General features: G+C 50.7%; 1 pseudogene; it reads left to right on the plus strand.

Annotated features, from left to right (window-relative positions):
* Positions 1-8302: 8302 nt before the first annotated feature.
* Positions 8303-39054, plus strand: LOC117407874 (PRKCA-binding protein-like; annotated as a pseudogene).
* The last annotated feature ends 33035 nt before the right edge of the window (positions 39055-72089 follow it).

Raw genomic sequence — 72089 nt, forward strand, 5'->3', positions numbered from 1 at the left:
CTGTAAAGCACCTGTGTCCTTTATAAACCAGCCTGTAAAGCACCTGTGTCCTTTATAAACCAGCCTGTAAAGCACCTGTGTCCTTTATAAACCAGCCTGTAAAGCACATGTGTCCTTTATAAACCAGCCTGCCAGGCACCTGTGTCCTTTATAAACCAGCCTGCCAGGCACCTGTGTCCTTTATAAACCAGCCTGCCAGGCACCTGTGTCCTTTATACACTAGCCTGCCAGGCACCTGTGTCCTTTATACACCAGCCTGCCAGGCACCTGTGTCCTTTATAAACCAGCCTGTAAAGCACCTGTGCCCACTATTATAAACCAGCCTGCCAGGCCTCTGTTAGCCCATCTTATCATTGATAAATGAATAATTTGCATTAGAGTAACCAACCTTGTTATTCTATTAGTAATAATTGCTTAAGAAATATGATTCTCAGTATAGAGTCTGACATCCATGGTAAGTTTATGATAGATTTTTCTTCAAGTCAAAACAATTATAAATTACATTTAATGCAAACTCTCATGTCATTGTGAAGAAGCAAAAATGCTATGCTGCAGATACAGTGTAAGCAAACAAAGCACATCATGTGAAGAATTAACCTATACACGTTTGAACAACGAAACCAGACAGAGGAAGATAGATTAAGCATAAAGAACTGTTTCGAATAGAAAACTTTTAAAAAAAAAATAAAACTTAATAGAAGAAAATCTTAATATTCATACTTAAGGCGAAACCCAACATAATGTATTAAATTGCTTTTGTGTGCATGCGTCGTATTTTTTAAACAGGCTATATTTTAAGAAGATGAATTAAACATCCTACCTTCATCCAAACTCTGTTCTATTGCAATACCTTGTCGCGCAGTTTTCACTTTGAAATTGAGTGAGTGGAAACAGGCTGCTTGTGCACTTGTAAGGCGTGTTTCTTTGTGATGTAACTGTGGAGGCGTGTTTTAGCGGAGGGTGTGTTTACTATCATCCTAACAGGCAGACCGAGGTATGACACAGGCCAGGTTTTTGGGATGGAACCACATAACAGTCTCGCGTTTTGATTGGTCCATGTCTGTCACATGAATACGTCGTCACACAAGTGGAAAAGCGTGCAGGCATTTTTAACATTGTGATCAGATAGAGAGAGTGATCTGCTTTCCACAACCTTACCATTAATATATAATGTGGTATTACGCTGTACTGATATAACAAACTATGGGTAATTACTTTATATGAATTATCATGTTATGCACGAATGTAAGAATTGGCTTTCTGTGGTGGTGTACTTTTTTCTTTCAACTAGCATATATCTATAATCGTTTTTGCGATATATTTTAATATAAAACATATACGCTATTGCAGTTTTGTTAGAGGATACATTAGTTTATCTCTAATGTAATCGCAGTTTTACATATAGACTGCCCCTGTTTTCATTTACGTCGCAAATTCTGGGCCGATTTGGTTTGCAGATAACGTCCCAAATTCTGGGCCGCTTTGGTTTTCAGATAACGTCCCAAATTCTGGGACGATTTGATAACATCCCAATTTCTGGCCTGTTCTGGTTTTCAGATAACGTTCCGAATTCTGCATTTTTGAATTCAGGCCAGTTTTTGAGATATTCTGCTTAGCTGACAGACGAGTTTCTAAGTCATGCATGCACAGTTTAGCATAAACTGGACCGTTAATTCATTTAAGAGTACCCCTTAGTACATGAATCAAAGTTAATGTATTTTTTACTCTCCTCAGAAAACATTTAGGAAAAAAAAAAGGACATCTCATTTGCTTATGTAATGTCCATCAATATATAGTGAGGCATAGGGGTTTATCAGAACTTCTGGGTTTAAGAGACCAGTGCCCTTCAACAACTTCAAATAAATCCTATTGTATTGTATTAGTCAGCATTTCCCTTATCAATTCCTGATCATTTATACTGTAGGTCAGGGGTTTTCAACCTTTTTTTGAAAGTGTACCCCTTCTATCTGGAGGTTTCAGCTCGAGTACCCCTTTACAATTTTCGCTCAACTGAACGGTACCTCAGTTACAATAAAATGGAGAATAATCTGATTCCTCCCCCCCCCCCGCCGTTTATTTAATAAATCTGGGTGACAAACTGCTGGTTTAGGACAAAACAACAGTAGGCTTAATTCTTAAAACTTTTAACTACAAGTATTTGGATGCACAGAATTAAAAAGACAAGTATTGGGTTAGGAGCACACCTATTTTTTGTAACTTTGACGGCCTTTTTTAAATTTTGACAGCCTTTTGTAAAAGTGAAGGCCTTTTGATACCCAGCATACACTGCAATATCACTGATATTCTGATAGGACAGCAATTCAAATGAAGTTTGTAATTAGTTGTGTTCCTCAAATACACAATAAAAAGTGATATTTATAGGGTATACAGTTATACAGCGATACAGTGGTTTCGGACATCTAAGAACAGGTACTGCGAGCATCTGGATTCATACTCAGAGGTACTCTGTAGCCTCCTGGGACATTCACAGCTTGTTTGACACCCTCTTGTAGTTGCCTGTTGCTGCATATAAAGCAAAATGCTGTTTGTCAATCTCTCTTTTTTCTCATAAATCAGTCTTTGCAAGAATCATTCCAAAAACACTTGAATCAGTTAGGCACTACCAGTCTGACACTACAGGCCTTTAACTTGCAGTACCAATTTGCAAGTTGCTAAGTGGTTGCGTTCCTCAAATTGGCACTGCAAAGTGATATCTTAAAGAATAGGGTATATAGTGCTTTTTTTCGCCTCTCATCGCTTTTGGTGCAAAACTGTGCTCCGATACAGTCAAGCTGATACTGTGATCACAAAACACTTGGAATGGACTTAAATTGGTGCTTCTGTACTCTTTTCAGATGCACAACAATCTTAGTTAAAGAAAATGGGTTCCTTCGAGTTCGTAAGACCCACGACCGCCATTAGCTGAGCCTTACCCCAATGGTGTTTTTATAATGGCATTTACCATAGGGAAGGGGGTGGTCTCTTATCGTACCTGTATCTCCATGACCCCTGGGCCAACAAACTCAGAAGGACATTCGTTGCGTGCACAAGAGTCTTAGCTAAAGAAAGACATCGGCCACGGGTTCAAACGCCACCCCACCGCCAGATGGTGGGCATTGCCCCAAAGGGGTTTTATAATAGGATTTCCCATAGACATTTTTCAGGGTGCTATATCTCGGGTTCCGGGGGTCCCCGAGACTTGAAAATCGGTACGGAGGTCCACCTCGGGGCCCCTGTCGATCCCTCCAAGCGACATGTCCCCAGCTAGAAAGGACACCAGTTTAGACTTTTTTTTTGCCAACCTGGAGCTCAAAAGCTATTGGAAATGCAACCTTGACATGACATCATGCTGAAAATGTGAAAATTTGTTGAAAATGTAGCATGGCTACAATGTGAAAGAGGGACCCCAGACATGACCCTAGGAAGTTCAACCCAGTTTCTAGGCCCCGGGGTCATGGAGATATGACCCCAAAAAGGGTAGTTTTGGGACATTTTTGATGGGGCATATCTCGGATTCTGTGGGGGTTAGGAACTTGATTTTATTTTGCGTTGGGGCCCCATGGGGCCCCGCACCAGCAATCACTATTTTCATGGTTCAAATGCCAGGACGGCTTGGCAAAGTGAATTTTTTCGTCATGACATGAGTTTTTGGGTGAACCACCACACCGTTTTAGTGGGTGGTTTGGGGTGCTCCCCTGAGTCTATATCACTTTGAATGGTGGTTCTACGTGCTCGGGTTTGAGAGATATGCCTGAAAATGTGTTTTATAACACTGCCATAGACATGAATGGGGCTGAATACCCGAAAATATATTTTGCAAAGAATGGTGGTGTGTGCCTGTAGGGGTTGCATGGTGGTGTGTGCGTGCAGGGGTTGTATGGTGGTGTGTGCGTGTAGGGGTTGCATGGTGGTGTGTGCCTGCAGGGGTTGCATGGTGGTGTGTGCATGTAGGGGTTGCATGGTGGTGTGTGCATGCAGGGGTTGCATGGTGGTGTTGCGTGTAGGGGTTGCATGGTGGTGTGTGCATGTAGGGGTTGCATGGTGGTGTGTGCGTGCAGGGGTCACGTGGTGTGTGCGTGCAGGGGTCACATGGTGGTGTATAAATGTAGGAGTTCAGGTTTTGCGCACAAGAGGGGCGGGGAAAAGACTGGGAAGGGTAGGGTAAAATAAAAATTACTACAATCATTTATTTTCACTTTCGACTCCCAGTCTCCTTTCCCTCACTTTATGATTTTATTTTGTGATTATTTAATTATTGTAAAAATAAACTGCCTTAATCTACTCACAGTTGCAGTCTCATTTCTGTCCAAAAAGAACCTGAAACACTACAATATACTGATGGACGTTACATAAGAAAACGAGATGTCCTTTTTTCGGAATACCACGTTCCTTCACAAAAACGTGTTTTAATATTAGCCTTTAATAAAGGAAAACGACTGCTTTAATTAATTTTCATGTATCTATTTCAGTGCAATGTAGTTTCTTCATGTAATAAGAAATACGTTTTTTTAACAGTTACATTTTTGTTTTTTTCATAAAAAAAAAAAAAAAGATTTCTGGGGAGAGTAAAAAATACATGAACTTTGATTAATGTACTAAGGGTTACTCTCAAATGAATTCACGATCCATGTGCTGATTCCCCAAAACTGGGCTGAATTCGGAAATGCAAAGCTGCCCAGAATTTGGGACATTATCTGAAAACCAAAGCGACCCAGAATTTGGGACGTTATCTGAAAACCAAGGCGGCCCAGAATCTGGGACGTTATTTAAAAACCAAAGCGGCCCAGAATTTGGGACGTTATCTGCAAACCAAATCGGCCCAGAATTTGCGACGTAAATGAAAACAGGGGCAGTCTATATGTAAAACTGTGATTAGTAGAGATAAACTAATGGATCCTCGACATATTCATGTGACAGACATGGACCAATCAAAACGCGAGACTGTTATGCGATTCCATCCCAAAAACCGGGCCTGTGTCATACCTCGGCAGAGCTGCCTGTCAGTTACCGTTCGGGGCAAACTTCTCCCTTGTTCATCACTTCCCAGCTCCATATTCTGGGCATTGTATTGTGGGATTAAGGAGGGATGTGTTAGACTGCGTCTTCCGGTGTTTCCCAGGAAATGACGAGCCATTACAAACAGAGTCAACCTGACAGGTGAGTAGGAATGTGAGGGCGATGCAAAAAAACAAAAACAAACAAACTAGAAATTATTAAGACAAAAATATAGATTTTATGAAATAAAAGACATTTATTCTTTCGGTATCTCCCGCGAACGTGTCAACGTATTGCACGAAAGAAAACAACGGTAAGAAAGGTGAAAATAAATAACGATATCTTTCTTTAGTGACACATCAGCTGTGGCAGGTGAATAGGCATCTGTCATTTTTTGGTTAATATCCAAGGCCTGTGGTGCTACAGAAATCTCGTTCTGTTTTCCAAGAAAAGTGCTAAAATAGTAAATACTAGTGTGTTAAATGTGATGCTAATTACACACACACACACCTATCTATCTATCTATCTATCTATCTATCTATCTATCTATCTATCTAATTTTTTTAGATTTCAACAACAAACAAAAAAAATAGGTTATTATTAACAGTTTTTACCTAACTTAAACATATCTAAAATTAAAATATATAAAAAATGATTTAAAACGTGTAGAAATGCTTTTTTATGCACCAAATCCTGCTACCCTTTCCTTCTCGGCGGCCATCTTGGATTTAAGTGTTGCACTCTACTGACTTCAGCTTTCTGAATTAAATAAATAAATAAATAAATAAATAAAAATAAAAGAAAAAGTTTATGCTAAGCTTGATCGTGTTTTTAAATTGAAAGTTAGTTTTTCTTTTAATGCAACAGCCTGCCCCTAAAAACGCATCTCTCCCATTTGTCAGGACTGCCCAGAAGGCGTGGCACCTACAGACACGTGTCTGTGCAGTAAATCTGTACTTCAAAAAATGGATAGGGGTCATTTTTAAATGCAAGGGTTTTGTTTATAATGTATCGCAACATAACATATTATAGCTTGTTTAAAAGCGTTTTTATTTGTCTGTTAAGAAATTATAACTATTCCAGTTTTGCAATATGTTATAGTGTTTGTTTAGGGTTCAAAAGTCATCATAACAATGTTTTACATGTTAAGAATTTGTAAAGAGTGCATTTGCCACTGAAAAGGCAGGTAATGTGATTATTTGTATATAAATAAAGGGTTTAGCATTTTTAATTAATATATTAATCTAATTTAAACTTGTGTAAATTGTTACACAATTGCAACTTTGTCATTTCTATAAAGTTGATATATTTAAAGCATAATATATAATTTGGTATCATGGTATTTGTTGCCGTTGAGTAGTTTAAAACAACAATGGTTAAAATAAATAAAATAAGTATTTAATTAATATGCAAATGACCACTTTGAGACGTTTTGTTACATGTTAAAACTACCGAGCCTAAAAATATTCAACCTACACAGGAGATATGAGCTCAAACGGCAGTCTAATGACAAACACACACACAATCATATGTCAGATCTATGTGATATCCCCATTATCTATAGTTTCTAACTGTTTACCTATTATACCAACTACTGTACTAGCGTATTTTAAATGACCTAGTTCATGTTCATCATTGCTGGAGCCGCAGCACTGTTTCACCCCCTCCCCCCTCCCCCAGTACAACGAAAGGCAGTTCGTCTAAGCTTAATTTCACGCATTTTATTTCTATTTTCAATTAATTCCCTTACGTTCTAGACCATTTTTGTTTAAAATTTAAGTTATTGATTTTTAAAATTATGGATGAAGTAGTGATTAAAATATCACAAATCGCATATTTCAAGGGTCGATCATTTTGTCTAGCAACGGCAAATACATATATTTCGTGTATAACTCCATTGCTCAAAATCTGTACATATAAATTATCATTTACATTTTTATAATTTAATAACTTTAATAAATGTAATAACTCTATTCCTAATTCCGTACAATAGCTCTGTTGCTCCCGCATACTACTCGCTGTTAGAACGTTGGTGTCTAACGCTCCCCAGCATAACACTGAGCCTAGTAGTACTGTTCGAAAATTACAGCTCGTCACGAAAGTGCGTACAATGTTAACGCCTTAATATCTAAAATGTCGACCATGATTGGCTCTTGATTTAAATTACGTTTTATTATAGACACATTCAACAACCAATAGTTTAAGTGTCAGCTCGGCCCTGATTGGTTTAGGTTTTGAGATCATCGCGTAAAGGAAAAAAAACGAAAAAAACGCCCTTCTATATGACGTACATTTTAGGGCCTACACTGACAAAAAGTTTAGGCTGTCTACTTTTAATTTATTACACAAACATGAATCAAAATCGACAAGGACTCATCAACCGTGAGTTTAAAAAAGTGTAGAAAAATAAAACTCGGTGCCGCGGACCCGTTCGAAATGCATATTTTGCACTATCAGGAAAACAGGTTGTGCCGTGATGCGTTGTTTTGAGATCACTACGAGAAAGTACTACAAGCAAAAATAAATTACATTGCACATGTTATGTCGTCTTCAGTTACTATACTATACTGAAAATGTGTGTTTTAGATTTAATTTAATGCTTTTATTCATTTTCTACCAGTTTGAATGTGCTTGAGACCGTGTTTTTTTTCAGAAATGGCAGTTTTTAAAGGGAAATAAAACAAAAACCGTCAAAGTATGAGTATGATGAATGTTATTTATGTTTACCGGAGTATTTATACTTCTACAAAATACAGAAAGATGGTGCTTAACTGATTTGTATTTAATTATACAACGAGTTGAAAACTGCCAAGTTCATGAGTATCACAGAGCGCTCTGAGCAGTGTTGGCCATAGAGGCAGGATCGCCAGGTGCATCTTTGGGCCATTCTACTATCTATCTATCTAAACAAACAACGAATGAATACAACATTGTGCCTCCTTTCAGACTGCACAGCTTGCTTGTGTTTTAGCGGTATTGCGCCTCAGCGGTGATGACTGCTGTGTAGTTTGACTGCGTTGTGACAGGTTATCTCATGTTGGGTCCAGCCACAGTGCATACTTGTCTGTGTGTATGTACATTGCTTCAGTTACTGAGACAGGTATCCAGCTGCAGTACCCTGTGCCTGTACGTATTGTACAGTGTATGTGTTGCTGTAAATCTTGTTCGATTATGCACTAAAATGCATGTCCTTTGTTTACTACGTTATCTTGTTGTTTAACCTATTCGAAGTCCTAGGCAGACCAGCTACTGTAGCTTTAGGGACACACACCTTCTAATGCCTTGACAATGTTTTGCTCACATAGAAATGTTACTTAACCAGGATGTAACCCTCTTTCAAAATGGATCCTGGCACATGTTAAAATTATATTGTTTTCAATTAGTATAATTAATATCCAAAATAAATAAATGAATACATGTAACTATAATCACAGCTTAAATTTACAATTTACAAACAGTACATTCAATTGCAATGCAACAGTATTGGTCACTGATAAAGCTAGTTGTTCGAATGCTGTTTTAATAAAGCGAAGAGATTCAGAAGAAAGATCCCTGATGTGCTGAGGCTTGTTTGTCCATGTTTATTCTCGTGTTGGGGTTTAAAGGTACCAAACGTAACTCCATTGTGATTAGTGTGTGTGGTCCAGTGGTTAAAGAAAAGGGCCTGTAACCAGAAGGTCCCCGGTTCAAATCCCACCTCAGCCACTGACTCATTGTGTGACCCTGAGCAAACCACTTAACCTCCTTGTCTTTCGGGTGAGACGTAATTGTAAGTGACTCTGCGGCTGATGCATAGTTCACACACCCTAGTCTCTGTAAGTCGCCTTGGATAAAGGCATCTGCTAAATAAACAAATAATAATAATAATATTTAGAACATAAGAAGAGTTTGAGAACAAGGCCATTTGGCCCACCAAGGCTCATCCCTTGTTAAACTCTGCTCAGATGCCTCATTCTGCCATTAAGACGTGTCCCTTGTTAAACTCTGCTCAGATGCCTCATTCTGCCATTAAGACGTGTCCCTTGTTAAACTCTACTCAGATGCCTCATTCTGCCATTAAGACACGTCCCTTGTTAAACTCTGCTCAGATGCCTCTTATGCCCTCTTGTTCTCCCTGTGCTAAATCTGAAGTAGTGTCTTGGATTAACTTTGTCTGTACCAGAGTCTTTTGAGTTAACTATAACTAAAATATCCATTAATACAAATGAATCATAGTCATAATAGTAACTGTAACTTCAACTAAAAATACTGTCAAATGACAACCAAATAATACCGAAAACATTTTTTTCAAGAAATAATTTAGTTATTTTACAAGCTGGGGCATAAAACTGACATTTCATTTCCAATCCATCCCGTAGAGGGCGCTCACACTCTGAACAGCAGTACAATTCTGTGTTCATTCGTGTGGTAAAAGAAATAGTTGCACACAAGCAGTGGGGTACTTGTGAAAGCATTTGCCCCCCTTTTTTAATTGTTATGTTTTGGTAGAATGCCATGTGTAGCTGAAAATCTAGTTTCTGCACCAGCATCTCAAGCCTATGTGAAGAGAATATTTTACAAACATGCACACCTTTTTTTTTCTTTTTTTAAAGTAGCCTCTTTTAACTATTTCTGTAAGCACATGTTTTTTAGTTCCTAAGCACCGTTCTATTTATTAACTGTAATAAAAACTAAAAGCTAATAGTTAACTGTAAATTTAACTCAAGCAAATTGATAACTATAACTGTAATTGTAACTAAAAAAAAAGAGTATCCATTTATGATTTTAAAGACTTCAAGTTCCCACTTTCACTTTTTATTTTTTTTATAGGCTGAAGAGATTTATTTTAACCTATCCTCATGACATTAAGTCTTGGGATCAGCCTAGTCTTTTTTGTAGTGACGTGACCAAAACTACAACTTCTAGGTGGAGTCTAACTAGGGCATTGATCTTAATATAACCTCTCTAGACTTGTGATACAGTATTGAGAAAAAAAATCATAATTCAAAGGACATCAAATGATAAATGTAGGCTATTTCAGTTGTGTTTCAATAGTATAGTTCTCTATTGTAGTTTTATTATGTCTGTATCATTCACTGGTGGTATGCCATGTGACCCCTGCCCTGGAGAGATCATCCTTTCTCTTTGGGATGATTCACTCTCCATTGCAAATGTGTTCCACACTGTGAAGGTGTCTCAGTCATTTTCTATATTTTTTGCAGAAGGAAGGTTTTTGTATATCAGGGACGAGGAGAATCGCAAGATGTTTACCGATCTGGATTATGAACTAGAGGAAGATAAGCTGTAAGTAACAGGTGCTACAGTAGTGTTAAAAATATAGAACTAAAGAAACACATTGTAATAATGGCACAGAATTGGGTGTAGGGTTAGCAAATTTAATTTTTTAATACGTCATAGAAAGGTGTTCTAAAAATTCAGTTACCATCTTGCCTCAGAAAATAGCCCCATTTTACAAAAACATGATTCATAATATTTAATATGATGATCTTTACCCATGAGTTACAAAAGGAGTGCAACATTGTAACTAGTGCTGGGGAAAAAAAAAAAAAAAACTGTATATTGTACTTCAATTGGGAATATGCAGATATTTGAAAGACACTATAGATGAAAAGTTGCAGCTGCTTCCTGCTCTCTGCTCCCTCATCACTTCATGTGTTGAAGATCAAACTCAAATAGTCCAACTTCAGTCAGACCATGGTGTCTGATCTTAACAGTGGCGGGTATAAACTAGGGTTGAGTTTGAGAACTCGAAACAAAAATCATTGCTGGAGCACTTCATTTACAAGACACTCTGATATATTGTGAGAAGTGTTAAATTTAAATCAAGGGAAGTGATGTTAAAACTTTACAATGCATTAGTAAGACCTCACCTAGAATATTGTGTTCAGTACTGGTCACCTCGTTACAAAAAAGGATATTGCTGCTCTAGAAAGAGTGCAACGAAGAGCAACCAGAATTATCCCGGGTTTAAAAGGCATGTCGTATGCAGACAGACTAAAAGAGTTTAATCTATTCACTCTTGAACAAAGAAGACTACGCGGCGATCTGATTCAAACATTCAAAATCCTAAACGGTTTAGACAATGTCGACCCAGGGGACTTTTTTGAACTGAAAAAAGAAACAAGGACCAGGGGTCACAAATGGAGATTAGATAAAGGGGCATTCAGAACAGAAAATAGAAGGCACCTTTTTACACAGAGAATTGTGAGGGTCTGGAACCAACTTCCCAGTAATGTTGTTGAAGCTGACACCCTGGGATCCTTCAAGAAGCTGCTTGATGAGATTCTGGGATCAATAATCTACTAACAACCAAACGAGCAAGATGGGCCAAATGGCCTCCTTTCGTTTGTAAACTTTCTTCTTTTTATTTATTTCTTAGCAGGCGCCCTTATCCAGGGCGACTTAAAATTGTTACAAGATATCACATTATTTTTACATACAATTACCCATATATACAGTTGGGTTTTTACTGGAGCAATCTAGGTAAAGTACCTTGCTAGTCTAGCTATACGAGGCATTGAGACAATTATTTCAGTTTTTGCAGCCAGTGCACAGGCATCTTCCCACAGGTTGTTATAAGTGCTGTCTACTCTTTTGTCCCCAAGCAGTGAAATTAAATTGCTGACTTGTTGACTGACTTTCACAAGATCACATGGTGGGTTCTGAAGAGCATTGCTGAATGGAGTGAGATACTGCGGTAATCCTTGGCACACAATAATACAGACCAGAAATTCAAATGACTCCATTGCTCTGGCTATGGGTACAGTGGTGCCACTACACTTGTGTTCTGCGTCTGTTTTTAAATGATCAATGGTGGCAAACACATTTTTATAGTTCATGATGACCTTGGAGAGGCATGCATCATGCTCAGACCAGCGGGTGTCAGAAAACGTCTTTATACGCGGCTTAGGGTCACTTTTATTCAAAAAACACTGCTTTCTTTTTGGAGATGCAGTCACATAAGAACATAAGAAAGTTTACAAACGAGAGGAGGCCATTCAGCCCATCTTGCTCATTTGGTTGTTAATAGCTTATTGATCCCAGAATCTCATCAAGCAGCTTCTTGAAGGATCCCAGGGTGTCAGCTTCAACAACATTACTGGGAAGTTGGATCCAGAACCTCATAATTCTCTGTGTAAAAAAGTACCTCCTATTTTCTGTTCTGAATGCTCCTTTATCTGATCTCCATTTGTGACCCCTGGTCCTTGTTTCTTTTTTCAGGTCAAAAAAGTCCCCTGGGTCGACATTGTCTATACCTTTTAGGATTTTGAATGTTTGAATCAGATCGTCGCGTATTCTTTGTTCAAGACTGAATAGATTCAATTCTTTTAGCCTGTCTGTATACGAAATGCCTTTTAAACCTGGGATATTTCTGGTTGCTCTTCTTTGCACTCTTTCTAGAGCAGCAATATCCTTTTTGTAACAAGGTGACCAGAACTGAACACAATATTCTAGATGAGGTCTAATGCATTGTAAAGTTTTAACATTACTTCCCTTGATTTAAATTCAACACTTCTCACAATATATCCGATAAGTCTTGTTGGCCTTTTTTTATAGCTTACCCACATTGTCTAGATGAAGACATTTTTGAGTCAACATAAACTCCTAGATCGTTTTCATAGATTCCTTCTTCAATTTCAGTATCTCCCATATGGTATTTATAATGCACATTTTTATTGAGAATGTAACAAGTTTGCTTACTATACCAGAATCTAAGTCATTGATGTAGAAAGAGCAGATGACCTATTATTATTATTATTATTATTATTATTATTATTATTATTATTATTATTATTATTATTATTATTTATTTCTTAGCAGACCCCCTTATCCAGGGCGACTTGCAGTCGTAAACAAAAACACTGATCCCTGTGGTACAAAGGAGTCAACGTAAACTCCTAGGTCTTTTTCATAGTTTCCTTCTTCAATTTCAGTATCTCCCATATGATATTTATAATGCACATTTTTGTTGCCTGCATACAATACTTTACAATTTTCTCTATTAAATGTAATTTGCCATGTGACTGTCCAGTTCTGAATGCTGTCTAGATCATTTTGATTGACCTTTGCTGCTGCAACAGTGTTTGCCACTCCTCCTATTTTTGTGTCGTCTGCAAATTTAACAAGTTTGCATACTATACCAGAATCTAAATCATTGATGTAGATTAGGAATAGCAGAGGACCTAATACTGATCCCTGTGGTACACCACTTGTGTTTGCAGTTCCAACTTCTCTTTCTGTGTACTTTGTTTTTGGTCCCTTTTAAAAGCTCTGTAAAGTGACTTTTTTCAATGAATTTTTTTTTTTAATTGATCTATTAAACCATTTTGACCATTTTGTTTTAGATTTAGATTTGTCTACTTTTGGGATGTAATTGTTTTGCGCCTTTTGTACTATATTTTTAAAAAAGCCATCCTTTTTCTGTGGATGTTTTCTCTATTTTACTACAATCTACGTCTGTTAGTCTCTGTTTCAAACATTCATAGTTTGCTTTTCTAAAATTGTAAACCTTAGCTTTAGTTATAACTTTTGGGGTTTTAAAAATACTTCAAACGATACCATGTTGTGATCTGAGTTTGCCAATGGCTCTCTGAACTCTGTCTTCGTTATTTGAAAAGACTAAATCAAGGCATGCCAGCCCTCTAGTCGGTGCCTTGACAAATTGCATGAGGATGCAGTCATTTGTCATTTCCACCATTTCAATTTGGATCCAGACAGATTGACGGCCGTGTATTCCCTCCTCCCTTCTCTAGCCCCACGAAACATTCAGAACATAAACAAATAGACAACGCACAGACAAGTCCTGCTGCAGAGTCCCTTCATATATATAATATCTATTTGTGGATCGCACAAGATTACTGAAATATTAGGAACCAGTGGTACGCACAGCGCGTAGCGTGTGCTCGGCTGCGGGCGCCCATGCAAATAGACTTGCAAACAGTGTCACACATGTTGGTTTCCTCAAAGTACTTTTAATGATTTAAAAAAAGCAGCATCAAATAAACAGACTCCCAAGTGTCCTACAGTAGAGACCAGGAGGCTGCAGGTTATCTACTGTGTTAAAGAAGTAATAAAGCGGTAATAAAGCTAATAGAAAATGTGTTTTAAAGCACCAGTCAACACCCCTTTAACAGCTCAGACTGTGACAAGCTCACTGTATGCGTGTCTCTGAGCTGGGGGCTTCACTGAGGTTTTCTGTTGCTTTGTCAGGGGGATCCCCACAGTCCCTGGGACAGTCACCCTCAAGAAGGACCCTCAGAATCTGATTGGGATCAGCATTGGAGGAGGAGCTCAGTACTGTCCCTGTCTCTACATCATCCAGGTAAGGAGTGTCCCATCATCATCCATCAGGTGAAGCTCAGTCCCTCCCTGCATTTCAAGTGCTTCACTTCCAGGACAGTGGTGTCCATAGTTAAAGTTTAAATGGAAGCCGTATGATTTTTCAAATACGACTGGTAATTATAAGGAGGGCTGTAGATCGCTTATTTACAGTCTAAAAAGGTATTTCAAGGTATTTCACGATTTAAACATGTTGTCACATTGAAAATTGATCATTTTCTCTACAGTTATTATACAACAAATGTTCCTAAATATTTAAATGCATATCTGAAAAACAGTAAATGGTAAATTGTAGAATATGTTATGTACACCATTTCTCACTAGAACCGCTGAGATTTCAGACTGCATACAACCGCCGCACCTGCAAAATGTGCGGCTCCATTTTAAAACAGCTTCGATATGAAAATGAAAAACAAGCAATCCGATACAACTTAATATTTTTATTTATGAACATCATACGTAACATTTTCAGAGCAGAAACACCATATTTACATTGAAAATTAAACATTTTAATTATTTTTTTCAAAAAGAGCACATAAACATGAAAACTGTAATAAAATAAACTTTACGCAAAAAACTTCTGTGTGAACAGGTGTAGAAAACGGTGCACATATAAAATTATAAAACATAAACAACTAGTTATAAAAACAGCATAAAACAAAAATAGAACAGAACTTATGCAATGTGAAAGTGCTTTGAGTGAAACAGAGTTCAAAGGCTCCGTCTGTCTGTTCAAAGTTCTATTGCAGCTTTCTAAGTATAATCTACGCGGAAAACACGCTTTTCAACTGTACCAGTGCATTTGTCACAGACTGCCTTTTCACAACAGGCACAGACATCAAAAGTTCTGTTTTTATTGCATTTAGCAACCTGGCATTGTCTTTTATTCCGTGTGCCAGTGGGCGCAGCGCTGGCTGAAGGTTGAGGGGCATTTGCCAGCCGGCTTTCGTGTCTCTTATTAAAATGTTTCTGCCGTTGCTCCAGGACTAGCTGCAGAATGAAGTTCCTCCGGGATATTGTGTTTCCGGTGCACTCCTTGTACAAAACAAAAGCCAGGTCCAAAACATTATAACAAACAGCCACAGGCCACCTGCGAGAACCACCTTTGACAGAATACTGCCGTGCCATTTGATCAAGTACATCACACCGTACTTCGTTGCGTTGTAAAATGCAACACTCTCTGGCTTTTGTTTAGCATGAGTCCCGATCTTCACTGATTTGTGCAGAGAGCTTAGAATAAGCATTTTTTATTTTTTTACACCTGTAAGTAGCGTAGCTATATCACACTGTATTGTGATTCAATGTGTAGTTTTTGACAACTGCTAATAAAATAAATAATAATAATCTATGATGTGTAGAACTCGACGGGAGTATGTAATACGTTTTTTTCACAATGACTTTGATTTTATTACAAATCCCAGACTAAATTGTCAGCTATATTGTATTGATTTCAATATGCTGCATAAACTGCGGGTCTGCCAGTTGAAGAAGCAAGTGCTTATAACTTATTAATTCTTTATGATTCTGCAGCTGAAACACCGTATGGGTATTTTGTTCAAATATTTAGTAACACTTAAGAACGGACATGTACGAGATATTCACATACACGGAGATATTTAAATTTGAATTGCAAAAGCCGTTCAGAAAGCCGCTATGGTGATGCTAGTGTTAAGAAATTCTAATTTCACCATCAGTGAATTATCAAACAAAATAAAAACATATATACATGTAAAAATAACAGAGAATATTTAGCAGAAATATTTACAGTCTTTGATGCAGCTGGTGTCTTTTCTCTGCAATCGTCTTATGCTGCACCCCTTGTGTCACCAGCGTCCACAGATGAGCCACCCTGGTGCATCCTGCTGTCTCCTGCCATTCGCTAAGCTAAAACCTGTTTAATATGTTCCCTCACTGTGGCAGAATGTGGTGCGTTCATGTTCACAGCACTGTGTTGGAGGGCTTCTTGTCCTAGGTTTACGACTGGTTACAAAGATTTCAAGTACATTACACCCTCGCTATAACAAACCTTTTGGGGTCTGTAACAGGGCAAGGTGCCCTGTACATTGTTTTCTGTATTTTATTTTAGAACAGAGTTCCCCTCCGCCCCTGTGCAGTGTATTTTGTATTTATTTTGTATTGGGATTTAGTATTGTATTTTATATGACGGCCAAGCGCTGCAGGTTTTGTTTTTGTCTTTATTGTTATTATTATGTTTAGATGACGGCGTAGCCGTTTGTTTGTTTTTTGGTGACGTGGATGGGAAGCCCCATCCACATAGTAATTAATAAACTCGTGCAGATTGTGACCGAGGGGTAATAGAATAATTAATTGCAAGCTAGTTAAACCCATCGGCCACGATATAAAAAGGCTGCAGCTCTCCAGCTTCGGGGTGGGTGTTAGGAGCGGAGAGAGCGAGAGTGGAGAGAACGGAGAGAGTAAAAGGAGTTTAAAAAGATACAGGATCAGTGAAGGCTATAGCTCAGCCTGACCTGTGTTTTATTTTGTGTTCGAGATTTGTTTTGTTTAACCTTTTTATTTTGCTCTGTGAGCACACAGTGTGTTTTTGTTTAAATATTTTATTTATTTTAGTTTTGCAAATAAAACGGCAAACGCCACCTTTACCTGCAGTACTCCCTGGTGTCAGTGTTTTCCCATCCCTGCTTCTGCCGTGACGTCACCGCTCAGTCACCCTGTCACAGGGTCCAAGCCTTTTGTTCGTTATATCGAGGGGTTCGTTATAGCGAAAGGACAATTAAAATGAACAAACACTGTTGGAGTAAGTTAATGAGATTATATTGTGAATACAAGTAGAATTACATGTACTTTGTTTGTTTCATGTATGCAGTATTCTGCGTTTGCTTTATCCAATTCGTTAAATAATTAAAATGCCGTACAAAAAGCCTGCGTTACTCCGTTTTTCAAATGATCAACATAAAATTATTTTTGTTTCAGAGGCAGTTGCACAGTGCGCACTTCTTCTAAGATAAGAGTGGACTTCACTGTGAGGTAGCATCCCGTGAGTACAGACTGGGATGTTGACAGTGTGTGTGTTGTAACAACAATCCTTAACCCTGTAAGAATTAGTCTTCAGTCGATTCAGAACCAAACTCGATATTTATTGCACTAATAAATGATCAAAGACAATCTCCTGATTGCTAACTAACAATTAACAGGTCGCTGTGGGCCATGATCTAGGCTGCTAAAACTAATTAATTTTTACATGACATGCCTTTTAAACCTAGAATAATTCTGGTCGCTCTTCTTTGCACTCTTTCTAGAGCAGCAGTATCCTTTTTGTACAAGGTGACCAGAACTGAACACAGTATTCTAGATGAGGTCTTACTAATGCATTGTGAAGTTTTAACATTACTTCCCTTGATTTAAATTCAACACTTTTCACAATATATCTGAGCATCTTGTTGGCCTTTTTTATAGCTTCCCCACATTGTCTAGATGAAGACATTTCTGAGTCAACATAAACTCCCAGGTCTTTTTCATAGATTCCTTCTTCAATTTCAGTATCTCCTGTATGATATTTATAATGCACATTTTTATTGCCTGCGTGCAGCACCTTACACTTTTTTCTATTAAATGTCATTTGCCATGTGTCTGCCCAGTTCTGAATGCTGTCTAGATCATTTTGAGGTACCTTTGCTCTGCAACAGTGTTTGCCACTCCTCCTATTTTTGTGTAGTCTGCAAATTTAACAAGTTTCCTTATTCTCCAGTCTGTCGGTACAACCCCTGTGTCAAGAGACTGTTGCATGAGCTTTCTCTCGAGTGGAAGACAGTGAAGACGTCGTGCGGACAGAAACGCTGGTCTAAGTTAAGACCCCCCAGAAAATTGTTTCGTTAAACAGACTTAAGACTCCGTCATAACAAAGTCTGCAAAAGCGACTTAACCAATTTTTTGGTCTTAGACTTAAGTCAGCTTTGTGAATACGGCCCCAGATTTCTAAGTGATGGCACTGGTGACCTTTTTCACATGTGCGTTACTCATATGCAAGGGTGGGGTCAATGACCGTTACTGACACAGTATCCACAGAGCATTCTCCCAGAATGAAAAGAATGACTGAAAACTTGTCTAATTGCAGACGGGTTAGTGAAGAGGCTGGAAGAGCTGGAGAGAACAGCAGAGCTGTACAAAGGTAGGCAGGAGTTCACTTGTATATGAGAACAGCAGAGCTATACAAAGGTAAGCAGGAGTTCACTTGTATATGAGAACTGCAGAGCTTTACAAAGTATATATATATATATATATATATATATATATATATATATATATATATATATATATATAAAGAAATACTAAATTAAATTGTATAATGTAGTTTCATTGTGACGACGGAATAGCCCCACCTATAATAATTCAAACTGGAAACAATGCAATGTCAATCAGTTATGTGTGTATGCATGTGTGGAAGGGTTAGGGTATTCACTGACACAGGAGACAGAAGATTTTATTTGGAAACACCGCACAGGTGCCCAGATTTATTTACTTTTCTTATTACTTGTTTTATTTACTTTAGCCCGCAGAGGGCGCTGTTGTCCGTGGTCTGGATACTGCCGACAGTAAACCAGGACCACGGGGTTACCAACACAGGTATCCAACTCCGTGCACCTTCAAGTGCTCAAAAGTAATAATGAAAACAGAAGGCGAAAGAAAAAGGGAAAATAAAACACAGTAATAAAACTACAAACAAAAGTGCTGCTTATGCAGTGCCCCCACTGCCGCTAAGCCGGTCAGCACGGGTCTCCGTCCTACACTCAGCTGTGCCTATACACTGGGGTTGGCCAGGGTTCCCCGTATCTATACACGTCCCCTCGGGTAGGTAATTATTTCTTTTCTTTTCTTTTTTTTTTTAATTATTTTTTTCAGAAGGCTGTCCCCTCAGTCGGGCTCGCCTGCTCCTTATTTCACGCTGGCCTCTTCCGCCAGCGACACTGTACTTTCCCCAACCCGGCCACCCGAGCGCATAACCAAGCCAGTTCTTATGGGCCGAGCAGTCGCCCAAGGCCCGCCCCTCAGCCACTCAGAGAGAGGGAAAGCACACACACACTCTTCCCCACCTCTCCGTGTCATCGCCATGACCGACAGGCGGATCCCACGAGACTGCTGCCCTCTACCTGCAGTAATACGGATGTGCCAGACAGTCAGTCCAGATCTCCCCTGTTACAGCATGGTATTAATGAAAAATGCTTAAGTTTTTTATTTTTATTGCATTGTTTGTACCTGTGTTTTTCTAAACTTCTGAGATTTGCTAAATTTAATTTATGAATGTGTATTTATGTATGTGTTTGTGTTGCACAGGGCTTATGGAGCACACCAAGAGACTACTGCAGGCTTTCTTTGAACTGTCCCAGACACAACGAGGTAGGATTCATAAGTCATCTTGGATCTAGTGAGGTTTTTTATTGGTTACAGTAGTGGTCTCCGGCTAAGAGAACAACTGTTGGGAAGCAAGCGAAGTGTTCTCTAAGGTTAGCCACCAGACACAATATGAATCATAAGAACATAAGAAAGAACATAAGAAAGTTTACAAATGAGAGGAGGCCATTCAGCCCATCTTGCCTGTTTGGTTGCTAGTAGCTTATTGATCCCAGAATCTCATCAAGCAGCTTCTTGAAGGATCCCAGGGTGTCAGCCTCACAATTCTCCAGAAATGTTGTTGAAGCTGACACCCTCAATCGATCAGTCAATCAATAAATAAATATGTATTACTTGTCATGATGCACATGCATCAGCATAGGAAATGAACTGAATAAGTAAAAGAAAAGCAATAGGCTAGTGTATGTTAATAAACTATAATAATAAAAGTAACTGACAAACTAATGTTTAATAAACTAACTGTCAAACTAAAGTAACACAGCACCCCTACACACGTTAAATGCAGCAGCAGCTCTAGATTAATTTTGAATATATGTACAGGACCAATATTCAAGACATTTAACAAAATGGTGAAGCAACTCGCCAGAATGGGAAACACCAAATTGCTCAGCGACTTGTGTCTGATTTCAGTGGCGCATTTCGCCATTTACTTGCATGCTATTTTGTAGCGCTGAGGTGCACTCATGAAAATCAGAATACAAAACGAGTCAATGATAGGACGGCGGTTCTGGAAAGATTTAATAAACCAATCGGTGTGCCTCAGACACTCGTGATGACAAGGCATTTTCAAAAAGACTGAATACACCATTTGAATTGAAGTTTGATGATGGCGAGTTATCAGGTTACAAAATAGTACTGTATCAGTTGTGAACAAATCGCTATTGGTGCCATGAAGGTGTTCTTTTAAGCAAAGTTCCTGTTCCTTTAGCCGATGCATTTACAATGGGAACAATCTGTTTCACCACAAGGGTGTTGCTATACGCAGAGACGACTGTATCCTGTAACAATTACCCACTTTGCCTGTCATATATTTATTTTTTTCTTTTGAAGTAAAACACTCCAGCTCAAAACAAACATGTTCTTCCTGGTACTTGTATGTTTGGGTTGTTTCCACAGTGTCCTCTGTTGTTTTTCTGTCAGTTTGATTGAGTCTAGCCTGCGGTTTTGTATAGGTTTTACTTGGAGTTAATGACTGAGTGTTTTGAAGTTGTTGATGAGATGCACTGCTGATCTCTTGTTATGATCTCCAGCGTTTGGAGACGTGTTCTCTGTGTTTGGAGTCCGGGAGCCCCAGGCTGCTGCCAGTGAAGCCTTCGTGAAGTTTGCAGAGGCACATCGCAACATTGAGAAGTTCGTGATCCGACTGCTCAAGACACTCAAGCCTGTGAGTAGAGAGACAGGGATACAGGGAGGCACCTGTATGTATGAGTCTGTGAGTAGAGAGACAGGGATACAGGGAGGCACCTGTATGTATGAGTCTGTGAGTAGAGAGACAGGGATACAGGGAGGCACCTGTATTTATGAGTCTGTGAGTAAAGAGACAGGGATACAGGGAGGCACCTGTATTTATGAGTGTGAGTAGAGAGACAGGGATACAGGGAGGCACCTGTATGTATGAGTCTGTGAGTAGAGATACAGGGAGGCACCTGTATGTATGAGTCTGTGAGTAGAGAGACAGGGATACAGGGAGGCACCTCTATGTATGAGTCTGTGAGTAGAGAGACAGGGATACAGGGAGGCACCTGTATGTGTGAGTGTGAGTAGAGAGACAGGGATACAGGGAGGCACCTGTATGTGTGAGTCTGTGAGTAGAGAGACAGGGATACAGGGAGGCATCTGTATGTATGAGTCTGTGAGTAGAGAGACAGGGATACAGGGAGGCACCTGTATGTATGAGTCTGTGAGTAGAGAGACAGGGATACAGGGAGGCACCTGTATGTATGAGTCTGTGAGTAAAGAGACAGGGATACAGGGAGGCACCTGTATGTATGAGTCTGTGAGTAGAGAGACAGGGATACAGGGAGGCACCTGTATGTGTGAGTCTGTGAGTAGAGAGACAGGGATACAGGGAGGCACCTGTATGTATGAGTCTGTGAGTAAAGAGACAGGGATACAGGGAGGCACCTGTATGTGTGAGTCTGTGAGTAAAGATAGGGTGATATTCAAATCACAATGTTCGTATTGTTTCCTCATAATTTTTACATGACTGGATTAAAAAAAAATCTATACATAGTTCGTAACCCTATAGGTTGCAGTGGGATTTTCTGATATATTATGGTGGCAAGCAGGACACATGGAATCATGTATAGTGATGGTTTATACATCGTTCATAATTCAGCCTCACACTGTGCAGTTGCCCATTGTATTAATTATAATAATAATAATAATAATCTTTATTTATAGAGCACCTTTCATACCACAAGGTTCAAGGCGCTGCACAAAAAACAAAAAAGAAGGTAACAGAACACAAAGATTAAAATCAAAGTTAATAAAACGGCATGAATTGATGAATAAGTTAAGTTACAGTTAAAAAAACAAACAAAAAAAAACAAACAACAAAAACAAACACATCATATATCGCAAAAAGAGAAAAGACACAATATAAAACAACTAAAAACAACAATATATAAAAAAGCTAAATTATAAAAATAGGTCTTAAGCCTAGATTTAAAAGTAGCTACTGTAGGTGAACCTCTGACATGGTCGGGGAGAGAGTTCCACAGCTGCGGAGCACGAACACAAAAAGCAACCTCTCCTTTCCTCTTGAACCTCACCCTCGGAATACAGAGGAGGCCACTATTAGTCGACCTCAATGCACGCCGAGGCTGATAAAGAGACAGCAACTCTGAGAGGTAATCTGGTGCCATTCCATTTAGTGCTTTAAATGTAAGCAATAGAATTTTAAAATCAATTCGATATTTCACTGGAAGCCAGTGCAGAGAAGCAAGTACGCGAGTTATATGTGCTCTCCTTTTGGTTTTGGTAAGGACCCTTGCAGCTGCATTTTGCACAAGCTGCAGCCTTAATAAAGCTTGGCTAGTAAGTCCAGAAAAAAGAGCATTACAGTAGTCCAGTCTACATGAAATAAAAGCATGGATTACTTTTTCAGCATCAGATAAAGACAGAAATGATCTAATTTTGGCAATGTTTCTTGGATGATAAAAACATTTTAATCTTTTGTAATCATTTTAATATGCGACTCGAAACTTAAAGTAGAATCAAAAACACCCAAATTTCTCACTTCAGACTTCAAATTAGGAGTTAAGTCCCCCAAATGTATTTTTGATAAATCAATTTGTTGCTGAGAGCCTACTATCAACACTTCTGTCTTATCAGAGTTTAATTGCAGAAGGTTTAAGGACATCCAAGTTTTTATGTCAGTGATACACTCAAATAAGGCTGATGTTGTGCTAATGTCACCAGGTTTCACAGAGGTATAACTGTGTATCATCAGCATAGCAGTGGAAATGTACAGCATGTTTATGAATAATCTGGCCTAGAGGTAACATGTATAAAGAGAATAATATTGGACCAAGAATCGAACCCTGAGGGACACCACAGGTAATATTTACTAAACCCGACACAGACTCCCCCAGTGAAACAAAGAACTGTCTGTTTGTAAGGTAGGATCTAAACCAGTTTAGTACTTTACCATCTAGGCCCACCCATCCCTTAAAACGATCAATTAAGATGGAATGATCCACAGTATCAAACGCAGCACTAAGGTCCAAAAGAACAAGAATGGATATAGCATTTGAATCTGCACTCATTAATAAGTCATTTGTTACTCTTACCATGGCAGTTTCTGATCTAGACCCCTTTGATATTTTGTATGCAGGACACTCGTAGCCCATGTCATTGTCACAATGTTTAACTCTGGTCCCTGTACTTCAGACCATTGATCAATGATCCTGATTGCTCTTTGGACTGCTCCCCCAGAAACCTCTCTTGTTTTGGTCGTTGCAGTACTGTGTTACTGTGCTGCTGCTCAGTGGCACTTCAAAAACTGGCTACTTATTGGGCAGCTGCGGGTGGCTTCATGATTTTGTACCCTGCTGTAGGTCACGGTTCTAATGTTCGTTTATTCTTTATTTCTTTATGTATAGCAGTGGCGCGGGATATTGTTACTTAGACATATTTATAAACAATTACATATCATACAAAATACAGTTAAGGACAGGAAGACTTCAGCAGACAAATACAACTAAAACGAGAGAGAGAGAAGGAAGGAAGGCATTCTGAGCTGGTCCACATGGGACAGAAATGCTTCAAAGTGTTTTCCGGTAGACTCCCTGAGTAAGAACATAAGAACATAAGAAAGTTTACAAACGAGAGGAGGCCATTCAGCCCATCTTGCTCGTTTGGTTGTTAGTAGCTTATTGATCCCAGAATCTCATCAAGCAGCTTCTTGAAGGATCCCAGGGTGTCAGCTTCAACAACATTACTGGGGAATTGGTTCCAGACCCTCACAATTCTCTGTGTAAAAAAGTGCCTCCTATTTTCTGTTCTGAATGCCCCTTTATCTAATCTCCATTTATGACCCCTGGTCCTTTTTTCTTTTTTCAAGTCAAGAAAGTCCCCCGGGTTGACATTGTCTATACCTTTTAGGATTTTGAATGTTTGAATCAGATCGCCGCGTAGTCTTCTTTGTTCAAGACTGAATAGATTCAATTATTTTAGCCTGTCTGCATACGACATGCCTTTTAAACCCGGGATAATTCTGGTTGCTCTTCTTTGCACTCTTTCTAGAGCAGCAATATCCTTTTTGTAACGAGGTGACCAGAACTGAACACAATATTCTAGGTGAGGTCTTACTAATGCATTGTAGAGTACAGTATGTGTAATGCTGTGTTCTCTTCTCCTGTCAGATGCTGCATGACCTGAATACCTACTTGAACAAAGCAATCCCAGACACCAAACTCACCATCCGGAAATACCTGGATGTGAAATTTGAATACCTGGTAAGAAACACAACTCCTGAATCTAACTCCCAGGGTAATTGTAGCATGACTGCGGGTTAAAGTTAAAGACAGCAGATGCACATTAGCAGACAGTAATGCTGGACAGGAACACTGGTGTGGTATTCCTGTGTGACTGTCAGGGTCAAAGTGCTGGTAATGCGACAGAGCCCTTCATGAGAAGAATCCTGACAGGACTAAGTCCTCTGTGGTTGAGTTCAGAATACCATGTGTTGGCCTGTAGCAGGGCAGGGCCCTGCCTGTAAATAATATTGTTGTGTGGTGATTTGGTGGTGGTTGGCAGGGATGGGGTTAATTTCCTATCCCTGCCAAAATACATGTGAGAGTGTGGCTGGAGCTAATTGAGTAATTGATAATCAGGCTCCAGCCACATGGTAAAAAAAGGTGAAATTCCTTTGTTAGGTGGAGGTGTTTTGGGTGAGATTGGTGGTTTGTGTGCTGTTTGGTTTTTGATAAAGAAACTGTAGTGAAGGCTAATGCCCAGCCTACATTTCTGTATTTTGTTTAAACCTTTTGTTTGGGCCCTTGTGCCAGTTATTTTGTAAGTGTTTATTGTGTGCGAGATTTGTTTTTGTTTGACCTTTTATTTTTGCTCTGTGAGCAGAGTTTTGTTCCAGTTTTGATTTACTTTTGTTTATTAAACAGAGCAGAAGCGCGTTAACTGCAGTTTCCTTGTCTCTGAGTCTCTTTACCTGCCGAAATAACATCTGGGACCGCAACGCTACCCTGTCACATATGGTGTCAGTAGTGGGATAGCGCCCCCTAGAGACTCGGAGCGGGACTGTAGTTTTAAAATAAAAAAAAAAAAAAATGGGAAAGAAGCAGCGGCAGAAGCAGCGGCAGAAGCAGCAGCGCGGGGCTGGTCGCAAGCCCCACCACGCATCTGGCAAGGTGGACATCTGCATGACCTGCTTGAGGAGGGAGGAGTGGTGTTTTGAAGTTGGCAAGGTCGGGCACGTGTCGCCCGACTACTAACATTCCCTACCTCAGGAAGAAGAGGTGGAACCAGAGCCACAGCCACCGGAGGAGGATGGCTGGGAAGCCCTCCTCCACAGCATGGGCGTACAGTATTGTTGTATCCGTGGGGAGTGGGGCCATTTCCCAGCTAACTGCCCCCTCCCACCAGAAGAATGCCTGCTGCCTCTGCATCCACCACTGCCACCAGCAGAGGGAGAGAGCCTGCTGGTTCCCTTTCCACCAGCAGAGGGAGCATGCCTGCTGGTCCCCCCCTGCAACCAGAAGGGGTGGAGCCCCTGCCGCCTTCGCAGCCAGAAGGGGAGGAGCCCCTGCCGCCTTCGCAGCCATGGGGCCATGTGTGCTGCGCCCAAGGGGGGGAAATGAGCAGGGCAGGGCCCTGCCTGTAAATAATATTGTTGTGTTGTGATTTGGTGGTGGTTGGCAGGGATGGGGTTAATTTCCTATCCCTGCCAAAATACATGTGAGAATGTGGCTGGAGCTAATTGAATCATTGATAATTAGGCTCCAGCCACATGGTATAAAAATGGTGAAATTCGTTTGTTAGGTGGAGGTGTTTTGGGTGAGTTTGTTTGTTTGTTTGTTTGTTTGTGTGCGGTTTAGTTTTTGAGAAAGAAACTGTAGTGAAGGCTAATGCCCAGCCTACATTTCTGTATTTTGTTTAAACCTTTTGTTTGGGCCCTTGTGCCAGTTATTTTGTAAGTGTTTATTGTGTGCGGGATTTGTTTTTGTTTGACCTTTTATTTTTGCTCGGTGAGCAGAGTTTTGTTCCAGTTTTGATTTACTTTTGTTTATTAAACTGCGCAGAAGCGCGTTAACTGCAGTTTCCTGGTTTCCGAGTCTCTCTGCCTGCCGATTAACATCTGGGCCCACAACGCTACCCTGTCACACAGCCCAATAGCAGAGTTCAGATAGTTCTCTAATAATAATGTTCTTAATCGACCTGTATGTAATTGAACACTGCAAGGATTCATCAGCATACTATTTTCTGATTTCAGTACTTTTCTTTAGCAGATCTGTATGGTGGAGCCATGGTAGAAATATATGTGTGTGTGTGTGTGTATATATGTATATATATATATATATATATATATATATATATATATATATATATATATATATAGTGAGGAAAGGATAGCGTCGCATTTAAGAAATGGCGGTGCTAAGGAAGAAACTACACCACCCAGAAATCCGAGTGCCAATTAATTGGGTGGGGTTTCTGTGTTTAAAAAGGAGCAGGGCAGAGCCATAGGGGAGAGAAGTGTGGGGAACACGGCCCGGTTGTCCTGCAAGGAAGTAGCATGCAAACTCCAGTGTGTTGGAAAAACAACCAAAAAGAAAGAGATCGCAAGGTAAAGCTATCGTTTGTGTTAAAATATAGTCAGCGTTTAGTTTTTACAAAGTGATTTTTCCTCTTGTTGAGGTAGCCTTTTGTTTGTTAAAGTTTATTTTTATTTTCTGTTGTCGGGGTGCGACTTGAAGATAGTGTACTCCTTAGCAATTTAAAAGAGACCCGCGGTATTCTGTGCTATGCGGTTGTGCGCCGCCACAACCGTAGTGTGTTGTGCTATATGCTTTATAACCCGGAGAGGTATTGGTTATTTACGTGTTGCAGAGACAGTAAATAATAACCAGAAAGAACGGACTTGTGAGACTGGAAGTGCAAGACATTGTTTATTCATAACACAGACACAAGATACTTTGCATATGATTAATACAGGGAAAATGGACACTGGCTTTTAGAAGGAATACAATTTGCTTCTGTGGACGACCGGGAGTTGGCTGCAGGAGTACTTTCTCCACAGCCCGGATATAACTTGTTTTATCTTTGTTCACTTCTTTGGACGTCTGGGGTTACCTCTATTGTGTTCCTGGAAGTCTTCTTTAAAACTGATCCATTCTTGTAATTACCTGTGTTCCAGGACTACTCCAGCAGAGGGAGCCTGTCTTGTACTTACCTGTGTTCCAGGACTACTCCAGCACAGGGAGCCGGTCTAATACTTACCTGTGTCACAGGACTACTCCAGCAGAGGGAGCCTGTCTTGTTCTCACCTGAGTTACAGGACTACTCCAGCAGAGGGAGTCTGTCTTGTTCTTACCTGAGTTACAGGACTACTCCAGCAGAGGGAGTCTGTTGGATAGTTAACTGTGTGGCGGATCTACTCCAGTAGAGGGAGCCAGTCTTATACTTACCTGGGCAACCGGCATACTCCAGCAGAGGGAGCTCAACCTACACTTACCGGTGACCCAGGACAGCTCTAGGGAAGAGAGCTGACCCTGTTCTTACCCGCGGACTGACTCACTTCAGTCGGAGGATCCTTGGACTTCTTTTCTATCCTGATGTAGCCAGAGAGGGTTGAAGAAGAGAGTTAGTCAGTGGCCCTGAGAACTGTGACAGAAACTGCTTATTTGATGTAAATATTGTAAATAAAAGGTACTTGCCTGCAAACGTATTGAGTCTGTGCCAGTTGGTGGAACGGGAAAGCAGTGGTTCAGCAGCACGTGTCTACTGGATCTTTTACAATACATATATATATATATATATATATATATATATATATATATATATATATATATATATATATATATATATATATATATATATTCATTATTTTTATTGAGTTTTTACAGTAGTTCACACAACAAACAAAGACAAATGAATAGTATGTAAAACACAGCTACATCTTAAACTTGTTTTAGTTCTGTCTGCTTTTTTAACAAAAAATCCAACAATGAAATAAATCCATATATATATATATATATATATATATATATATATATATATCTTTTATCTCCCCCCTTTGCAAGTAAAAAAACATAAACAATAAAATAATAATAATAATTGAGGGGGGGGGGGGGGACACACAGAAGGAAAAAAAATTAAAAAATATAATAACCACAATAATTCTAAAAAAAAAAGATAAACTGTCATGCGCAGCCAGCATGTCGAGGTTGTTAAAGAGAGAATCTATTAAGGAAGGATCTGAAGGCGATTCAGATGTATAGTGCAGAGTAGAAGTTATAAAACTGATTGTTTATTTCCTTTTGATTGTTTATCAGGCCAGATTGTGATTGAATTCATGAAATTAGATGGGGAGCAGCCAAAGATGATGGGTAAGCGCTTTACTGGCCATACTCGTATGCTATGTGGCATGCTTTATACAGTAAATGTCTGCCTGTTTCGTAGACAGAAGATCAGATTCAGTTTGAAAAGCTAGACGCTCCTTGTAAAGTTCCGGTGTGGGGGAGTGTGGCGGAGTGTCCCGCCCCTATGTATTATTATTTGTATTTTTGTTTGCGGCGCGGGTAAAAGCGCTGCGTCTTTTATTATTATATTTAAAAACCCCGTGAGGATGCATGGCTGATCAGCTACTGATTATTTAACTAGCTGACAGTCATGCATCCTTACCAAACGCGTACAGACTCTGGCAGAGGGCTAATAAGATAATTAACAACTAGTTAATCCCTCGGCCAGAGTATATAAACCTGCAGCTCTCTGCACTCAAGGTGGAGTGTTGGAGTAGAGAGTACGGGAGTACGGGAGAGCGGAGAGAGAGCGCGTAGAAGACGTAGAAACAATTGCTAAAACGTGCTGGTTTAGCCAGCACGCCACTTACTTGTTTGTCTGTTTATTCGTTTGGCCCTCGTGCCATTTTGTTTCTGTTTTGTTTAAATATTTTGTTTTATTGATTAATAAATACCCTGAGTGCCACTGCACTCGGCTTCATCCGCCCATCCATTGTTTGTGATTCAGTTACTTCCTGGTCCGTGACATCATCACACTCACCACTGCGAGCCAGACTGCCACATATGGTGTCCAGCGTGGGACAAACAACGCCTCCAACAGCCAGACCAGTTAAGGAAAGGATGTTTTTTCTTGTTTTTTTCAAAGTGTTTTTTTGTGTGTTGTGTTTGGGGAAAAAAAAAAAAAAAAAAAAAAAAAAAAATGGATAAAGTGGATGCCTACATGAAGAGGTGGCATGCGCATCAGAGGGAGTTAAAGGAAGGAGGGGCTACATGGTGCCTCGTCTGCCTGGAGTATGGGCACCTCCCTGAGGTGTGCCCATATGAAGACCCCCTCTTTGTGCAAGCCTTTGATCGAGGTGAGGTGGAGACTGCGGAGGAGTGGATCCACCTGAAGGCCATACCATCGCCGCAGGTGGATCAGGAAACCTGCCTCACCTGCCTCAAAGGGGAGGAGTGGTGCTTTGCCGTCGGCAAGGTCGGGCACAAAGCACCCGACCAACCCCCTCCATGGCAGGAGATGGAACTGCTGGTCCCGAAGAAGGGAAGGAGGGGCGGTGCCAAGAAGGCAAAGAAGCAGGCTCCAGCGCCTGAGGGGGAGCGCGAGCATCCAGCGCCCAGAAGGGGGGAGCGCGAGCATCCAGCAACGGAAGGGGGGAGCGCGAGCATCCAGCGCCCGGAAGGGGGAGCGCGAGCATCCAGCGCCCGGAAGGGGGGAGCCCGAGCATCCATTGCCCGGAGGGGGGGAGCCCGTGCATCCATCGCCCGGAGGGGGGGAGCCCGTGCATCCATCGCCCGGAGGGGGGGAGCCCGAGCATCCATCGCCCGGAGGGGGGGAGCCCGTGCATCCATCGCCCAGAGGGGGGGAGCCCGTGCATCCAGCGCCCAGGGGAGAGGAGCCATCACTGCCTTCTCCAGCGCCAGAGGGAGAGGAGCCATCGCTGCCGTCTCCACCACCGCCAGGAGCAGAGCAGCAGGAGCTGCCTCTGTCTCCACCACCGCCAGGAGCAGAGCAGCAGGAGCTGCCTCGGTCTCCACCACCACCAGGAACAGAGCAGCAGGAGCTGCCTCTGTCTCCACCATCACCAGGAACAGAGCAGCAGGAGCTGCCTCTGTCTCCACCACCACCAGGAACAGAGCAGCAGGAGCTGCCTCTGTCTCCACAACCACCAGGAACAGAGCAGCAGGAGCTGCCTCTGTCTCCACCACCACCAGGAGCAGAGCAGCAGGAGCTGCTTCTGTTTCCACCACCGCCAGGAGCAGAGCAGCAGGAGCTGCCTCTGCCTCCGCCACCTCCACCAGCAGAGGGTGAATGCCTGCTGGTTCCGCCTCAGCCGCCGTGGGAGGACTGCTTGCCCCTCCCTCCTCCACCAGCAGAGGGTGAATGCCTGCTGGTTCCGCCTCAACCGCCGTGGGAGGACTGCTTGCCCCTCCCACCTCCACCAGCAGAGGGTGAATACCTGCTGGTTCCGCCTCAGCTGCTGTGGGAGGACTGCTTGCCACTCCCAGCTCCACCAGCAGAGGGTGAATACCTGCTGGTTCCACATCCACCGTCATGGGAAGGACTGCTCCACCGTCATGGGAAGGACTGCACCACCTAGGGATGCCTGCCTCGCATCGCCTGGGGCTGCCTGTTGCTCCGCATCGCCTGGGGCTGCCTGTTGCTCCACATCGCCTGGAGAGCCACCAGCTACAGGGAACGAGGGAGAAGTGGAGCTCCCGCTGCCGCCTCCATGGCCAGGGGCTCCCCTCCCGAGTTCACCTCCCGAGGGTCCGCTGCCGCTGCCGTCGCCTCCCGAGGGTCCGCTGCCGCTGCCGTCGCCTCCCGAGGGTCCGCTGCCGCTGCCGTCGCCTCCCGACGGTCCGCTGCCGCTGCTGTCGCCTCCCGAGGGTCTGCTGCCGCTGCCGTCGCCTCCCGAGGGTCCGCTGCCGTCGACTGGGGTCGCCAGGGATCCTACTTCGACTGGGGTCGCCAGGGATCCTGCTTCGCCTGGGGTCGCCAGGGATCCTGCTTCGCCTGGGGTCACTACACTGTGGTCGGATCCCCACGGAGGGGAGCTGCCAGCCATGAAGAAAGGGGGGGGAGGTCAGGCGACCAGCTCCCCCAGCCGCACTTTCGCGGCCGGAGATCATGTGGTCGGAGCCCCACGGAGGGGAACTGCTGGCCGTGAAGAGGAGGGGGAAGGTCAGGAGACCAGCTTCCCCAGCCGCACTTTCGCGGCAGGATAGAGTGTGGCGGGAGCCCCATGAAGGGGAGCTGCCGGCCACGGAAAAGGGGGGGGAGGTCAGGAGACCAGCTCCCCCAGCCGCACTTTCGCGGCAGGAAATACTGTGGCTGGAGCCCCGTGAAGGACAGCTACCAGTCATGAAGAAGGGGGGGGAGGTCAGGAGACCAGCTTCCCCCGCAGCAATTTCGCTGCAGGAGAAAGGGTGGCCGGAGCCCCACGGAGGGGAGCGGCCGGCCATGAAGAAGGTGCGCGGGCCTTTGGAACGCTACGGCTGTTTGGGTGGGAGGAGGACATCCCACCGTGGCTGCCACCTTTGGTCCGTTGCTGCCCCTGTTCCTGCACTGGGACTGCTAACCGGGACTTTGGGGACTAAGGGGGGAGGTGGCCGAAAAGGCCATGTGTGCTGCGCACAAGGGGGGGCATGTGTGGCGGAGTGTCCCGCCCCTATGTATTATTATTTGTATTTTTGTTTGCGGCGCAGGTAAAAGCGCTGCGTCTTTTATTATTATATTTAAAAACCCTGTGAAGATGCATGGCTGATCAGCTACTGATTATTTAACTAGCTGACAGTCATGCATCCTTACCAAACGCGTGCAGACTCTGGCCAAGGGATAATAAGATAATTACCAACTAGTTAATCCCTCGGCCAGAGTATATAAACCTGCAGCTCTCTGCACTCGAGGTGGAGTGTTGGAGTAGAGAGTACCGGAGAGCGGAGAGAGAGCGCGTAAAAGACATAGAAACAATTGCTAAAACTTGCTGGTTTAGCCAGCACGCCACTTACTTGTTTGTCTGTTTATTCGTTTGGCCCTCGTGCCATTTTGTTTCTGTTTTGTTTAAATATTTTGTTTTATTGATTAATAAATACCCTGAGTGCCACTGCACTCGGCTTCATCCGCCCATCCATTGTTTGTGATTCAGTTACTTCCTGGTCCGTGACATCATCACACTCACCACTGCGAGCCAGACTGTCACAGGGAGTTAGCATAAGTTTGATCTATTTGTGAGAGGAGATTCACCAGTGCTGAAAGTCTCCATGATCTGCATTTATTATTTTGAGCAGTAAATAATATTATTTGCCCTCGTAGGTAAGCCTTATGTGTCTCCCAAAAAATGGAGGGAGAAATCTCTGGGGAGGTGTTTGTTTCCAAAAAAAGATCTATCTGAGAGGTGATAAATTGAACAAGGTAACAACAGGTTCACTCTCCAAGGGTGGGGTGAAGCAGAATAGTTGGGAAAAGTTATCTCTAAGGTAAGAGGAGCATGGTCTGAAATGACAATACTGTCATATGTGCATGAACAGATGAAGGGAGTAATTTTATTGTCCAAAAATAAATACTAAATCCGGGAGTAAGTATGGTGGACATGGGAGAAGAATGAATACTGCCTTGTAGAGGGAAATAGGAAATGCCAGGTGTCAGAGATTGCATAGGAATCAAGGAAATATTTAATAGCTAAAGCAGTTTTAGAAACAGAGGCAGACTTACTGGAAGAGCGGTCAAGAGCAGGTTTGAGGGAGCAGTTAAAATCCCCCCCCCCCCCCCCCCCAAGAATCAGGTGGTGGGAGTCAAGGGAAGGTAGGGAGAAAAAAAAATAGCAATGAAAATGCTGCCATCCCAGTTGCAGGCATAGACCTTAGCCAAAATTACAGGAGTATTGAAAAGTTTGCCAGTGACCATAATGTATCTTACATTCGGATCAGAGGTAATTTGGGATGCTTCAAAAGGAATCGTTTTGTGCACTAAATTGCCACTCCCTGGGCTTTACCATGAAAATTTGAATGAAATCACTGCCCCACCCAGCCCCTCTGAATCCTGAAGTGGTCAGAAGTGCGAAAATGGGTTTCCTGTAGAAATGCAATGTCTGTCTTAAGTTGTTGTAGATGGGTAAGGACTCTATTACGTTTCACAGGGTGATTAAGCCCCTTGACATTCCAGCTAGTGAAGTTTACAGAACACCCACCAGCCCCAGACCTTTGATTAATCATAATAAAAAGATTTTATAAAACTGGAGTGATTGAAGGGAACAATCACAGAATAACACAAATAAATACATACATAGGTAAGTGTTACTAATAATGTGCTGCTTGGCCGAGCACAACTTAGTTACAATGACAAAAAGTGAAGTGAAAAAAACAAGAAAAGAGCAAGGGTACAATTCCCACCCCCCACCCCCAAACGCTTCCCCAAACGAAGCCTAATTTACTATCAAGAGCACAAAGCTTGCTAGTAGCCCACATATACAAATTACTCGGTTCTATAGCTCTGCAAACACATTTTGCGAGAACAAAACAAAACTACATATAATTATTTATCCCCATAAGTCTAAAGAGAGAGCGCGAAAGGGTAATGATAAAAATACATAATATTAATAGTGGTAATACTGGAAATTGCAATGTCAAAAGTGAGAAAATAATATATAAGAAAGCAATGGTATATGCACTGGGGAAAAGTCAGAAGGGAGAAAAAGAAACAAATGAGTAAATGGGGAAAAAAACTATAAAATAGGAAAGCATTAAAAAAAACCACTGATTTCATAAATATAGACAATAATAATAGCAGTGATAATAATGGCACAACATTTATTTTAAAAGCACATTTTAAAAAGTATTTGAATAGTATAATGGCGGTACGTACAGCAGCCACCAAGTCAAATAAACGGGAGAAATCCCCCCACCCAGTGGAGGAAAATCTGCACTACATTGTACAATATTTGAGCGCATCTAAAAGGCATCCAGTAATACTGAATGGACAAACGCTGGCGCCCACGTAAATACACACAATACAGGGACATACATGAAAGTTCGACAGTAGTTCATGTTTAACCAGAAAAGAAGGCACTAGTTAGGGTTATGCCCTGGTGTCACTGCAGCACCGCCAACATTATAGAGTAGTGACTACTTTCAAATAGCAATAGCAAATATACATGAAACTGTGTAACTGTATAAGGTATGTAAGAAAGATAAATTGAACATGATTTCGAAACTAGAGTCCCCCTCTAAATTCTAACAGTAAACCTGCTACATATTTTAGAAACATAGCTTAGTAGACGTTAAAAGGAGAGAAAAGGGGGGTTGCAATTAAACGTAATTTTTGCAAGTTTGTAAATATGTAAACATGTTAGGCAGCATTGAAATCGGATTATAAAAGACAGCGTCGAAACATTGCAACACTGCCTATAGCAAGGCAGAGGGAGAAAGAGAGAATTAAAAAAAAGAGACAAAAAATAACCTTTTCTCCTCTTCCTCCCTCTTAGTACAAACAAGTTTTCTGCCCGGCTCAAGAACAACAACAGTTCACTAGATTTAAACTCTGTTAAGTTACCTGGCACGCTGATCAAGCAGATGAGGAACCTTTTGTAGGCAGAATATTCTGTTTAACAAAGGTCATGACGTCCTCAGGATTTTCAAAGATGTTCTGGTTTCCATTAAACGAAATCTTGAAACGAGCAGGGAAAAACAAGCCATGCCTTACATCAGGGAAATTGTTTAAAATGCGCTTAACTTTCTATAAGCAGATCGCTTCCTTGCGATTTCGGGTGCGAAATCTGGGAAGCAAACACATTTTTTCCTGAAATCGGAGCTGGTTGCTCTGTCTAGCAAGGCAGAGAATCTTCTCTTTCACATCAAAACGGTGGATTCGTATGATGAAAGGCAGCGGTCTCTGTCGAAGAGTTGAGGTCAGTACATCAGTTTTTGAGTGGAGGCCTGCTTCCAGAGATTTTATGGCAGCCATAGAGCTGCGCCGCTCGCAGCGTCCCGTTCAGCTGAACCGCCGCTCGACCCACTTGCAGACGGGGAGTTCGTAGCAAGAGAATGCGAGGGCCCACGGGCCTCCACATGTGGATCCCATTGTTATGCGAGCCTGGCATTTCAGCGAGTTGAATATATTTTAAAATAAAAAAATTAAGTCCCAAATAAACAGAAAACTAAATAAAAGGTAAGATGAGAAATGTGTTAGCTGTTTTTTTTTAAAAATAATAAATATAAGGATATGGTCTGCGGAGCTCGAGAGAATTGCTTCTTCACATACCGGTGCTCAACAGCGCCCGTGGTAGAAATATTTCCAAGGCAAATTAAAAATCTTGGTAAACCTTGAGGGATGTCAAGTCCATGGTGTAATTACCATACTGATCACAAACTTTTTTGTGTGTGTTTCAGTCTTACTGCTTGAAGGTCAAAGAAATGGACGACGAGGAATACAGCTGTATAGTAAGTGCTCCTTCCTGCTATCACAGAATGAGTTTTTGGTCTCACAATCCACCAGTGTACAACAGTGTAATGTGGAATGTCTCTGATCTGTTCTAACAGACTGCTATACCACATAATGTGATATATGTTACTGTATATAAAAACTTGCTGCAAAGAAGTTGGGGTTAGCAAGTAAATGAAGCTTCACCCCGAGGTAGAATATGAGCATGTGTGATTCAAAATAACTCCCACAAAAACTCACATAGCCTGCTTGTCTATAAACCCTCGCTCAACAAGTGCATAGAAGTTATATTGGCTGTTTTTGGACGCTATTACAATTAATACAACTTCCCTCTTCTGGTCTCCTGTTTCAGACAAATACACCAGAACCAACCTCACTAGAATGCAGGATTTTAAATACTACTTGTCTGGCTATCTAAACCAAGACAAACATTTATATCTAGATCATCTACAGATTGAGCACTTAATATAAATATGAAGTAGACTGAGCTACTTGGGCTGCTTTTCTTTATCAACCCATTGAATGGCATGTTTTGCCAATAATTGAAGGGTGTGGACAAATCCTACAGGCAACACTTCAAGTGGTCCTGAGTACAAGATTTAACTCTGATTCATTCAGAGTGGTGCAGGGGGCTTGCTTTGAATGAATCAGTTACATCTAAAACACAGCAAAGTAAGCCTTCTGCAGCCCTCGATGAACCAGAGCTACCTCTAAAACGCAGCAAAGCAAGCCTCCTGCACCCCTCAATGAACCAGAGCTACCTCTAAAACACAGCAAAGCAAGCCTCCTGCACCCCTCAATGAACCAGAGCTACCTCTAAAACACAGCAAAGCAAGCCTCCTGCACCCCTCAATGAACCAGAGCTACCTCTAAAACACAGCAAAGCAAGCCTCCTGCACCCCTCAATGAACCAGAGCTACCTCTAAAACACAGCAAAGCAAGCCTCCTGCACCCCTCAATGAACCACAGCTACCTCTAAAACACAGCAAAGCAAGCCTCCTGCACCCCTCAATGAACCAGAGCTACCTCTAAAACACAGCAAAGCAAGCCTCCTGCACCCCTCAATGAACCAGAGCTACCTCTAAAACACAGCAAAGCAAGCCTCCAGCACCCGTCAATGAACCAGAGCTACCTCTAAAACACAGCAAAGCAAGCCTCCAGCACCCCTCAATGAACCAGAGCTACCTCTAAAACACAGCAAAGCAAGCCTCCAGCACCCCTCAATGAACCAGAACTACCTCTAAAACACAGCAAAGCAAGCCTCCAGCACCCCTCAATGAACCAGAGCTACCTCTAAAACACAGCAAAGCAAGCCTCCAGCACCCCTCAATGAACCAGAGCTACCTCTAAAACACATCAAAGCAAGCCTCCAGCACCCCTCAATGAACCAGAGCTACCTCTAAAACACAGCAAAGCAAGCCTCCTGCACCCCTCAATGAACCAGAGCTACCTCTAAAACACAGCAAAGCAAGCCTCCTGCACCCCTCAATGAACCAGAGCTACCTCTAAAACACAGCAAAGCAAGCCTCCAGCACCCCTCAATGAACCAGAGCTACCTCTAAAACACAGCAAAGCAAGCCTCCAGCACCCCTCAATGAACCAGAGCTACCTCTAAAACACAGCAAAGCAAGCCTCCAGCACCCCTCAATGAACCAGAGCTACCTCTAAAACACAGCAAAGCAAGCCTCCTGCACCCCTCAGTGCTGGAGGCTTGCTTTGCTGTGTTTTAGAGGTAGCTCTGGTTCATTCAGGGGTGCTGGAGGCTTGCTTTGCTGTGTTTTAGAGGTAGCTCTGGTTCACTTGAGTCGCTGTGGGAGCCATGCTAGTTCTGATTTACCCTGCTTGTCGTTCCCAGGCTCTGGGAGAGCTGTTGTACCGGGTTTGAGTACCGGCTGGTCCTGCGCTGCCGGCAGGAGGTCCGGTGCGCGATTTGCCAAGATGAGGAAAGATGTGCTGGAAACGATTGAACTACTGGACCAGAAGCACGGTGAGACAGTTGACATGGGGAACCAGCCTATAACCCAAGTCTATTCGGATATGGCAACAGGGACAGTGATACTCAGTTAGATTTTGCGATGGGCCACCCCATATCCTAGTCTGGGATCAGCGATTTGTTTGTGCTTTATATGCATTGAAGCCATTTGGATTTTACAGTGGTTCTCAACTCATTATGTACGATAGGGGTTCTCAAACTGGGGGCTGCGGGATGGTTTCAGGGGCTGTAGCACATACAGGAAAGTTTGGGAACCCCTGCTCTACTCCTAGCAGTCTGGGGGTTTGTTTCAAATTTGCATTGGTTTCCAGTTTACACATGAAATGGCACCTAGACAGCTTAAACTGAGACCTTTAATAACTGTGGAACTGCAGCAGTGTACCGTAATAGAAAGTAGGGATTCCTGAGGACTGGGGTTCAGAACCACTTCATATTGAAATGTAATAAAAAATACTTTTTAGAAGTTCACTTTATTATTACTACCCCACAATGTACTGTTTTCTAGTGAAAGATTAGTCATAGAAGGGGGTGGGATTTGAATTAAGACAATCTCACCCTGCTGCCTCTCCTCTCTCTGCAGTCCAGGACATTGTGTTCCAGCTGCAGCACTTCGTGTCGGGGATGTCCCGGTACTATGACGAGTGCTTTGCAGTGTTGAAGGACGCTGACGTGTTCCCTATTGAGGTGGACCTGTCCCGCACCATGCTGAACTATGGGGGACAGAGAGAGCTGTATTCTGAGGATGAGGACGAGGGGGATGAAGAACAGCCTGAGGAGGGACAAGGGGAACTGGGGGACGGAGATGCCAGGAAGGAGGAGAACGGAGAAAAACTCATCGATGATGACTAGAACAGAGCATCTTTATATAAATACAACAATCTCATTATTATTATCCTCTCCTGCTCACAGCTTTATTTATTTATTGGAATGGAAGGCAGGGAGGGAATTATTTGGGGAAACGTTATACACGCAATCATCTTGTACCTTGTTTCAAATGATTGGGTCTCAGATTCATTTTGACTCCAAATCTGTACGTTACCAAAACACATACCATTTTATATATTTATGAACCAATTCATTTGGAAACAAGGCATCTTTTAACACATTATGCTACTTCAATTTAACTTAACTTGGGTTAATGCAATTTTGTATTTATACTACAGTACAACTATTTGACCATTTAATGATATAAAGCTGATATGGGGGAGGGGGGGGGGGGGGGGGGTGGTTACAGATGTATTTATTTTTCTGTTCTATGAGAGTTGTACTTGTAGGATAAACAGGATGTACTCTGCCAGTAGCCGGTAAATATTACCTTTCAGTTTTCAGAAGTGGATCTCGAACTGCAACTTCAGTAACAAGCTGCAACACTCCTGCCATTCTGAAGCGGAGACATTCAGATTCTTTCTTCTTTTAAAAACATTCTGTTTTAGTGTAGTAATATATTATTTATCCTTTGATACAGCAGTCGTGTTTAACTGCAGTCTTCAAGCGTTTGCACTGGGGATGCCCTTTTCCCACTTGAATTTAGATTTGCATCTCTGTCAGCACTAACTGTAGCCTGTTCCACATCTTTAATGAACACCCAAAATAAATGATCTGTGATCCTAGGTGAGCGTTCAGATTGTTATGTGATTTTTAGCCTCTCTTCATATTTAGTATTTGCTTGTTTTTCTTTCCAAGCTTTAAGATTTCAGTAACATACTTTTATTTGTGTAAATACTCAAGGGTAACGGGAGCACTGTATATATTTCTCTCTCTATATAGTATATATCATTGTCTGCCTGGCTGTGTGAATGGATTTCATGTGGGGTTGATTGGGGAACAATGATGTCATGTTTTTCTTTATTTTGTGTTGAAGTTGGTTTTTAGTTTGTATAAACATCTTTTTTAGTGATATTTTAAAACGCAGGTGAATAAAATACTGCTGAATAACGTCACGTTTATGTGTGTAGTTGCTGTACGAGGCTCCTCTAACCCCAGTAGACTTTCTTTACACATTTTTATACATTTTATTTCAGTAGCATAATGTAGCTGAGCAAAATATAATCTATATTTTAAACTCAAAGCAGAGCAGATTTTTTATTTGCCATGTTTTGAAACAGTTCTCTTTGAATTGCTGTCTTTATATTCACCCCTATTGTAATACTTTGTATATCTTCTCACAATTTGTGTAGTTTTGGTCACTGGATTAGTTTTGTTGAAGGCACGTGTCAAGAAAGTGCTGTGAAGACATGACTTAGCACAGTAGTTGTACTATGTTGACCTCTTCTGTACATTTCTGGTAGATCAACAACATGAATGACCAAGGAAGAGCAGTAGTATGTAACATAGGTAGTGGTTCTCCAGGTGAGACTAAAGCTAAAGTAACATGAAACCATTTTTTCAGGAACAGTGGCTTGAAACTTGGAGACAGTTTGAGTTGCTGTATTGAAAGTCTCGCTTGGTGTGCCATGCAATGGGCTGAAACCAAGTTCCAAGCTACAAAGCAGCTTACTGTTCCCTCAGCATGATGAACTGGGATTGTTAAAGAAGTAATGACCTTAGACTAGCACAAGGTTTTTGTCCACAGGTACTTTTTTTTTCAAGGTTGAAGCCATGGTCACTTTTCTCTTGATATTAAGAGCATGGTGTAGTACATTGTAATCACTTCAGTTCCCCAGTCAAGTGCAGTACAACAGTATTTCAGACGATGGCAGCTGCTGTCACAGCACATTTGCAGTTTAGATGCTCTTTTGACAGGAGAGAATTACAACATACAGGGGTAGAAATGTGTCCATTAAAAGTGTGTTTATGAAAAATGCTGAGCAGCATAATACTTTACAATGACAATACGTTTCATACCGAACAGTTTCAGCGCAATCATCAGCAACTTAACAGTTTAGAACATGGCATATAATGTATTTCCTAACCTAACAACTGTCTTTGACATCTGTTAAATTTGCATGCTTACAACTGACTAACCTTCACGCACAGTGTCATACACTTTAAACTTTACTGAAGACTGTGACCAATCTTTTACAAAGGATGCCTTTTATTGTCAAGATATTTGACATCTTGCCTGTTTAATACAGAATTTTGTGTGTTCCATAGTTCTATATTGTTGTTTCAGTTTTGATCATAATCTATCATGCTAACAGCTGAATTGCTGAAACGAGGTTGTTTGAAACAAACATGCAGCTGTAGTTCCTTCCCTCTGTAAAACTTTTGTATTGATGCACTGGGAACTACAGTTACAAACCCAGAAGGAGTTTTAAACATAATTTAGCAATCTCAGAATAAACAGCAACAGGAAGTTATGCATTAAACAGGTAATACAATGCAAATACAAATATTTTGAAAATACAGGTTGTATAAATGTCTCTCTTTACAGATGTTCCCAAGAAACTACATTAAAAAAGGTAAACTAACTTGTTATATAAATGCTAACATCTATTGTATGGCCAAGACTTAAAATTAAAAAAAAGGTAAATTACATACCTAAGAGTCATATTAACAGTACTGTTACTATCAGTCCATATCAAACCATCATTTTTTTAATACATTAAAGATTATTATAATTGCATCATCCTACATGTTTCATCATCCTAACACGTTTTATCAATAAAATACAGGGTGCTTAAAGCAAGCAGACTAACTTAGGTACTAGAAAATCCCAGGGAACTCAAATGAGTTCCAATTCCTGCATACTCAGCAGAAGATCCAGTGAACACATTTAAATGACCTGAACAAATTGGACTGATCACTACCCTGTGTGCTGAGAGGGAGTGAGAAAAGAAATGGGAATGAGGGATAAAGGAAGGGGTAAAGGTTGAAGTAGGCAGGGGAGACAAGTAGCCCAATTCACGGGGAGTCCGCTGGGCTGTAAGGATAGAGCAGAGGAAACAAATGAGCTGTTAGTAAGATGGGGGCCAAGGATAGAGGCTTAGATGGGCCAGATAGGGCCCCACTTAAATTAGGATAGAAAGAGATCCCGACTGCTGAGCCCTCCTTTTGCCAAGGATGGAGCTTGGTCGAAGGTAGCGTTCCTGAGGATCTGAAAACATAAATGTTGCTCTCGATCGTGGGGGTTGAAAGGAGAATATAAAAGGATTCCTTTACTGGTCTGGTGCTGCCCTTGCATGAGGTGAGGCTCGGTCCTCCAAAGCCGGAAAAAAACTCCCGCAAGGAATCTGGGTCAGAAAGATGGGTTAGTCTGTGACTGGGCACTGAGAGCTTAAAATGGGCCATGTCCCTAGCGAATGAAAGACCTCGCCTCACATGGCGAGGTAGAAAAAGCGCATGAGCTGTGAAAGAATAATGTGGCCGGGGGTCCCCTCTGACTCACTCGGTGAGAACCCCCATAGAGCGAGGTCAAGGTATTGTAGTGACATGAGGTCTGGGGAGTGAATCCGCACTTACCCTCCCAAAGGATGGACCCCCGTCTTCCCTGCAGAGATGCTCACTGTGAGACAAACAATAGAGTTGCGCCAGTGCATAACATCAAAGAAACAGCTGGAAAAGATGGGACAGGAAGGGACATACAAGACAAACTGGAGAGGTTAAAATAGTGTGGTATGGTTATGTGATTACCTGCCGCTCAGTCGAGAGGAAAAAAACCCTTCCTAGAGGGGAAAACCTCTGGTAGCCTTTGCGGTCAGGTAGCCCCAACTCCGGGCATGCGAGCTGATGGATTTTGCTATGTCGGTAGGGGATGAATGGATGTATGAATCAACTGCTGCAGAGGACCAGCGCCCCACGCTTCACGACCGGATGAATATCGATGTTGGCTCTGGTTGCGGAAGTACCTGCTTGATCGGAAATGATTGGGGAGAAAGCCGGTTCTGGAGACGACAGTGGCAATACCATCTGTGACAGGATTGACCGAGGTTTGAGACTCAGAGACAGTTTGAAAGTTCAAAAATAAGGTTTTTAATTCACAAAAATCCAAAATAAACAGGCACAAGGGCCAAACAAAAAGGTTGTAAACATAAAATAAACACAAAACAAAAAGCAAAACTTACAAAAATAAAGGTTTCCAGGCTGGGTGTTGCCTTCACTGGATTCAAGCACAAACCAACAGAAAAACAGCACACACAAAACACTGGCACTGGCACTGGCACTGGCACTGGCACTGGCACTGGCACTGGCACTGGCACTGGCTCCTTCTCCTTCCAGAACTCTCTCCTCCTAGCCAGGGCCTCTCCCCTGGCTTTTATCCCCTGTGGCTGGAGCTCAATTAATCAATAATTGCTGATTATTCAATTAGGGCTCCAGCCACATTCTCACATGTTTTCCTGGCAGGGAGGAATTTTAACCCCCTCCCTGCCAGTCCCAACCACGTTCATAAAGATGGGGCAGTCCCCCGTCACACCATCCTATGTGTTACTTAATTTGGGATTGATCAGCGGTTTGCTAACATCATGTCTGCTTGGAATGGAAAAGGTGAACTCACATTTCTGAGATTTGGTTTTCATAGCTCCAGTCATTCTCCTAATAGTGGAACTCCTTAACACATAATCGACAGATTTCCAGTCTCGTACCATGCCTCTCACCATGTATTAATGTTTGTAGTATTTGAAAGGATGAGCGGACATATGACTAGATTGCTGAGGAAGTCAAGCGGAAATGGCTATCATGATCCGAGTATTGGAGGTAAGCTGGAGCGCGGGAGGAGGACAGTTTTTGTAGATTTAAGATGTAAACTAAAGTAACTTTTGCGCGCTGCAACAGTGAGCAGATCTGAAGAGGAAGCTGAGATCTGCTGTAGTGAGGAGCTGAGTGCTGTCAGTAGCGTGCAGTGGCCCAGCTGTAGAAAGCAGAGATCTGCTGAAGCAGTTATCTGTACTAGTGAATGGTGGACTGACAATCGGTAGAGTGCAGTGGGCTGCTGTAGAGCGCAGAGATCTGCTGAATGTGGATATTGGTCTTTGAGTGTTAAAGTGGTTTAGATGGAGCCGAAGATGGGGCTGGCTTCGGGCAGAAATAAAGAATGCAAAGATCTGAGGACACTGCATAACCTGAAGATGAAGAGTGCATTGCTTTGAGGCTGCTGTGAAACCTATTGATTTGATCAGGAGCAGTCTATGAGTGTATTGTCCATTGCAGGGTAGGAGGGCGCCATGACAGAAACGTTGATAATAGTAAGACATGGTTTCCATATCCGTCACGTGTCTCACATCGAATGAAATAGTAACTCTGAAACCGATCCTGATTTGAAAATACATGACTTTCTCAATGTTAGAGGACCCGCTAAAATGTATAGAACTTGTGGTGTTATACTGCCATCTGGAGGTTATGATTAGAATAAACCGCTAACCTTAGAAAGTGATGCAGGGTAGAATATTTGATTATTGTGATTAATAGCCCTCGTGGTTGGAATGTTTATCCTAAATACTCTGATGCTGTATCGTGATTGTATTTTGACAGACGAAGGTAGAATATGCTTGAGAAACAGGCAGCATGGTGTAGCAGATATAAAAGGTACAATAAATATTGAACAATGCCATACTATCGCTTCCAGACGGGAATTTGATATTGTTGTCATGCAGGGTTTTTAAAAGTTAGGCGAGTAGCCAATCCTTATAAAATAGCTGCTCTGAAGACTGAGCCTGCTGGCGGGGTGTTTTCATCTCCATAATGCCGGGACAGCAGGTCTGGTTGCTGGGAGAAGTCTGCATTAGAAGTAGACGGTACTGAGTTTCCATCGGAGTAATAAATGAGATATTGTTGTGGAGAATCCGACAGAGTTTTCCTGATCTGAATTGGAGTTGGTTCATGCTGAAAATTAAGAGTTTGAAATTTTGCGCAGAGAACAGGTCGCAGTGTATGCAAGAAAGCAAAACACTAGACAGAGAAGGAGTGTGAGATTGGAGTTTAAATAGGAGGTTAATGATGATCAACGTTAATTTATTAAGCTGCCCAGATACCACCCCCCGAATTTTGCCCTAAGGCTAACATTAAAAGCACTAGCCTAAAGTGTTAAGCAACACAAGGACATATTTCTAAAAACAAATCTTAAATTCCTAAAACGATATCAGTGAAGCACATGCCACTTTTTGCTCTCTCTCTTAATTATAATCATATTTGATTTCTAATTCATGTTCAAAATGACTGAACAGTGCAAGACCACTTGATTCAGCCGCATTTCCTCTTCCTGCAAAACCACGCCCTCATCCATCATCTGAGCATCGCTATTGGCAGGGCGAGGATTCGAAGAGTCACCCAATGGGTACGCTGCCTCACCATCTGATCCCACCCCTGGAGGCGGATCTGCGGTGCGCTGATCCCGACTAATGCAGCAAAAGGAAGCCAAGCACAGGAAGACAGCGGCAACTCTGAGCCTGCCATGTAGAAAATCAGCTCGTAGTTCTTAAAGGCACACGAGAGGAACATTATTAAAGGAGTGCTCTACCAGGTGTCCTGCGATCAGAGAATAAAAACACGAGAGGAACATTATTAAAAGACTGCTCTACCAGGAGTCCTGCGATCAGGGAATAAAAACACGAGAGGAACATTTTTAAAAGAGTGCTCTACCAGGTGTCCTGCGATCAGAGAATAAAAACACAAGAGGAACATTATTAAAAGACTGCTCTACCAGGAGTCCTGCGATCAGGGAATAAAAACACGAGAGGAACATTTTTAAAAGAGTGCTCTACCAGGCGTCCTGTGATCAGGGAATAAAAACACAAGAGGAACATTATTAAAAGAGTGCTCTACCAGGAGTCCTGCGATCAGGGAATAAAAACACGAGAGGAACATTATTAAAAGAGTGCTCTACCAGGAGTCCTGCGATCAGGGAATAAAAACATGAGGAATTATTATTGCATTTTCATCAGGTGAAACTGGAGAAAGAACAAATATGAAACTAACACAAAGATGTTTCAAGAGAACCATGGTGCTGTCCTCATGAGACATTGCATAGCTCAATGAGACGAATAAGAGGACAATCCCTGCCATTGTGGAATAAGAATTAATAAGCATTACCTGCAGAGGGAGGCCCAATCAGCACCACAAACGCTTCTATCAGGAGCACCAGACCCAGAGCGCTGGAGAACTTCTGAGATCCGCGATCCCCATGAGGACCTCGAACTGCAGGGCCCCAACCATGTCATACGAGACCCCGAAGAACACACAGAACACCACCAGCCGCATGTAGCTCGATGCCTTGGCCGAACAAACATCGGTGAGCCAGTTAAAGAGCAGAGCAAAATTGAAGAAGTAGGCAACCTAGGGTCTGACCCACTTCAGGCCAGCAATGACCCCGCAGGTGGGCCGGGTGAAGATATCAATGAACCCAATGATGGAAAGCAGGAAGGCAGCCTCGCGGTCGGGGACCCCCATATCCTTGGCGTAGTTCACCAAGAGGATTGTGGGATTGTGAAGACGGTGATGAATTTTGTTACAGTGTATATCACAAACGCTCTGTCGCGGAAGACGCTGAAATCCAAGAGCTTCTTCTTCTGCTTCTTGACCTTGTTCTTTCCAACCCTCTCTTCCTCTGCCGTTCTCCCCTCTTTCATGGGCAGCATCTCCCTCAGCTCCTGTGGATCCCCCGGGGATCACCTCTATAGCACAAACAGGATCCTTGCAGGTTTCATTCACTTTATTTTCAGTGGAAAGGAGTGCCAAAATATTATATAACAAAAGGTTTACTTCAAGATGTATTAATTGTCCCAAGGACAGGATTTTATAAATGAAGTGTTTTTTTCAGTTAAAAAATCTATTAGTATGGTACCGAATTTGTTTACTCCAGGCTTTTCTATTATTCATTTACAATTACCAATGCCTGCTCAGTACACCCCTTATATAAAACAGAGCACACCTTTGTTTTTATTACGGGATAACATCCTCCCACAACACTAAGAACACAAGAACATAAGAAAGTTTACAAACGAGAGGAGGCCATTCAGCCCATCTTGCTCGTTTGGTTGTTAGTAGCTTATTGATCCCAGAATCTCATCAAGCAGCTTGTTGAAGGATCCCAGAGTGTCAGCTTCAACAACATTGCTGGGGAGTTGGTTCCAGACCCTCAAGACTGTGTAAAAAAGTGCCTCCTATTTTCTGTTCTGAATGCCCCTTTATCTAATCTCCATTTGTGACCCCTGGTCCTTGCCAGGGGCCTTTTAGCAAGACGCTGGGACCCCACGCGGGGTTGCTGGTCCCCCTCCATGTGCTGTGAAGGTGCCAGGTACCATTTGGCGACCCGCTGGGTTGCTGAGCCCTTTGTGGACGCTGGGCAGGTGCCAGAGACCATTTTGCGACCCGCTGGGAGCACGTGCGGGGTCGCTGGGTCCAGTGCATGCACTGGGGAGGTGCCAGGGACAGTTGGGGGCCGGACGTATGCTGGGGATGTGTCAGGGACAACTTGGCAATCCGCTGGGACCACGCGCAGGGTCGCTGGGGAGGTGCCAGGGACCATTTGGCGAGCAGCTGGGACCCCGAGTGGGGTCGTTGGGCCCAGTGCCCATGCTTGAGAGGTGCTGGGGACTGTTAGGCGAACTGCTGGGGCCCCGCGCAGGCTCACTGAGGCTCGGACGCGTGCTTGGGAAGTGCCAGGGACTATTTGGCGAGCCTCTGGTATCCCACGTGGGGTCACTGGGGCTTGTGCGCGCGCTGGGGAGGTGCCAGGGATCATTTGGCGAGCAGCTGGGACCCCGCGTGGGGACGCTGGGGCCCGTGCGTGTACTAGGGAAGCGCCAGGGACCATTTGGCGAGCCGCTGGGCCCCCGCGCAGGGTCGCTGGGCCACGTGCAAGCGCTGGGTAGGGGCCAGAGACCATCTGGTGAGCCGCTGGGACCCCAAGTGGGGTCACTGGGCCACGTGTGCGTGCTGGGGAGGTGCCATGGACTGTTTGGCGAGCCGCTGGGATCCGATGTGAAGTCGCTGGGGGCTGTGCTCGCTGGGGAGGTGCCAGGGGGAATTTGGTGAGCCCCTGTGACCCAGAGTGGGGTCGGTGGGCCCTGTGCGTGTGGTAGGGAGGTGCCAGGGACCGTTTGGCTTGCCGCTGGGACTCCGAGTGGGGTCGGTGGAACCGTGCGTGTGGTGGGGAGGTACCAGGGACCGTTTGGCGAACTGCTGGGGCCCCGCGCAGGCTCACTGAGGCTCGTGCGTGTGCTGGGGAGGTGCCAGGGACTATCTGATGAGCTGCTGGGATCCCACGTGGGGATGCTGAGGCCCGTGCGCGCACTGGGGAAGCACCAGGGACCATTTGGCGAGCCGCTGGGACCCCGCGAAGGGTCGCTGGGTCACGTGCTAGCGCTGGGTAGGGGCCAGGGACCATCTGATGAGTCGCTGGGCCCCGTGCGCATGCTGGGGAGGTGCCAGGGACCGTTTGGCGAGACGGTGGGATCCAGGGTGAAGTTGCTGGGGCCCGTGCTCGCTGGGGAAGTGCCAGGGGACATTTGCGAGATGCTGGGACCTCGAATGGGGTATCTGGGCCCAGTGGGCACGCTGGGGAGCTGTCAGGGACCATTTGGTCAGCCCCTGGGACCCCGAGCAGGGTCGGTGGGCCCCGTGCGTGTGGTGGGGAGGTGCCAGGGAACATTTGGCATTCCTCTGGGACACCGAACAGTGTCGCTGGGCCCAGTGCGCGTGCTGGGGAGGTGCCAGGGACCGTTTGGCGAGCCGCTGGGACTCCGCGCGGGGTCGCTGGGCCCAGGGTGAGTGCCGGGGATGTACCAGGGATAGTTTGGCGAGCCACTGGGGCCCGTGCGCGTGCTGGGGAGGTGCCAGGGACCGTTTGGCGAACCGCTGGGATCCCGCTGGGGGTCGCTGGCCACTAGCGCGCTGGGGAGGGGCCAGAGAAGATCTGGCGAGCCGCTGGGACACCGCGCGGGGTAGCTGGGCCCAGTGCCCGTGCTGGGGAGGGTCCAGGGACCGGTTTGCAAACCGCTGGGGCTCCGCTCAGGCTCGCTGAGTCCAGTGTGTGTGCTGGGCAGGCGACAGGGACCATTTGGCGAACTGCAGGGGCCCCGTGTAGGCTTGCTGAGGCCCGTGCGCGTGCTGGGGAGGTGACAGGGACTGTTTGCAGATCGGCTGGGACCCCGCGCGGGGTCTCTGGGCCCAGTGTGCATGCTGTGGAGGTACCAGGGATCGTTTGGCATGCCACTTTGACCCCACGCGAAGTCACTGTGGCCTGTGCGCGTGCTGGAGATGTGCCAGGGACCATTTGCGAGCCGCTGGGACCCCGTGCGGGGTCGCTGCTTACAGTGGGCATGTTGGGGAGGTACCAGGGATCGTTTGGTGAGCCGCTGGGACACCGCGTGGGGTCGCTAAGCCCAGTGTGCATGCTCGGGAGCTGCCAGGAATTATTTGGAGAGCCGCTCGTACCCCGCGTGCGGTCGCTGGGCCCAGTGCGTCTGCTGGGTAGGTGCCAGGTACATTTTGGCGAGCCGTTGGGATCCCATGTGGGGACGCCGGCCCCGTGCACGCGCTGGGGAGGGGCCAGGGACCATTTGGCGAGCTCCTGGGACTCTGAGTGGGGTCAGTGGGCCCCGTGCGTGTGGTGGGGAGGTACCAGGAACCGTTTGGCGTGCTGCTTTGACCCCGAGTTGGGTCGCAGGTTCCAGGTGCTGGGGTCTGTTTGGCGAACTGCTGGGGCCCCGCGCAAGCTCACTGAGGCTCATGCGCGTGCTGGGGAGGTGCAAGGGACTATTTGGCGAGCCGCTGGGATCCCACGTGGGGTCGCTGGGGCTTATGCGTGCGTTGGGGAGGTGCCAGGGACCGTTTGAGCGAGACGCTGGGACCCTGCTGGGGGTTGCTGGCCCCTTGTGCCTTCTGGGGAGGGGCCAGAGAAGATCTGTCGAGCCGAGCGACCCCACGCGGGGTGTGTGGGGCCCGTGTGTGCGCTGGGGAGGTGCCAGGGAACATTTTGGCGAACCGCTGGGGCTCTGCTCAGGCTCGCTGAGTCCCGTGCCTGTGCTGGGCTGGTGCCAGGGACCATGTGGTGAACTGCTGGGGCACCGCACATGCTCACTTAGGCCCGTGCGCGTGCTGGGGAGGTGCCAGGGATTATATGGCGAGTAGCTGGGATCCCACGTGGGGTCGCTGGGGCTTTTGCACACCCTGGGGAGGTGCCAGGGACAATTGGGCGAGCCACTGGGACCCCGCACGGGGTTGCTTGGCCCTGTGCACATGCTGGGGAGGGGCCAGGGTCTATTTGACGAGCCGCTTGGGCCCGTGCTCACGCTGGGGATGTGCCAGGGACCATTTGCGAGCTGCTGGGCCCCCGCGCGAGGTCGCTAGGCCTAGTGTGCGAGCTGGGGAAGTACCAGGGTTAGTTTGACGAGCAGCAGGGACCTCGAGCGGGGTCGCTGGGTACAGGAAGCATGCTGGGAAGGTGCCAGGGACCATTTGACGAGCAGCTGGGGCCCCGCGCTGGCTCACTGAGGCCCGAGCACGTGCTGGGGAGGTGCCAGGGACTATTTGCCGAGCTGCTGGGGCCCCGCGCAGGCTTGCTGAGGCCCTTGAGCATGCTGGGGAGGTACCAGGGATTGTTTGGCGTGCCACTTTGACCCCGCGCGAAGTCGCTGTGGTCCATGCGCGCGCTGCAGATGTGCCTGTGACCATTAGCGAGCCACTGGGACCCCTCACGGGGTCGCTGGGCACAGTGTGTGTTTTGGGGAGGTACCAGGGATTGTTTGGTGAGCCGCTGCAGGCACGAGCACTCCCTGACCCGTGCTTGTGCTGGGTAGGGGCCAGGGACCATTTGGCAAACCGCTGGGAACCCGCGCCGGGTCGCTAGGCCCAGTGTGCATGCTGGGTAAGTACCAGGGATGTTTTGGCCAGCCGCTGGGACCCCGGTGCGGCTTCGCTGGGGCCCGTGCGCATGCTCGGGAGCTGCCAGGAATTATTTGGAGAGCCGCTCGTACCCCGTGTGCGGTCGTTGGGCCCAGTGCGTGTGCTGGGTAGATGCCAGGTACATTTTGGCGAGCCGTTGGGATCCCATGTGGGGTCACCGGCCCCGTGCGCGCGCTGGCGAGGGGCCAATAACCATTTGGCGAGCCCCTGGGACCCCGAGTGAGGTCGGTGGGCCCCGTGCGTGTGGTGGGGAGGTACTAGGAAACGTTTGGGGTGCCGCTGGGACCCCAAGCGGGGTCGCTGGGCCCAGTGCCCGTGCTGGGGACCGTTTGGCGAACTGCTGGGGCCCCGCGCAGGCTCACTGAGGCTCGTGCACGTGCAGGGGATGTGCCAGGGACTATTTGGCGAGCCGCTGGGATCCCACGTGGGGTCGCTGGGGCTTGTGCGTGCTCTGGGGAGGTGCCAGGGTCCATTTGTCGAGCCGCTAGGACCCCGCACAGGGTCGCTGGGCCCAGTGCGCGTGCTGGGGAGGTGCCAGGGACCGTTTGGCGAGCCGCTGGGACCCCAAGTGGGGTCTCTAGTGTCCGTGCGTGTGCTGGGGAGGTGCTAAGCACCATTTGGCTAGCCGCTGGGACCCCGCACTGGGTTGCTGGGGCTCGTGTGCGTTCTGGGGCTGTGCAAGGTACCATTTTGCGAGCAGCTGGGACCCCGCGCGGGGTCGCTGGGGCTTGTGCATGCTCTGGGGAGGTGCCAGGGACCGTTTAGTGAGCCGCTGGGGCACTGCGCATGCTCACTGAGGCCCGTGCGCGTGCTGGGGAGGTGCCGGGGATTATATGGCGAGTAGCTGGGATCCCACGTGGGGTCGCTGGGGCTTTTGCGCACCCTGGGGAGGTGCCAGGGACAATTGGGCGAGCCTCTGGGACCCCGCACGGGGTCGCTTGGCCCTGTGCATACGCTGGGGAGGGGCCAGGGTCCATTTGACGAGCTGCTGGGGCCCGTGCTCACGCTGGGGATGTGCCAGGGACCATTTGTGAGCTGCTGGGCCCCCGCGCGAGGTCGCTGGGCCCAGTGTGCGAGCTGGGGAAGTACCAGGGTTAGTTTGACGAGCAGCAGGGACCTCGAGCGGGGTCGCTGGGTACAGGAAGCATGCTGGGAAGGTGCCAGGGACCATTTGACGAGCAGCTGGGGCCCGTGCTGGCTCACTGAGGCCCGAGCACGTGCTGGGGAGGTGCCAGGGACGATTTGCCGAGCCGCTGGGGCCCCGCGCAGGCTTGCTGAGGCCCGTGAGCATGCTGGGGAGGTACCAGGGATTGTTTGGAGAGCCGCTCGTACCCCATGTGCGGTCGTTGGGCCCAGTGCGTGTGCTCGGTAGATGCCAGGTACATTTTGGCGAGCCGTTGGGATCCCATGTGGGGTCACCGGCCCCGTGCGCGCGCTGGCGAGGGGCCAATAACCATTTGGCGAGCCCCTGGGACCCCGAGTGAGGTCGGTGGGCCCCGTGCGTGTGGTGGGGAGGTACCAGGAACCGTTTGGGGTGCCGCTGGGACCCCAAGTGGGGTCGCTGGGCCCAGTGCCCGTGCTGGGGACGTGCTGGGGACCGTTTGGCGAACTTCTGGGGCCCCGCGCAGGCTCACTGAGGCTCGTGCACGTGCAGGGGAGGTGCCAGGGACTATTTGGCGAGCCGCTGGGATCCCACGTGGGGTCGCTGGGGCTTGTGCGTGCTCTGGGGAGGTGCCAGGGTCCATTTGTCGAGCCGCTAGGACCCCGCACAGGGTCGCTGGGCCCAGTGCGCGTGCTGGGGAGGTGCCAGGGACCGTTTGGCGAGCCGCTGGGACCCCAAGTGGGGTCTCTAGTGTCCGTTCGTGTGCTGGGGAGGTGCTAAGCACCATTTGGCTAGCCGCTGGGACCCCGCACTGGGTTGCTGGGGCTCGTGTGCGTTCTGGGGCTGTGCAAGGTACCATTTGGCGAGCAGCTGGGACCCCGCGCGGGGTCGCTGGGGCTTGTGCATGCTCTGGGGAGGTGCCAGGGACCGTTTAGTGAGCCGCTGGGGCACTGCGCATGCTCACTGAGGCCCGTGCGCGTGCTGGGGAGGTGCCGGGGATTATATGGCGAGTAGCTGGGATCCCACGTGGGGTCGCTGGGGCTTTTGCGCACCCTGGGGAGGTGCCAGGGACAATTGGGCGAGCCTCTGGGACCCCGCACGGGGTCGCTTGGCCCTGTGCATACGCTGGGGAGGGGCCAGGGTCCATTTGACGAGCTGCTGGGGCCCGTGCTCACGCTGGGGATGTGCCAGGGACCATTTGTGAGCTGCTGGGCCCCCGCGCGAGGTCGCTGGGCCCAGTGTGCGAGCTGGGGAAGTACCAGGGTTAGTTTGACGAGCAGCAGGGACCTCGAGCGGGGTCGCTGGGTACAGGAAGCATGCTGGGAAGGTGCCAGGGACCATTTGACGAGCAGCTGGGGCCCGTGCTGGCTCACTGAGGCCCGAGCACGTGCTGGGGAGGTGCCAGGGACGATTTGCCGAGCCGCTGGGGCCCCGCGCAGGCTTGCTGAGGCCCGTGAGCATGCTGGGGAGGTACCAGGGATTGTTTGGAGAGCCGCTCGTACCCCATGTGCGGTCGTTGGGCCCAGTGCGTGTGCTCGGTAGATGCCAGGTACATTTTGGCGAGCCGTTCGGATCCCATGTGGGGTCACCGGCCCCGTGCGCGCGCTGGCGAGGGGCCAATAACCATTTGGCGAGCCCCTGGGACCCCGAGTGAGGTCGGTGGGCCCCGTGCGTGTGGTGGGGAGGTACCAGGAACCGTTTGGGGTGCCGCTGGGACCCCAAGTGGGGTCGCTGGGCCCAGTGCCCGTGCTGGGGACGTGCTGGGGACCGTTTGGCGAACTGCTGGGGCCCCGCGCAGGCTCACTGAGGCTCGTGCACGTACTGGGGAGGTGCCAGGGACTATTTGGCGAGCCGCTGGGATCCCACGTGGGATCGCTGGGGCTTGTGCGTGCTCTGGGGAGGTGCCAGGGACCGTTCAGTGAGCCGTTGGGGCTCCGCTCAGGCTCACTGAGTCCTGTGCGTGTGCTGGGGAGGTGCCAGGGACCATTTGGCGAACTGCTGGGGCACTGCGCATGCTCACTGAGGCCGGTGGCCTCTTGCGCGTGCTGGGGAGGGGCCAGAAAAGATCTGACGAGCCACTGGGACACCGCGTGGGGTGTCTGGGGCCTGTGCGCGCGCTGGGGAGGTGCCAGGGACCATTTTGTGAGCCGCTGGGACCCCGCACGGGGTCGCTGGGCCCAGTGCGCGTGCTGGGGAGGGTCCAGGGACCTTTTGGCGAACCGCTGTGGCTTCGCTCAAGCTCGCTGAGTCCCGTGCGTGTGCTGGGCAGGTGCCAGGGACCGTTTGGCAAACTGCTGGGGCACCGTGCATGCTCACTGAGGCCCGTGCGCGTGCTGAGGAGGTGCCAGGGAATATTTGGCGAGCAGCTGGGATCCCATGTGGGGTCGCTGGGGCATGTGCGCGCGCTGGGGAGGTGCCAGGGATTATTTGGCGAGCAGCTGGGATCCGACGTTTGGTCGCTGGGGCTTGTACGTGCGCTGGGGAGGTGCCAGGGACAATTGGGCGTGCCGCTGGGACCCCAAGCGGGGTCGCTGTGCCCAGTGCCCGTGCTGGGGAAGTGCTGGGGACCGTTTGGTGAACTGCTGGGGCCCCGCACAGGCTCACTGAGGCTTGTGCGCGTGCTGGGGAGGTGCCAGGGACTATTTGGTGAGCCGCTGGGATCCCACGTGGGGTCGCTGGTTCTTCTGTGCGCACTGGGGAGGTGCCAGGGACCGTTTGACGAGCCGCTGGCCTCTTGCGCGCGCTGGGGAGGGGCCAGAGAAGATCTGGCGAGCCGCTGGGACCCCGCGCAGGGTGTCTGGGGCCTGTGAGTGTGCTGGGGAGGTGCCAGGGACCATTTGGCGAGCCGCTGGGACCCCGCACGGGGTCGCTGGGGCCCGTGCTCACGCTGGGGATGTGCCAGAGACCATTTAGCGAGCCTCTGGGAACCCGTGCAGGATCGCTGGTGCCAAGGCACGTGCTGGGGAGGTGCCAGGGACGGTTTGGCGAGCCGCTGAGACCCCGCATTGGGTCGCTAGTGTCCCTGCTAGTGCTGAGGAGGTACCAGGGATTGTTTGGCGAGCCGCTGGGACCCCGCGCGGGGTGTCTTGGTTCCCGTGAGTGCTGGGGAGGTGCCAGGGACCATTTGGCGAGCCGCTGGGACCCCGCGCAGGGTGTCTGGGGCCCGTGAGTGTGCTGGGGAGGTGCCAGGGACCATTTGACGAGCCGCTGGGACCCCGCACGGGGTCGCTGGGCCCTGTGCACATGCTGGGGAGGTTGCATTGGCCATTTGACGAGCCGCTGGGACCCCGTGCGAAGTCGCTGGTGCCCGTGCTCACGCTGGGGATGTGCCAGAGACCATTTAGCGAGCCTCTGGGAATCCGTGCAGGATTGCTGGTGCCAAGGCACGTGCTGGGGAGGTGCCAGGGACGGTTTGGCGAGCCGCTGGGACCCCGCATGGGGTCGCTAGTGTCCCTGCTAGCGCTGAGGAGGTACCATTGATTGTTTGGCGAGCCGCTGGGACACCGCGCTGGGTTGCTGGGCACTGTGCGTACGCTGGGTAGGTGCCAGGGACCATTTGTCAAGCCACTAGGACCCCACACGGGGTCGTTGGGGCCCGTGCGCGTCCTGGGGAGGTGCCAGGGAGAATTTGGCGAGTAGATGGGACCCCGCGTGTGGTCGCTAGTGTACGTGCGTACGCTGGGGATTTGCCAGGGACTATTTTCGAGCTGGTGGGACCCAGCACGTGGTCGCTGGGGCCCGTGCGCGTGCTGGGGAGGTGCCACTGACCATTTAGCTACTGGGGTCCAGCGTAAGGTCACTGGGCCCCGTGCGTGCGTTGGGGTGTGGCCAGGGACCATTTAGCGAGCTGCTAGGTACCCGCGCAGGATTGCTGGTGCCCGGGCACGTGCTGGGAAGGTGCCAGGGACCATTTGGTGTGCCGCTGGGACCCCGCACGGGATAGCTGGGGCCCGTGCATGCGCTAGGGAGGCGCCAGGGACGGTTTGGCGAGCTGCTGGGACGCCGCGTGGGGTCGCTAGTGCCCGTGCGAGTGCTGTGGAGGTGCCAGTGACTCTTTGGCTAGCTGCTGGAACCCCGCGCGGGGTTGCTGGGCACTGTGCGTACGCTGGGTAGGTGCCAGGGACCATTTGTCGAGCCGCTAGGACCCCGCACAGGGTCGCTGGGCCCAGTGCGCGTGCTGGGGAGGTGCCAGGGACCGTTTGGCGATCCGCTGGGACCACGTGCGGGGTCAATCGGGCCCATCCGCGCGCTGGGAATCGGGCCCATCCGCACGCGCTGGGAAGGTGCCAGGGACCGTTTGGCGAGCCGCTGGCACCCCATTTGAGGTCGCTGCTGCCCGTGTGCGTGCGCTGGGGTGGTGCCAGGGACCGTTTGGCGAGCCGCTGGCACCCAGTGCGTGGTCGCTGGGGCCCGTACGCCTGCTGGGGAGGTGCTAAGGACAATTTAGCGAGCCGCTGGGAACCCGCGCAGGATCACTGGTGCCCGCGTACGTGTTGGGGAGGTGCCAGGGAGCATTTGGTGAGCCGCTGAGACCCCGCGCGTGGTCGCTGGGGCCCGTACGCCTGCTGGGGAGGTGCTAAGGACCATTTAGCGAGCCGCTGGAACACTGCGCAGGTTTATTGGTCCCTGTGCGTGCGTTGGGGAGGTGCTAGGGACCATTTTGCGTCCCGCTGGGAGCACGTGCGGGGTCGCTGGGTCCAGTGCATGCACTGGGGAGGTGCCAGGGATAGTTTGGCGAGCTGCTGGGTCCCCACGTGGGGTTGCTGGACCCTGTGCTCGCTCTGGGTAGATGCCAGGGACCATTTGCCGAGCCGGTGGGACCCTGCATGGGGTCGCTGGTGCCCGTGCGTATGCTGTGGAGGTGCTAGGGAACATTTGGCATGCAGCTGGGAACCCATGCTGTGTTGCTGGGTCCCGCGCGCGCGCTGGGGCGGCGCAAGGGACGATTTGGCGAGCTGTTGGGACCCTTCGCAGGGTCGCTGGTTCCAGTGCGTTCGCTGGGGAGGTGCCAGGGACAGTCTGACAAGCCACTTGGACCATGCGCGAAGTCTCTGGGTCCCGTGCGCATGCTGTGGAGGTGCTAGGGAACTTTTGTGATCCTCTGGGACCCCACGCATCGTTGCTGTGCCCTGTTTGCGCACTGGGTAGGAGCCAGGGACCTTTTGGCGAACAGCTGGGGCTCTGCTCAGGCTCGCTCAGTCCCGTGCCTGTGCTGGGCAGGTGCCAGGGACCATTTGGCGAACTGCTGGGGCACCGTGCATACTCACTGAGGCCCGTGCGCGTGCTGGGGAGGTGCCAGGGATTATTTGGCGAGCAGCTGGGATCCCACGTGGGGTCGCTGGGGCTTGTGCGCGCGCTGGGGAGGTGCCAGGGACAATTGGGCGAACCGCTGGGACCCCGTGCACACGCTGGAGAGGAGCCAGGGGCCATTTGACGAGCCGCTGGGACCCCAAGCGGGGTCGCTGTGCCCAGTGCCCGTGCTGGGGAAGTGCTGGGGACCGTTTGGTGAACTGCTGGGGCCCCGCACAGGCTCACTGAGGCTCGTGCGCGTGCTGGGGAGGTGCCAGGGACCATTTGGGGTGCCGCTGGGACCCCGCACGGGATAGCTGGGGCCCGTGCATGCGCTAGGGAGGCGCCAGGAACGGTTTGGCGAGCTGCTGGGACGCCGCGTGGGGTCGCTAGTGCCCGTGCGAGTGCTGTGGAGGTGCCAGTGACTCTTTGGCTAGCTGCTGGTACACCAGGCGGGGTTGCTGGCGTCCGTGCACACGCTGGGGAGGTGCCAGGGACAATTTGGCTAGCCGCTGGAACCCCGCGCGGGGTTGCTGGGCACTGTGCATACGCTGGGTAGGTGCCAGGGACCATTTGTCGAGCCGCTAGGACCCCGCACAGGGTCGCTGGGCCCAGTGCGCGTGCTGGGGAGGTGCCAGGGACCATTTGGCGAGCCGATGGGACCCCGAGTGGGGTCTCTAGTGTCCGTGCGTGTGCTGGGGCTGTGCTAGGTACCATTTGGCGAGCAGCTGGGACCCCGTGCGGGGTCAATCGGGCCCATCCGCGCGCTGGGGAGTGGCCAGGGACGGTTTGGCAAGCCGCTGTGACCCCGCATTGGGTAGCAGTGCCCAGTGCACGCGCTGGGAAGGTGCCAGGGACCGTTTGGCGAGCCGCTGGCACCCCATTTGAGGTCGCTGCTGCCCGTGTGCGTACGCTGGGGTGGTACCAGGGACCATTTGTCGAGCCGCTAGGACACCTCATGGAGTCGATTTGGCGAGTAGATGGGACCCTGCGTAGGGTCGCTGGGTCCAGTGCGCGCGCTGGGGATGTGCCAGGGACCATTTTCGAGCCGCTGGGACACCGTGCGGGGTCGCTGGCGCCTGTGCGCACACTGGGGAGATGTCAGGGACCATTTTGCGAGCCGCTGGAACACTGCGCAGGTTTATTGGTCCCTGTGCGTGCGTTGGGGAGGTGCCAGGGACCATTTTGCGTCCCGCTGGGAGCACGTGCGGGGTCGCTGGGTCCAGTGCATGCACTGGGGAGGTGCCAGGGACAGTTTGGCGAGCTGCTGGGTCCCCACGTGGGGTTGCTGGACCCTGTGCTCGCTCTGGGTAGATGCCAGGGACCATTTGCCGAGCTGATGGGACACTGCACTTTTTTGCTGGACCCTGTGTTCGCTCTGGGTAGATGCCAGGGACCATTTGCCGAGCCGGTGGGACCCTGCATGGGGTCGCTGGTGCCCGTGCGTATGCTGTGAAGGTGCTAGGGAACATTTGGCATGCAGCTGGGAACCCATGCTGTGTTGCTGGGTCCCGCGCGCGCGCTGGGGCGGCGCAAGGGACGATTTGGCGAGCTGTTGGGACCCTTCGCAGGGTCGCTGGTTCCAGTGCGTTCGCTGGGGAGGTGCCAGGGACAGTCTGACAAGCCACTTGGACTATGCGCGAAGTCTCTGGGTCCCGTGCGCATGCTGTGGAGGTGCTAGGGAACTTTTGTGATCCTCTGGGACCCCACGCATCGTTGCTGTGCCCTGTTTGCGCACTGGGTAGGAGCCAGGGACTTTTGGCGAACAGCTGGGGCTCTGCTCAGGCTCGCTCAGTCCCGTGCCTGTGCTGGGAAGGTGCCAGGGACCATTTGGCGAACTGCTGGGGCACCGTGCATACTCACTGAGGCCCGTGCGCGTGCTGGGGAGGTGCCAGGGATTATTTGGCGAGCAGCTGGGATCCCACGTGGGGTCGCTGGGGCTTGTGCGCGCGCTGGGGAGGTGCCAGGGACAATTGGGCGAACCGCTGGGACCCCGTGCACACGCTGGAGAGGAGCCAGGGGCCATTTGACGAGCCGCTGGGACCCCAAGCGGGGTCGCTGTGCCCAGTGCCCGTGCTGGGGAAGTGCTGGGGACCGTTTGGTGAACTGCTGGGGCCCCGCACAGGCTCACTGAGGCTCGTGCGCGTGCTGGGGAGGTGCCAGGGACTATTTGGTGAGCCGCTGGGATCCCACGTGGGGTCGCTGGTTCTTGTGTGCGCACTGGGGAGGTGCCAGGGACCGTTTGACGAGCCGCTGGCCTCTTGCGCGCGCTGGGGAGGGGCCAGAGAAGATCTGGCGAGCCGCTGGGACCCCGCGCAGGGTGTCTGGGGCCCGTGAGTGTGCTGGGGAGGTGCCAGGGACCATTTGGCGAGCCGCTGGGACCCCGCACGGGGTTGCTGGGCCCCGTGCACATGCTGGGGCCCGTGCCACTGACCATTTAGCTACTGGGATCCAGCGTAAGGTCACTGCTGGGACGCCGCGTGGTGTCGCTAGTGCCCGTGCGAGTGCTGTGGAGGTGCCAGTGACTCTTTGGCTAGCTGCTGGTACACCAGGCGGGGTTGCTGGCGTCCGTGCACACGCTGGGGAGGTGACAGGGACAATTTGGCTAGCTGCTGGAACCCCGCGCGGGGTTGCTGGGCACTGTGCGTACGCTGGGTAGGTGCCAGGGACCATTTGTCGAGCCGCTGGGACCCCGCACAGGGTCGCTGGGCCCAGTGCGAGTGCTGGGGAGGTGCCAGGGACCGTTTGGCGAGCCGCTGGGACCCCGAATGGGGTCTCTAGTGTCCGTGCGTGTGCTGGGGAGGTGCTAAGGACCATTTGGCTAGCCGCTGGGACCCCGCACTGGGTTGCTGGGGCTCGTGTGCGTGCTGGGGCTGTGCTAGGTACCATTTGGCGAGCAGCTGGGACCCCGTGCGGGGTCAATCGGGCCCATCCGCGCGCTGGGGAGTGGCCAGGGACGGTTTGGCAAGCCGCTGTGACCCCGCGTTGGGTGGCAGTGCCCAGTGCACGCGCTGGGAAGGTGCCAGGGACCGTTTGGCGAGCTGCTGGCACCCCAGTTGAGGTCGCTGGTGCCCGTGCGTGCGCTGGGGTTGTGCCAGGGACCATTTGTCGAGCCGCTAGGACACCACACGGAGTCGCTGGGGCACGTGCACGTCCTGGGGAGGTGCTAGGGAGCATTTGGCGAGTAGATGGGACACTGCGTATGGTCGCTGGGTCCAGTGCGCTGGGGAGGTGCCAGGGACCACTTGGTGAGCCTCTGGGACACAGTGCAGGGTCGCTGGGGCCTGTCCGCGTGCTGGGGAGGTGCCAGCGATAGTTTGGCGAGCTGCTTCAACCCTGCGCCAAGTCGCAGGATCCTGTGAGTGTGCTGGGGATGTGCCAGGGACCATTTTCGAGCCGCTGGGACCCCGTGCGTGGTCGCTGGGGCCCGTACGCCTGCTGGGGAGGTGCTAGGGACCATTTAGCGAGCCGCTGGGAACCCGCGCAGGATCACTGGTGCCCGCGTACGTGTTGGGGAGGTGCCAGGGAGCATTTGGCGAGCCGCTGGCACCCCATTTGAGGTCGCTGCTGCCCGCATGCGTGCGCTGGGGTGGTGCCAGGGACCGTTTGGCGAGCCGCTGGGACCCCGAATGGGGTCTCTAGTGTCCGTGCGTGTGCTGGGGAGGTGCTAAGGACCATTTGGCTAGCCGCTGGGACCCCGCACTGGGTTGCTGGGGCTCGTGTGCGTGCTGGGGCTGTGCTAGGTACCATTTGGCGAGCAGCTGGGACCCCGTGCGGGGTCAATCGGGCCCATCCGCGCGCTGGGGAGTGGCCAGGGACGGTTTGGCAAGCCGCTGTGACCCCGCGTTGGGTGGCAGTGCCCAGTGCACGCGCTGGGAAGGTGCCAGGGACCGTTTGGCGAGCCGCTGGCACCCCATTTGAGGTCGCTGCTGCCCGTGTGCGTGCGCTGGGGTGGTGCCAGGGAGCATTTGGCGAGTAGATGGGACCCTGCGTAGGGTTGCTGGGTCCAGTGCACGCGCTGGGGATGTGCTAGGGACCATTTTCGAGCCGCTGGGACCCCGTGCGTGGTCGCTGGGGCCCGTGCGCCTGCTGGGGAGGTGCTAAGGACCATTTAGCGAGCCGCTGGGAACCCGCGCAGGATCACTGGTGCCTGCGTACGTGTTGGGGAGGTGCCAGGGAGCATTTGGTGAGCCGCTGGGAACCCGCCGGGGTCGTTGGCGCCCGTGCGCACACTGGGGAGATGTCAGGGACCATTTTGCGAGCCGCTGGGAGCACGTGCGGGGTCGCTGGGTCCAGTGCATGCACTGGGGAGGTGCCAGGGACAGTTTGGCGAGCTGCTGGGTCCCCACGTGGGGTTGCTGGACCCTGTGCTCGCTCTGGGTAGATGCCAGGGACCATTTGCCGAGCCGATGGGACACTGTACTTTGTTGCTGGACCCTGTGTTCGCTCTGGGTAGATGCCAGGGACCATTTGCCGAGCCGGTGGGACCCTGCATGGGGTCGCTGGTGCCCGTGCGCATGCTGTGGAGGTGCTAGGGAACATTTGGCATGCAGCTGGGAACCCATGCTGTGTTGCTGGGTCCCGCGCGCGCGCTAGGGCGGTGCAAGGGACGATTTGGCGAGCTGTTGGGACCCTTCGCAGGGTCGCTGGTTCCAGTGCGTTCGCTGGGGAGGTGCCAGGGACAGTCTGACAAGCCACTTGGACCATGCGCGAAGTCTCTGGGTCCCGTGCGCATGCTGTGGAGGTGCTAGGGAACTTTTGTGATCCTCTGGGACCCCACGCATCGTTGCTGGGCCCTGTTTGCGCACTGGGTAGGAGCCAGGGACCGTTTGGGGAGCAGCTGGGAACACGCACAGGGTCGCTGGGGGCCGGACGTATGCTGGGGTTGTGTCAGGGACCATTTGGCGAGCAGCTGGGACCCCGAGCGAAGTCGTTGGGCCCAGTGCCCATGCTCGAGAGGTGCTGGGGACCGTTTGGCGAACTGCTGGGGCCCCGCGCAGGCTCACTGAGGCTCGAACGCGTGCTTGGGAAGTGCCAGGGACTATTTGGCGAGCCTCTGGTATCCCACGTGGGGTCACTGGGGCTTGTGCGCGCGCTGGGGAGGTGCCAGGGATCATTTGGCTAGCCTCTGGGACCCTGCGTGGGGACGCTGGGGCCCGTGCGTGTACTGGGGAAGCGCCAGGGACCATCTGGTGAGCCACTGGGCCCCCGCGCAGGGTCGCTGGGCCACGTGTGCGTGCTGGGGAGGTGCCATGGTCTGTTTGGCGAGCCGCTGGGATCCGATGTGAAGTCGCTGGGGCCTGTGCTCGCTGGGGAAGTGCCAGGGGGCATATGTTGAGCCCCTGTGACCCAGAGTGAGGTCGGTGGGCCCTGTGCGTGTGGTGGGGAGGTGCCAGGGACCGTTTGGCGCGCCGCTGGGACCCCGAGCGTGGTCGGTGGAACCGTTCGTGTGGTGGGGAGGTGCTGGGGACCGTTTGGCCAACTGCTGGGGCCCCGCGCAGGCTCACTGAGGCTCGTGCGCATGCTGGGGAGGTTCCAGGGACTATTTGACTAGCTGCTGGGATCCCACATGGGGTCGCTGGGGCTTGTGCACGCATTGGGGAGGTGCCAGGGATCATTTGGCGAGCCTCTGGGACCCCGCGTGGGGATGCTGAGGCCCGTGCGCGCACTGGGGAGGTGCCAGGGACCGTTTGCCAAGCGGCTGGGACCCCGCTCGTGGTCGCTGGGCCAAGTGTGCATGCTGAGGAAGTACCAGGGATGTTTTGGCGAGCCGCTGGGACCCCGGTGCGGCGTCGCTGGGGACCATGCGCATGCTCGGGTGCTGCCAGGAATTATTTGGAGAGCTGCTCGTACTCTGCGTGCGGTCGCTGGGCCTAGTGCGTGTGCTAATTTGGTGCCAGGTACATTTTGTTGAGCCATTGGGATCCCATGTGGGATCGCCGGCCCCGTGCGTGCGCTGGGGAGGGGCCAGGGACCATTTGGCGAGCCCCTGGGATCCCACGTGGGGTCGCTGGGGCTTGTGCGTGCGTTGGGGAGATGCCAGGGATCATTTGGCGAGCCTCTGGGACCCCGTGTGGGGATGCTGAGGCCCGTACACGCACTGGGGAAGCACCAGGGACCATTTGGCGAGCCGCTGGGACCCCGCAAAGGGTCGCTGGGTCACGTGCTAGCGCTGGGTAGGGGCCAGGGACCATCTGGTGAGTCGCTGGGCCCCGTGCACATGCTGGGGAGGTGCCAGGCAACATTTGGCATGCCGCTGGGACACCGAACAGTGTCGCTGGGCCCTGTGCGTGTGCTGGGGAGGTGCCAGGGACCGTTTGGCGAGCCGCTGGGACTCCGCGCGGGGTCGCTGGGCCCAGGGCGAGTGCCGGGGAGGTACCAGGGATAGTTTGGCGAGCCACTGGGACCCAGAGTGGGGTCGGTGGGCCCTGTGCGTGTGGTGGAGAGGTGCCAGGGACCGTTTGGCGTGCCGCTGGGATCCCGCTGGCCACTAGCGCGCTGGGGAGGGGCCAGAGAGGATCTGGCGAGCCGCTGGGACACCGCCAGGAACCGTTTGGCGTGCTACTTTGACCCCGAGTTGGGTCACAGGTTCCAGGTGCTGGGGACTGTTTGGCGAACTGCTGGGGCCCCGCGCAAGCTCACTGAGGCTCGTGCGCGTGCTGGGGAGGTGCAAGGGACTATTTGGCGAGCCGCTGGGATCCCACGTGGGGTTGCTGGGGCTTATGCGTGCATTGGGGTGGTGCCAGGGACCGTTTGAGCGAGACGCTGGGACCCCGCTGGAGGTTGCTGGCCCCTTGTGCGCTCTGGGGAGGGGCCAGAGAAGATCTGGGGAGCCGAGCGACCCCGAGCTGGGTGTCTGGGACCCGTGCGTGCGCTGGGGAGGTGCCAGGGAACATTTTGCGAGCCTCTAGGACCCTGCACGGGGTCGCTGGGCCCAGTGCGCTTGCTTGGGAGGGTCCAGGGACCTTTTGGCGAACCGCTGGGGCTCTGCTCAGGCTCGCTGAGTCTCGTGCCTGTGCTGGGCAGGTGCCAGGGACCATTTGGTGAACTGCTGGGGCACCGCGCATGCTCACTGAGGCCCGTGCGCGTGCTGGGGAGGTGCTAGGGATTATATGGCGAGTAGCTGGGATCCCACGTGGGGTCGCTGGGGCTTTTGCGCACCCTGGGGAGGTGCCAGGGACAATTGGGCGAGCCACTAGGACCCCGCACGGGGTCGCTTGGCCCTGTGCACATGCTGGGGAGGGGCCAGGGTCCATTTGACGAGCCGCTGGGGCCCGTGCTCACGCTGGGGATGTGCCAGGGACCATTTGCGAGCTGCTGGGCCCCCGTGCGAGGTCGCTGGGCCCAGTGTGCGAGCTGGGAAAGTACCAGGGTTAGTTTGACGAGCAGCAGGGACCTCGAGCGGGGTCGTTGGGTACAGGAAGCATGCTGGGAAGGTGCCAGGGACCATTTGACGAGCAGCTGGGGCCCCGTGCTGGCTCACTGAGGCCCGAGAGCATGCTGGGGAGGTACCAGGGATCGTTTGGCGTGCCACTTTGACCCCGCACGAAGTCGCTGTGGTCCATGCGCACGCTGCAGATGTGCCTGTGACCATTTGCGAGCCACTGGGACCCCTCGCGGGGTCGCTGGGCACAGTGCGCGTTTTGGGGAGGTACCAGGGATTGTTTGGTGAGCCGCTGCAGGCACGAGCACTCCCTGAGGCCCGTGCTCGTGCTGGGTAGGGGCCAGGGACCATTTGGCAAACCGCTGGGAACCCGCGCCGGGTCGCTAGGCCCAGTGTGCGTGCTGGGTAAGTACCAGGGATGTTTTGGCCAGCCGCTGGGACCCCGGTGCGGCGTCGCTGGGGCCCGTGCGCATGCTCGGGAGCTGCCAGGAATTATTTGGAGAGCTGCTCGTACCCCGTGTGCGGTCGTTGGGCCCAGTGCGTGTGCTGGGTAGATGCCAGGTACATTTTGGCGAGCCGTTGGGATCCCATGTGGGATGTGGCAGGTGCCAGGGACCATTTGGCGAACTGATGGGGCACTGCGCATGCTCACTGAGGCCGGTGGCCTCTTGTGCGTGCTGGGGAGGGGCCAGAAAAGATCTGACGAGCCACTGGGACACCGCGCGGGGTGTCTGGGGCCTGTGCGCGCGCTGGGGAGGTGCCAGGGACCATTTTGTGAGCTGCTGGGACCCCGCACAGGGTCGCTGGGCCCAGTGCGCGTGCTGGGGAGGGTCTATTGACCTTTTGGCGAACCGCTGTGGCTCCGCTCAAGCTCGCTGAGTCCCGTGCGTGTGCTGGGCAAGTGCCAGGGACCATTTGGCGAACTGCTGGGGCACCGTGCATACTCACTGAGGCCCGTGCGCGTGCTGGGGAGGTGCCAGGGATTATTTGGCGAGCAGCTGGGATCCCACGTGGGGTCGCTGGGGCTTGTGCGCGCGCTGGGGAGGTGCCAGGGACAATTGGGCGAACCGCTGGGACCCCGTGCACACGCTGGGGAGGGGCTAGGGGCCATTTGACGAGCCGCTGGGACCCCAAGCGGGGTCGCTGGGCCCAGTGCCCGTGCTGGGGAAGTGCTGGGGACCGTTTGGTGAACTGCTGGGGCTCCGCACAGGCTCACTGAGGCTCGTGCGCGTGCTGGGGAGGTGCCAGGGACTATTTGGTGAGCCGCTGGGATCCCACGTGGGGTCGCTCGTTCTTGTGTGCACACTGGGGAGGTGCCAGGGACCGTTTGACGAGCCGCTGGCCTCTTGCACGCACTGGGGAGTGGCCAGAGAAGATCTGGCGAGCCGCTGGGACCCCGCGCAGGGTGTCTGGGGCCCGTGAGTGTGCTGGGGAGGTGCCAGGGACCATTTGGCGAGCCGCTGGGACCCCGCACGGGGTCGCTGGGCCCCGTTCACATGCTGGGGATGTGCCAGAGACCATTTGGCGAGCCTCTGGGAACCCGTGCAAAGTCGCTGGGGCCAAGGCACGTGCTGGGGAGGTGCCAGGGACGGGTTGGCGAGCCGCTGGGACCCCGCATGGGGTCGCTAGTGTCCCTGCTAGTGCTGAGGAGGTACCAGGGATTGTTTGGCGAGTCGCTGGGACCCCGCCCTGGGTTGCTGGGCACTGTGCGTACGCTGGGGATGTGCCAGGGACCATTTTCGAGCCGTTGGACCCCGTGCGTGGTCGCTGGGGCCCGTACGCCTGCTGGGGAGGTGCTAAGGACCATTTAACGAGCCGCAGAGAACCCGCGCAGGATCACTGGTGCCTGCGTACGTGTTGGGGAGGTGCCAGGGAGCATTTGGTGAGCCGCTGGGACCCCGCGCGGGGTCGCTGGCGCCCGTGCGCACACTGGGGAGATGTCAGGGACCATTTTGCGAGCCGCTGGGAGCACGTGCGGGGTCGCTGGGTCCAGTGCATGCACTGGGGAGGTGCCAGGGACAGTTTGGCGAGCTGCTGGGTCCCCACGTGGGGTTGCTGGACCCTGTGCTCGCTCTGGGTAGATGCCAGGGACCATTTGGCGAGCCGCTGGGACCCCGCAAAGGGTCGCTGGGTCACGTGCTAGCGCTGGGTAGGGGCCAGGGACCATCTGGTGAGTCGCTGGGCCCTGTGCGCATGCTGGGGAGGTGCCAGGGACCGTTTGGCGAGACGGTGGGATCAAGGGTGAAGTCGCTGGGGCCCGTGCTCGCTGGGGAGGTGCCAGGCAACATTTGGCATGCCGCTGGGACAACGAACAGTGTCGCTGGGCCCTGTGCGCGTGCTGGGGAGGTGCCAGGGACCGTTTGGCGAGCCGCTGGGACTCCGCGCGGGGTCGCTGGGCCCAGGGCGAGTGCCGGGGAGGTACCAGGGATAGTTTGGCGAGCCACTGGGACCCAGAGTGGGGTCGGTGGGCCCTGTACGTGTGGTGGGGAGGTGCCAGGGACCGTTTGGCGCGCCGCTGGGATCCCGCTGGCCACTAGCGCGCTGGGGAGGGGCCAGAGAAGATCTGGCGAGCCGCTGGGACACCGCGCGGGGTCGCTGGGCCCAGTGCCCGTGCTGGGGAGGGTCCAGGGACCGGTTTGCAAACCGCTGGGGCTCCCCTCAGGCTCGCTGAGGGACCATTTGGCGAACTGCAGGGGCCCCGTGTAGGCTTGCTGAGGCCCGTGTGCGTGCTGGGGAGGTGACAGGGACTGTTTGCAGATCGGCTGGGACCCCGCGCGGGGTCGCTGGGCCCAGTGTGCATGCTGTGGAGGTACCAGGGATCGTTTGGCATGCCACTTTGACCCCATGCGAGCCGTTGGGATCCCATGTGGGGTCGCCGGCCCCGTGCACGCGCTGGGGATGGGCCAGGGACCATTTGGCGAGCTCATGGGACCCTGTGTGGGGTCAGTGGGCCCCGTGCGTGTGGTGGGGAGGTACCAGGAACCGTTTGGCGTGCTGCTTTGACCCCGAGTTGGGTCACAGGTTCCAGGTGCTGGGGACTGTTTGGCGAACTGCTGGGGCCCCGTGCAAGCTCACTGAGGCTCGTGCGCGTGCTGGGGAGGTGCAAGGGACTATTTGGCGAGCCGCTGGGATCCCACGTGGGGTTGCTGGGGCTTATGCGCGCGTTGGGGTGGTGCCAGGGACCGTTTGAGTGAGACGCTGGGACCCCGCTGGAGGTTGCTGGCCCCTTGTGCGCTCTGGGGAGGGGCCAGAGAAGATCTGGGGAGCCGAGCGACCCCGAGCTGGGTGTCTGGGACCCGTGCGTGCGCTGGGGAGGTGCCAGGGAACATTTTGCGAGCCCCTAGGACCCTGCACGGGGTCGCTGGGCCCAGTGCGCTTGCTTGGGTGGGTCCAGGGACCTTTTGGCGAACCGCTGGGGCTCTGCTCAGGCTCGCTGAGTCCCGTGCCTGTGCTGGGCAGGTGCCAGGGACCATTTGGTGAACTGCTGGGGCACCGCGCATGCTCACTGAGGCCCGTGCGCGTGCTGGGGAGGTGCCAGGGAATATATGGCGAGTAGCTGGGATCCCACGTGGGGTCGCTGGGGCTTTTGCGCACCCTGGGGAGGTGCCAGGGACAATTGGGCGAGCCACTGGGACCCCGCACGGGGTCGCTTGGCCCTGTGCACATGCTGGGGATGGGCCAGAGTCCATTTGACGAGCCGCTGGGGCCCCGCGCGAGGTCGCTGGGCCCAGTGTGCGAGCTGGGGAAGTACCAGGGTTAGTTTGACGAGCAGCAGGGACCTCGAGCGGGGTCGCTGGGTACAGGAAGCATGCTGGGAAGGTGCCAGGGACCATTTGACGAGCAGCTGGGGCCCCGTGCTGGCTCACTGAGGCCCGAGCACGTGCTGGGGAGGTGCCAGGGACTATTTGCCGAGCCGCTGGGGCCCCGCGCAGTCTTGCTGAAGCCCGTGAGCATGCTGGGGAGGTATCAGGGATCGTTTGGCGTGCCACTTTGACCCCGCGCGAAGTCGCTGTGGTCCATGCGCGCGCTGCAGATGTGCCTGTGACCATTTGCGAGCCACTGGGACCCCTGCGGGGTCGCTGGGCACAGTGCGCGTTTTGGGGAGGTACCAGGGATTGTTTGGTGAGCCGCTGCAGGCACGAGCACTCCCTGAGGCCCGTGCTCGTGCTGGGTAGGGGCCAGGGACCATTTGGCAAACCGTTGGAAACCCGCGCCGGGTCGCTAGGCCCAGTGTGCGTGCTGGGTAAGTACCAGGGATGTTTTGGCCAGCCGCTGGGACCCCGGTGCGGCGTCGCTGGGGCCCGTGCGCATGCTCGGGAGCTGCCAGGAATTATTTGGAGAGCCGCTCGTACCCCGTGTGCGGTCGTTGGGCCCAGTGCGTGTGCTGGGTAGATGCCAGGTACATTTTGGCGAGCCGTTGGGATCCCATGTGGGGTCGCAGGCCCCGTGCGCGCGCTGGCGAGGGGCCAGGAACCATTTGGCGAGACCCTGGGACCCCGAGTGAGGTCCGTGGGCCCCGTGCGTGTGGTGGGGAGGTACCAGGAACCGTTTGGGGTGTGGCTGGGACCCCAAGTGGGGTCGCTGGGCCCAGTGCCCGTGCTGGGGAAGTGCTGGGGACCGTTTGGCGAACTGCTGGGGCCCCGCGCAGGCTCACTGAGGCTCGTGCACGTACTGGGGAGGTGCCAGGGACTATTTGGCGAGCCGCTGGGATCCCACGTGGGGTCGCTGGGGCTTGTGCGTGCTCTGGGGAGGTGCCAGGGACCGTTCAGTGAGCCGCTGTGGCTCCGCTCAGGCTCACTGAGTCCCGTGCGTGTGCTGGGCAGGTGCCAGGGACCATTTGGCGAACTGCTGGGGCATTGCGCATGCTCACTGAGGTCGGTGGCCTCTTGCGCGTGGTGGGGAGGGGCCAGAAAAGATCTGACGAGCCACTGGGACCCCGCGCGGGGTGTCTGGGGCCTGTGCGCGCGCTGGGGAGGTGCTAGGGACCATTTTGTGAGCCGCTGGGACCCCGCACGGGGTCACTGGGCCCAGTGCGCGTGCTAGGGAGGGTCCAGGGACCTTTTGACGAACCGCTGTGGCTCCGCTCAAGCTCGCTGAGTCCCATGCGTGTGCTGGGCAGGTGCCAGGGACCATTTAGCGAACTGCTGGGGCACCGTGCATGCTCACTGAGGCCCATGCGCGTGCTGGGGAGGTGCCAGGGAATATTTGGCGAGCAGCTGGGATCCCATGTGGGGTCGCTGGGGCATGTGCGCGCGCTGGGGAGGTGCCAGGGATTATTTGGCGAGCAGCTGGGATCCCACGTGGGGTCGCTGGGGCTTGTGCGCGCGCTGGGGAGGTGCCAGGGACAATTGGGCGAACCGCTGGGACCCCGTGCACACGCTGGGGAGGGGCCAGGGGCCATTTGACGAGCCGCTTGGACCCCAAGCGGGGTCGCTGTGCCCAGTGCCCGTGCTGGGGAAGTGCTGGGGACCGTTTGGTGAACTGCTGGGGCCCCGCACAGGCTCACTGAGGCTCGTGCGCGTGCAGGATCGCTAGTGTCCCTGCTAGCGCTGGGTAGGTGCCAGGGACCATTTGTCGAGCCACTAGGACCCCACACGGGGTCGTTGGGGCCCGTGCGCGTCCTGGGGAGGTGCCAGGGATCATTTGGCGAGTAGATGGGACCCCGCACGGGATAGCTGGGGCCCGTGCATGCGCTAGGGAGGCGCCAGGGACGATTTGGCGAGCTGCTGGGACGTCGCGTGGGGTCGCTAGTGCCCGTGCGAGTGCTGTGGAGGTGCCAGTGACTCTTTGGCTAGCTGCTGGTACACCAGGCGGGGTTGCTGGTGTCCGTGCACACGCTGGGGAGGTGCCAGGGACAATTTGGCTAGCCGCTGGAACCCCGCGCGGGGTTGCTGGGCACTGTGCGTATGCTGGGTAGGTGCCAGGGACCATTTGTCGAGCCGCTGGGACCCCGCACATGGTCGCTGGGCCCAGTGCGTGTGCTGGGGAGGTGCCAGGGACCGTTTGGCGAGCCGCTGGGACCCCGAGTGGGGTCTCTAGTGTCCGTGCGTGTGCTGGGGAGGTGCTAAGGACCATTTGGCTAGCCGCTGGGACCCCGCACTGGGTTGCTGGGGCTCGTGTGCTTGCTGGGGCTGTGCTAGGTACCATTTGGTGAGCAGCTGGGACCCCGTGCGGGGTCAATCGGGCCCATCCGCGCGCTGGGGAGTGGCCAGGGACGGTTTGGTCCCCACGTGGGGTTGCTGGACCCTGTGCTCGCTCTGGGTAGATGCCAGGGACCATTTGCCGAGCTGATGGGACACTGCACTTTGTTGCTGGACCCTGTGTTCGCTCTGGGTAGATGCCAGGGAACATTTGCCGAGCCGGTGGGTCCCTGCATGGGGTCGCTGGTGCCCGTGCGCATGCTGTGGAGGTGCTAGGGAACATTTGGCATGCAGCTGGGAACCCATGCTGTGTTGCTGGGTCCCGCGCACGCGCTAGGGCGGCGCAAGGGACGATTTGGCGAGCTGTTGGGACCCTTTGCAGGGTCGCTGGTTCCAGTGCGTTCGCTGGGGAGGTGCCAGGGACAGTCTGACAAGCCACTTGGACCATGCGCGAAGTCTCTGGGTCCCGTGCGCATGCTGTGGAGGTGCTAGGGAACTTTTGTGATCCTCTGGGACCCCACGCATCGTTGCTGGGCCCTGTTTGCGCACTGGGTAGGAGCCAGGGACCGTTTGGGGAGCAGCTGGGAACACGCACGGGGTCGCTGGGGGCCGGACGTATGCTGGGGATGTGTCAGGGACAACTTGGCGATCCGCTGGGACCACGCGCAGAGTCGCTGGGGAGGTGCCAGGGACCATTTGGCGAGCAGCTGGGACCCCGAGCGGGGTCGTTGGGCCCAGTGCCCATGCTTGAGAGGTGCTGGGGACCGTTTGGCGAACTGCTGGGGCCCCGCGCAGGCTCACTGAGACTCGGACGCGTGCTTGGGAAGTGCCAGGGACTATTTGGCGAGCCTCTGGTATCCCACGTGGGGTCGCTGGGCCCAGTGCGCGTGCTGGGGAGGAGCCAGGGACCGTTTGGCGAGCCGCTGGGACTCCGCGCGGGGTCGCTGGGCCCAGGGCGAGTGACGGGGAGGTACCAGGGATAGTTTGGCGAGCCACTGGGACCCGTGCGTGCGCTGGGGAGGTGCCAGGGAACATTTTGCAAGCCTCTAGGAACCTGCACGGGGTTGCTGGGCCCAGTGCGCTTGCTTGGGAGGGTCCAGGGACCTTTTGGCGAACCGCTGGGGCTCTGCTCAGGCTCGCTGAGTCCCGTGCCTGTGCTGGGCAGGTGCCAGGGACCATTTGGTGAACTGCTGGGGCACCGCGCATGCTCACTGAGGCCCGTGCGCGTGCTGGGGAGGTGCCAGGGATTATATGGCGAGTAGCTGGGATCCCACGTGGGGTCGCTGGGGCTTTTGCGCACCCTGGGGAGGTGCCAGGGACAATTGGGCGAGCCACTGGGACCCCGCACAGGGTCACTTGGCCCTGTGCACACGCTGGGGAGGGGCCAGGGTCCATTTGACGAGCCGCTGGGGCCCGTGCTCACGCTGGGGATGTGCCAGGTATCATTTGCGAGCTGCTGGGGCTCCGCTCAGGCTCACTGAGTCCCGTGCGTGTGCTGGGGAGGTGCCAGTGACCATTTGGCGAACTGCTGGGGCACCGTGC

Source organism: Acipenser ruthenus, chromosome 48 (genome assembly GCF_902713425.1).
Source record: "Acipenser ruthenus chromosome 48, fAciRut3.2 maternal haplotype, whole genome shotgun sequence".
In the NCBI taxonomy this organism is placed as follows: Eukaryota; Metazoa; Chordata; class Actinopteri; order Acipenseriformes; family Acipenseridae; genus Acipenser; species Acipenser ruthenus.